This window comes from Rosa chinensis, chromosome 2 (genome assembly GCF_002994745.2).
Source record: "Rosa chinensis cultivar Old Blush chromosome 2, RchiOBHm-V2, whole genome shotgun sequence".
In the NCBI taxonomy this organism is placed as follows: Eukaryota; Viridiplantae; Streptophyta; class Magnoliopsida; order Rosales; family Rosaceae; genus Rosa; species Rosa chinensis.
Genome location: NC_037089.1, coordinates 53,452,105 through 53,524,193, shown reverse-complemented (window position 1 = coordinate 53,524,193; position 72,089 = coordinate 53,452,105). Strand labels below are relative to the sequence as shown.

Here is a 72,089-nt window from a genome sequence, read left to right as displayed (position 1 = left end):
CATATCCACATTGAGTAAAAAGGTGAGCATTATTTTCCAATCCCACGTCACATAGAGGACATGTCATATTCCCCACATAACCTTTAGTACTAAGACAATTTCTAGTAGGCAAAATGTTAACACATGATCTCCACACATGCAGAGCAACTTTACCCGGAACTTTAGCATTCCAAATAGCTGCCCATAATTTCTTATACGGATCTGGAGGTGTAGGAGGAGCCAGATACAACGTCAAAGCTACATCTCTAGCCACATAATATGCACTATTAGTAGTGAATTTTTTTTTTTTAATGAAAATGCCATACTAACCTGTCACGTGAAGCTCTTCTACTAAGAGGGATACTCAAAATTAAGTCTCTATCCACCAGGGAGAACCATTGCTCAATCTTCTCAGCATCCCAATTTTTTGTAACATGATCAATTAATTCTGACACCTTTGTTGGGGGATTCCTTGGAGGAGGTGAAAAAGGGCACCGTGGCAAAAGAATCCGGCAACCAACAATCACTCCAAATATCAATAGCTTCACCATTACCAACCTGCCATCTGAGGCCCTTTAATAGCACCTCCCTAGCTTTCCATATACTACGCCAAGGGAAAGAAGGACTATTACCCAACTCTGCCGTACAGAAATCACCCTCAAGAAAGTAAATTGCTTTGTACAGTCACGCAATCAAAGAATTTGGATTATGTAAAATCCTCCATCCTTGTTTAGCCAACATAGCTAAATTGAACCAATGCAAATTTTCAAAACTCACCCCCCCTTCTTTTTTAGGGACACACAACCTATCCCAAGATCGCCAATGTATCTTCTGCTTGTCCTCAGAGTCACCCCACCAAAACCCCACACAAAGTTGTTGTAGGTCTTCACACAAACATAAGGGCAACATATAACAATTCATAACATAATTTGGTACTGTATGAGCAACTGCTTTGATCAATATTTCTTTACCAGCACCACTAAGTAATTTAGCACGCCAGCTCACTACCTTCTTAGTCAATTTCTCCTTTAAATAACTAAAAGCCGCCGTTTTTGACCTCCCCACGTAAGTACGCGAGCCTAGATATTTTTCATGCTTATCTACCTGTTGAACTTCTAACAGACTAGTCAGGTAGTTTTGCCTACCCATGTCAACAATCTTGCTAAAAGCCACACTACTCTTCTGCAAATTCACTCTTTGCCCAGATGCAATTTCATAAGTATACATAATATTCTTGTATTGCTGACACTCCTCTTCTGTAGCTGTGCCAAATAAAAAGCTATCATCAGTAAATAGCAAATGGTGTACTTTTGGCGCAGAATGAGTAATAACGATCCCTTGAATCCACTGCTACTGAATAAAGTGCTCAATCAATGAAGAGAGCCCCTCTGCACACAATGACAGAATCTGCCCCGGATTTCACCCTTAAATCCGAAGTGGCCTTGCGGGGTCCACCTTAGAAAAAATTCTACCAAAAATTTGGTGAAACTTCCCCTAAAAATGAACTACTGAAAACCTGTAGAAAGACATTTTACACTTCTAAACCATCCATCCTTATTCTCCTGGAGCCACCATACTCCCCAAATCTTAACATCTCCCATTTACAAGTACAAATCTCAACTTAATAACATTCATCCTACAGGTTATCAGAGCAATTCTAGAATGAAAGGTAAATAAGCAAAACATGAATAAAATGGATATGCGGAAGTTGTGTTGTTGACTATGCCTCAGCTCCATGTACGCAAACCTCAACTAACCTAGCCTGCAAACTGGACATTTGAAACTTAAAGGCCCAGGGGAAAAGTATTGAAAACACGTTAGTGTGAGTGGACAAAAATGAATAATCAAGATAATTTAAATGAAGCAAACTTGAATACTTTGCCACTTATTTAAATTTATAAAACCTCGATGCATGCAACGTTTATGAAGCATATTTCTTTAAACTCAAAATCTCGTGAAAACATACCAGCCCCGCTGGTTAAGAGAAATCGGACTAGCCCCGCTAGTTAAGTAATAATAGAGTATAGGGAAGAAGTCATCATCATACGAGTAAGGGAGCCTCCCAAGCTCGGGTCGGAGTGTCCCACACTCTTAGGAACCCCATGCTCTGCTCAACTCACCCACGAACACAGAGTAAGCGGGGAGGAGTACTAATAGGCTAGCTAACAATAAAATAATACAACTCAAGTATGGTGGGTTAAAATCATACGAAAACCGAAAGACCAATAAAACTTCCCCAAATCTCACGAGAAAAACAATGTATATCACTGATGTAGCCCCGCACGCCAAAATATCCTCGAAGTCATAAACAAGTAGGTGAGAAATAATAAATATAACAATCCTTCCAAAAACCTCAAGTTCGATAATATGGCAGAAATCTCAAAATCGACAAATAAAATATATAATGTTAAATTCCGAAAATCACTTCGGAAAATAATTCGTCGAAACTCATATAAATCATAATTTCAAATAATAATCAAATATAGGAGATAAACATCGAAAGATCAATATCCAAAAATAATATCACGAATCCATTTCCCAAATCATAATTAATTTCCGAAAAATCAACTCATATTCTCAAAAACAATTCATAAGTCCAAAGCCGAGTATGTTAAATTCAATTCCGAAACTCATGTGAAAAAACAATGCCAAAAATATAGTCCAAAGCGAAATATTATGCTTAATAAATAAAACGATAAATAATTAAATAAATCAATCATCATTTCGGGAAAATAATTGCATGCATCATTATTTAAAACAAAAGTCCACTCATAGTACTATATAGGCGACCACGCATACGGGTTTCTTCGCCGAGCAGTAACTCGGTATAGCGCCCTATACACAATTATATTCCGTGAATAACAATTCGGTAATTAAATACGATTCCTAAAATCAATCCTCTTAAGCCAACATCTCTATTTCCTTCTCCGATCTAACCCAACCACTAACACCATTTCATTAATTTACAATTTCTAGGGCAGATTCAAGAGAAATCTGACGGTCGGATTTTTGTAAATCGGTAACCGAAATTCTAAGTTTTCATAAATTCATAATCGATTAAAAACTTCTCCAATCTTCACCAAATTCACATATATAAGCTCTACATCAAATATATGATTAAACTAGCTAAAAATTGAAGCAAGAACCCTGCCTTAAGCGCCTCCACTCCCGCCTTACAGTGGCGGTGTGTGGGGCCCACGACTGTCCGACACCACCTCCGATGGTCACCAAATTTTGGCAGCAACATCTACTTAAGAAGCCTAACAACTTTCTCAACTGTGACAAAGTCAGAAACAACTAGAAGTATCTCAACAATTAAGGAGAAACTTGAACCATATTTGTGAATAGTGACCCGTAGCTTCTAGCCGTCAGTTCTTCCCTCCACGTTTTGATTCTCGGCAAAAACTTTGGGGAGGATGATCTACGTCTCAAGCCACTTCTGATAGGCCAAGTTTGGCCGGTTTCAGTGGCCTGAATCTGGAGAACGAGACGTTGACCGAAATTGGCCCCATGAGGTTCCCCTCCTTGTTCCTTCGTTTTCCGGCCTCAATGCCGTGATCCACCACCATAGGGGGGTTGGGTAGGAGTAGAGGAATCGAACGGTGCTAGTCGTTTGTCCCCAGGTGGCCGGAAGAGAGGGCCGGAGTTGCAGAGGAGAGAGAGAGTTTTTACCCAGCCACAGTAGAAATTCAAATATATACTACTTACCATCTACATTAACTTTCGTATTTTGCTTATAACTTTCACATACGAACTCTGATTTTTATGCACTACATATGCATGAACTCGGTTTAACGTCCTCTACAACTTTCATGAAAGAAATTTTCTCAAATTTTGTCTCGAACAAAAAGTCAATTTTTAGGGCCAGTAAAAGTACCGAAACGACAGTAAAAGTGAAAGTAATTGCCGTTTACCGTCCAAATAACTAATAAACCGGTACTTTAAAATACATAACGTAATACACAATATGAATAAGTATGGTGATAATGGGTCCCCTTGCCTGATACCCCTAGAAGGCCTGACATAACCTCAAACCTCTCCGTTCAACAAAAAAGAATAGCTAACCGTTTGGATATTAGCCATGATCAACTCAACCTATGCATTAGCAAATCCCATCTTTAACAGAATAGCTTGTAAGAAGGACCATTCTAATCTATCATAAGCCTTGCTAATATCAAGCTTCAAGGAAAAGTGACCATCTCCCACTCTTATGTTATTATGTAAGTAGTGTGCCAATTCAGTTGCAACTAGAGTATTATCAGATATAAACCATCCCGGAACAAAAGCACTCTACAGCGGGGAGACAAGATCCCCCAACAACTTCTTCAATCGGTTAGCCAAAACCTTTAAACAGATTCTATATAAAACATTGCATAATGCAATAGGGAGTAAATCTGTCATATACTTGGGGTCTTTCACTTTTGGAATAAGTGTGATGTGCGTATAATTTACCTCCCTGAGCAATACTCCTAAAGAGAGAAAGTATCGGACCGCTGTACAAACATCTAGACCTACTGAGCTCCAATACTTTTGAAAGAAAAAAGGGGACATGCCGACAGGACCAGGAGATTTTGACGGATGCATTTGAAATAAAGCGGTCTTGACCTCATCATCGGAATAAGGTGCCATCAAATCTTGATTCATGGTGGCAGTCACTTTCGAGTGCACTGAATTAAGAATTAATTCCAAGGCCTGTGCGTTAGAACCTTCAGTTATGAACATGTTCTAGTAGTATGAGGTCACCACACCCTCAATCTCTTGTGCTTCACTCACCCAATGATGATTCTCATCAAATAAGCCCACAATTTTGTTTCTCTATCTTCTATTAGAAGCTCTTCTATGAAAATAAGCAGTATTCTGATCCCCTGCTTTTAACCACAAAGCTCAAGACCTTTGTATCCACATAGTTTCTTCCTGAGTAAGTAACTCCTGGAATTTGGCTTGTAACTCCTTTTTTTCAAGTTGGTCACCCGTATCAAAAGGCTTCTTTAGTAACTCATCTAAGCTACCCCTTACTGCCTTCATCTCTGTCTGTCTAAACATAAATGTTTGCTTCTGCCAACTTGATAAATCTCGACCATTTTGTTTAATACGCTGGCATAGTTGGCTCATAGGGTCCCCATCTGTCATGCTCTGCCACCCTCTCTGCACAAACATTTCACACTCTTGGTACATTGCCCAATACTGTTCAAATCGAAATAAAAATTTTCTTATGCCAGCTTGAGGAATAGGTGTGTCACACATTTCCACAAGAAGTGGACTGTGATCTGAAGAACTTGGTGGTAAATGGGTATTATGAGAACAAGGAAACAGATCCCTCAACTCCACTGTCCACAGACTTCGATCCAAACTCTCCTTCGTTTGATAATCACTCCATGTGTAAGGGCTTCCAAAATAACCCATATCAAGCAAAGAACAATCCATCATAGCTTCCTTAAAGGCTTGCATTTGCACATGTCATCTGGGCACCCCTCTCGTCTTCTCCGAGTTATCAACTATCTCATTGAAATCTCCCATAATGAGCCAGGGTTATGAAGTTTGCACTGCAAGACGTCTAAACAAAGCCCAGGTTTCATGTTTGTTGGCAGTTCGGGCATAGCCATAAATGCCCTTTAGGTGCCACTCTTCCGGCGAGCCTCTGGTCCCAATTGCGACATCCACATGTCTGGTAGAGTAATTCTGAATCCTCACTGGGTCATCATTCATCCACAGAAAGGAAATTCCCCATGAATCATCATCCTTTGGCAGCCCCAAACAATTGTCAAAACCTACCTTGATGTACAGCGTCCCCAACTGCTTCTCGTCTCACAAAGTCTAAAAAAGAAACAGAATTTTCGGCTTCTCCTGTCTTATCAGATCAATCAGAGCTCTCATTCGAGAACTCCCTGTAGACTATATAATTGTAATTAGTCATCAAATTGTTAGTAGTCTGTTAAGCAAAACAGAAAGTGGTGTAGCTCGTTAATCACACTAGCTTAGAGTCTAAGCAATAGTCATCTGTTAAATAACCATATACATGCTCACAACATATGCACACAATCATAAAAGGGATTAAGGCTTACCTTCAGCAATTACTGGCATGGATTCCATCTTATGCAGTTGCTAATACGATCACTGAATGTAGTCTTCTGTTACTTACCAACTTGCTTCTCAATGGACAGAACAATATGCAAAACGTCGGTAGTAATCAGGGACCAATTCATCTGTATATATAGGAGACTTAACCCTCAAGAAGCTTCCCATTAAAGCTATCCATATCGGTTTAGGTTTCCTAGTTAGATTCCTAATGTAACACTTCATTGTAGTCTTTCTTGCAGGCTAAGAATAGGATTACTTACCTTAATGAATAGATACACTGCTTCATTAAGTTACAAGTATTGATTTATAGTTTGTATCCATGTTAAACTAGGATTGATATTAAGCTAATCATCAATTACTTTATGATGATATGTGTTAAGTCCATATTTGATCTTACAATCTCCCCCTTGGACTCACACATATCATGCTCGATGATTTGCACCAGAGAACATCAAAACCTATTTAACTTACTGAAGTGCGCGCCAGATAACAAACTCAAATCGAAAATCCATTCCAACATGGTCAGATCACAGTTACTTATGTAGAGCAAGAAACAGTATACATTTTAACAAAAATGCAGAGTTTCAAAACCACAAACATAAGCTCCTGCAATCCACATATGTCAAACCAGAAGTGATACAATATATGTTAATGTGTATCAACAAGTAAACATATATTAGGTCCTACTTTATGTTTCTAAAACCAGAAACTCAAGCAATTTTTCTGAACACTGATGGCTTAAAATTATTGCTTGAACCTCAACATCATGCTATACATGATTTAAGCCATCTGATAGCAAGTATGATATTCATAAACAAGATGATAATTTCCAAAACAAAACAATAAAGCTGCAGCAAAATCATAACTGGAAATACCTCAAAATTTTATTGATAATCAAAACTGTCATTACAAATAAGTTGTGATAAACAAACAATAAAAGATCACAACTAAAATATAAGAACTCAAGAACCTTAAAATTTTAAATTGCTCCAATAGGACTAACTCTCTACTGAACCTAAGCATCTAGATTAGCTAAAACTCCAATGCTTGTTGTATGCTTCTGGAATGCTGCTACTGACAAGGCCTTGGTGAAGGGATCTGCTAGCTGTGAATTTGTGTCAATACTCAAAACAACTATTTCACCATGCTTTACTCTTTCTCTAACACTGTAATACTTTAGATCAATGTGTTTAGAATTATTTGACCTTTTACTGTTTTTGCTAAAGAAAACTGCAGCCTCATTGTCACAATAAATTACAAGTGTTCCAGCCACAATGTGACTCAATACTTTGGTCTGCATGAGAAATTTCGAATCCAAAGTCCTTCACACACAGTTTCATATACTGCAATAAATTCAGCTTGCATAGTAGAAGTTGAAACAAGTGTTTGTTTCATGGTTTTCCAAGCAATAGCACCTCCTGCAAGCATGAACACATATCCACAAGTCGATTTCTTGGAGTCCGGATAATTCCCTGCAAAATCCGAGTCTGAAAATCCAATGAGTTTCAGATTCTTCACTTGCCTATAAACTAGCATGTGGCTTTTAGTTCTCTGCAGGTATCTCAACACTTTCTTCCCAGCTACCCAATGTTCATGGCATGGATTAGATTGGAACCTTGACAAAATCCCTACTGCAAAAGACAAGTCTGGCCTAGTGCAGACTTGTGCATACATGAGACTTCCTACAAGTCTGGCATAAGGCTTTGACTCCATATTTTCCTTTTCAACATCACTATTGGGACTTTGCTTCTTAGTTAGCTTATCTCCTTTGGACATGGGAACTTCTCCAGCTGCACACTTCTCCATACCAAATCTCTTTAAAACTTTGGTAATATAATTGTGTTGAGACAAACCAAGTAGTCTCTGTGCCCTATCTCTTTTAATCTCAATACCTAGTACATAGGAAGCTTCTCCTAAGTCTTTCATGTCAAAATTCCTTGACAGAAAACTCTTGGTATCTTTAAGCAATTTAATGTTACTGCTAGCCAAAAGTATATCATCCACATAGAGTACCAGAAAAATAAAATTGTTCCCAACTGTCTTCAAATAAACACACTCATCAACAAGATTTTCTGTAAATCCAAAAGTTGAAATCACAGAATCAAATTTCTTGTACCACTGTCTAGAAGCTTGTTTAAGGCCATAAATTGATTTTCTTAACTTACACACTAAGTTTTCACTTCCAGCTTGTACAAAACCTTCTGGCTGCCTCATATAAATCACTTCATCTAGTTCACCATTCAAGAAAGCTGTTTTAACATCCATCTGGTGCAGTTCCATATCAAAGTGAGCCACTAAAGCCATGATTATCCTAAAAGAGTCTTTTGTAGAAACTGGAGAAAAAGTCTCAGTAAAGTCAATGCCCTCTTTTTGTGTAAAACCCTTGGCAACTAATCTTGCTTTATGTCTCTCTATATTGCCATTTGCATCTCTTTTGGTTTTGAAAACCCATTTACAACCTATAGGCTTCTGGTTGGGGTCAGGTTCAACTAATTCCCAAACTGCATTTTGGCTCATGGAATCAATTTCTGCTTCCATTGCTAGCTGCCATTGATGAGATTCACTACTTTCAATGGCCTGATTAAATGTAGTTGGATCATTGTCCTCTGCACAGTCCATTTCAATTTCTGCTTCTTGTAGATAAACAATGTAGTCACTCTCTTCCCCCCCATAAGTTGGTTTTCTTGCTCTCTGTGATCTTCTAGGTTGAGCTACTGGAGGATTTTGAGGTTCAGTTACTTGACCAGTTACGTGGTCAGTTACTTGGTCAGTGACATGGGCAGTTACATGGTCAGTGACATGGGCAGTGACTTGACCAGGTACAGTTACTTGGGTAGTTACATGGTCAGTGACATGGGCAGTGACATGGGCAGTGACTTGATCAGGTACAGTTACATGGTCAGTGACTCGGTCAGTGACATGGTCAGAGACTCGGTCAGTGACATGGTCAGAGACTCGGTCAGTGACATGGTCAGAGACATGGTCAGTGACATGGTCAGAGACATGGGCAGTGACTTGGGCAGTGACTTGATCAGGTACAGTTACATGGTCAGCGACTCGGTCAGTTACGTGACCAGTGACATGATCAGTTACATCTTGTTCTAAAGGCAATGCTACACTTAAATTCTCATCCGACACAATTTCCTCAAAATCTGAGGTTAAATCCTCAAGGTTTGTATTGTGAACTTTTTCACTTAAAAACTTTACTTGATGTGTTTCAAAAATTCTAGGTGAATGATGAGCAGAATATAATTTATAGCCTTTAGATTTATCTGGATAACCTATAAAATAGCAACTAACAGTTTTGGGGTCAAGTTTATTCAAGCTTGGATTATAAATCCTAGCTTCTGCATGACATCCCCAAACATGACAGTGATGAAGACTAGGTTTCCTGCCACACCAAAGCTCAAAAGCAGTATTTTCTATGGCTTTGCTAGGTGTTCTGTTGCAAATATAATTTGCAGTTTTTAAAGCCTCACCCCACAGAAATTTAGGCAAGCCAGTTGTACACATCATGCATCTAACCATGTTCAAAAGAGTCCTATTCTTTCTCTCTGCAACACCATTCTGTTGTGGATTATAGGGTGTTGTGTATTGAGCTTTAATTCCATTGTCTTGCAAAAACAAGGCAAATGGACCCTTTTGTTGGCCGGATTCAGTGTACTTTCCATAGAACTCTCCCCCTCTATCTGACCTTACTGTTTTGATTTTCTTTTCTAGTTGATTTTCTACCTCAGACTTAAAGATTTGAAAGGCTTTCAATGCTTGTGCCTTTTCTGAAAGTAGATAAATATAACTGTATCTAGAAAAGTCATCAATGAATGTGATAAAATACACATTCCCACAGATAGTTTGATGCCTAAATGGTCCACATATATCAGTGTGTATGAGTTCTAATAAATTTTGGCTTCTATATGCAGTCTTCTTTCTAGTATTAGTTATTTTTCCCTTAAAGCATTCAACACAGTCTGTTAGATCAGAAAAATCAAGTTCATTTAGGATGTTGTTTTTCACCAAAATTTTCAGTCTCTCTTTTGAAACATGGCCGAGTCTTCTATGCCATAAAAATGCAGACTTTTCATTTAGTTTGGTTCTTTTAACACCTGTTAAAGTGCTAGTACTGTTTGTGTTATCTTCAACAAGTAAAATTTCTTGTTGAGCCATTGAACAACTTAACTGTAAATAATCATTCGAGATAACACCAGAACCAATTTGAACATAATTTTTAGAAATAAGAATTCCATTACTATCAATAACAAGTCTACAACCAGATTTTACTAAAAGAGAAACTGAAACCAAATTCCTTCTCATGGAAGGTACATAAAAAACATTATCCAAAACTAACAATTTTCCTAATCCTAGATCGAGCTTTAAGGTTCCAATAGCCTTGACTGCCACTCTCATGCCATTGCCTACACACAGGTTCACTTCATCACTTTTTGGGATTCTGCTCCTTATGAATCCCTGCAAAGAATTAGTAATATGAATAGGTGAGCCTGAATCTATCCACCAAGACTGTGGTTCAATATTTATAAGATTAATTTCTAAAGAAAAAACTGTATTAGAAAAAATCTTACCCTTTTTGGCTAACCAATTTTTATAGCCAGTGCAGTCCTTTTTCATGTGTCCTACTCTTTTGCAAAAGTAGCACTTGAACCTAAATGGCCTGTTTTCCTTGGCCACTGCAGCTGTTGAACTCTTAGTTATGGCTTTGGTAGGCTTGAGCTTATTCTGGGGCTTTTTCTTCTTAGGCTTCTCTATGAGATTTATGGCTGTAGCAGGTTCTTTTTCTTCCTTGATCCTAGCTTCCTCATCAACACAGATGGATATAAGTTCATCTAAAGTCCAGTTTCCCTTTTGAGAGTTGTAACTGGTCCTAAGATGGCTAAAACTGTTAGGCAAAGAATGAAGTGCATAATGCACTACCTGCTCATCCCTAACCCCCATCAAGAGCTCCCTGAGTCTGCCATTTATATTGATCATCTTCATAATATGTTCTCTAACTCCCCCTGAACCCATGTACTTCAAATCATGAAACTCCTTGGTTAGTCTAGCTGCTTCTGCCTTTTCACTTTCTTTAAACTTAGCACCAATGAGTTCCAGAAAATCAGATGCTAGCTCAGGCTCTTCTATACTTCCCCTGACAGTCTTGGACATAGAGGTACGAATGAGATTCTTAGTCATTCTATTGGATCTATGCCACTTCTTGTAAAGGTCTGTTTCTTTCTTGGTGCTCTTTTCATTCAACTCTATAGGCTTATCCTCAGTAAAGCAATAGTCTATATTCTCATGCATTCCCATATAGTTCTCTACAGAATCTAGCCAAGCTCTATAGTTGGTTCCAGTTAACATCAAGACACTGTTCAAGTTCATGTAGGAGTTACCTAAGGAGCAAAACAAAAATTCATGTGAGTTCTTAATTTGTAAAGAAAATAATATTAAGTTTTTCTGCGTTTTATTTAGCTTTAAGCAACCAAAACAAGAACATACAGAAAACCTAAACAATCCATACTTGCATTCATATCAGTCCATAACCAAAAAACAATGTTAAGCAACACTTTTGAGCAGAAGCATAACATCCTGGAGTTCTTTATCAATATACCATATTCAATGAAAATAAGTTATCCAAAGAAATTTATCCACATCTTTAGACAGAAGAAAAATTTCTAAGTATCCGTATTTATTTTCATCAAGCATGCATATTGCTGTTTTGTATTCTAAAACTATACTTGACCACTTCTTTGGAAGATAAAACTGAAGCATAGTTTTAAAACACAAAACACAATTTCAGTTTTGTCACCCGATCAGGTACTTGATTAGTTACCTGACCAGTTACATGGTCAGTGACCTGGCCAGTTACATGGTCAGTGACCTGGCCAGTTACATGGTCAGTGACCTGGCCAGTTACATGGTCAGTGACCTGACCAGTTACATGGTCAGTGACCTGGCCAGTTACATGGTCAGTGACCTGGCCAGTTACATGCATGGTCAGTTACCTGATCATTGTTTTCTGCCAACATCAATGAAGAATGCTTTGTGCATCATAATCACTTATGCCAACAGAAAACCACAAAACCCATGAGCTTTTAACTTTATATTCTACCCAGATTCATCCTTGTAAGAAAATTAAGCTCTCGTATCTGTCAATTTTAATAATGTGTAAACAAAATCTGGGAGATTTTTGTTCTTCATGCAATTTTACACAATCACAGATACAATACCATATCATCAATCAATTCAACATGCATATTCAATCATAACCAAAATTGATTTGATTCCAAGAAACCACAGAACAATCAAGAAATTGTAAATTTCATCCGGTCACCATCTACTCTAACCTAACGCACACCGGGAATGCAACTAGTGTTCTTGTGCACAATCAAAAATTCAATTATCATGCTATGAATCGAAATCAATTTCACAGAAAAACCTGTTTTTGCTTTTTCCCCAATTTGCTGCTAAAAATCACAGCGGAAGCGTGAACTTGATATTTAACCAGATGCAGCAATTGACTTAAGTAACTTACCTTGGTCAGTTACATGACCAGTTACATGGTCAGTTACCTGATCAGTGACTTGGTCCGTAAAGCAAAAACCTTTTTTTTTTTTTTTTTTTTTTTGTGTTTGTTTTGCAAAACCCTTCAACGATTTTGATATTTGTGAGCCTATGCTCTGATACCAATTGTTAAATAACCATATACATGCTCACAACATATGCACACAATCATAAAAGGGATTAAGGCTTACCTTCAGCAATTACTGGCATGGATTCCATCTTATGCAGTTGCTAATACGATCACTGAATGTAGTCTTCTGTTACTTACCAACTTGCTTCTCAATGGACAGAACAATATGCAAAACGTCGGTAGTAATCAGGGACCAATTCATCTGTATATATAGGAGACTTAACCCTCAAGAAGCTTCCCATTAAAGCTATCCATATCGGTTTAGGTTTCCTAGTTAGATTCCTAATGTAACACTTCATTGTAGTCTTTCTTGCAGGCTAAGAATAGGATTACTTACCTTAATGAATAGATACACTGCTTCATTAAGTTACAAGTATTGATTTATAGTTTGTATCCATGTTAAACTAGGATTGATATTAAGCTAATCATCAATTACTTTATGATGATATGTGTTAAGTCCATATTTGATCTTACATCATCTACTCATATATAAATACAATATGTAATGAGACAGCAAGAAGAGTCAGGTCTAATCAATACAACTTCGTCTTCTTTCTTCAACCTTCTCTCTCTTCTGCTCTCATCCCTAACCCCAGATCTACTTTCAGCATGGTATCAAGAGCCATGGAGTTTCTCTTCTAGCATCTCTGCAATTACTTCAATCCTTTCTTCCTCAATCTTCTTCTTCGATCTCTCAGTCATTTCTTCTTCGATCTCTCCGGTTTCTTCAAGATTCAAGTCTTTTCCTTCCTCAAGATTCAAGTGTTCTTCCTCAAGATTCAAGAGCAATGGAATTTCTTTTCTGATTCTCCAAATCTTCTTCTTCGATCTCTCAGTCTTTTCTTCTTCGATCCCTCCAATTTCATCTTCAAGATTCAAGCTTTCTTTATGCAACAATGGTGGCTACAGCGATTTCTCTCCTTGCTAATTTGTCTGGTATCATTTCTGTGAAGCTCGACGATAGCAATTACCCTACATGGCACTTCCAGATGTATTCCCTGCTTCGAGGTCATGGCTTGCTCAAATTTGTGGATGGCACTCACCCTTGTCCATCCCAATACTCTATGTCTGATGATGGCCACCTCTCTCAGAATTCCCCTAAAGAATATGAAGACTGGGTTGCGCAAGATTGCAATCTTATTTCACTCATCACTGCTACGCTTTCTTCTGAAGCTCTTTCCCATGTGGTTGGTTGCTCTACTGCCTTCGAGGTATGGTTTACTCTCAAGGATCGATATGCTACTGTATCTAGGTCTAATGTTGTGCAATTGAAGTCCAACCTGCAATCTATTGAAAAGGATTCTGATAGCATTGATAAGTACCTGCTTAGAGTTAAAAATGCAAGGGATCAATTGTCTGCTATTGGTGTCAAAATTGCTGATGAAGATGTTATGATTCTAATCTTGAAAGGATTACCCTCTGAGTTTAGTATTGTGAGAATGATGATTAAGGCTAAGCATGCTCCTATCTCTATGACTGAGCTTAGAACTCTTTTGCTTGCTGCTGAATCTGAAATTGAGTGTGAAACCAAGATGCAATCTCTTTCTTTGACATCTATGAATGCTATGGTTGCCAAGCACTCATCTTTTGCTGAGTCTAATGAGTCTAAGGGACTTTTGCCAACTCCTGTTGGTCCAAACGGATTTGCTGCTTTTCACAATGGTCCAAGAAATGGTTCAAACAGAGGCTTTAGTACCAACTATGGAGGTCACAATGGTTACAACAACAGAAATGTCAACTCTGGTGGTTTTAGGCCAAATTGGAATACCAGCAATGCTGGTTTTGGTTTACACGACGGGTCTCAAAATGGTTACGGTACTGGTGGCTTTGGCAACACGCAATTTGGATTCAAACAGGGTTGCAACAATGGTTACAATGGTTTCCGGCCTAGAATTGTCTGCCAAATTTGTGAAACACCAGGACATTCTGCTCAAACTTGCTGGCATCTTGGCAAGATCAATGGCTCTGGCACTTCTTCTTCTGTTCTTGAGTGTCAACTGTGTGGTTTGGCTAGCCACTCTGCAGTCGAGTGTAATCAGAGACAGTCCTTTGCTTCACTTCAAGGTCAACAAACAGCAATGATTGCCTCCATTCAGCACGATCCTACTGCTCCTACCCATGAAGTCTGATTCCTCACTTCAAATCTCTCTGCAGCAACCTCATGCTTGGTTCCCAGCATAAGGTTGAGGGGGGATGTAGACTATATAATTGTAATTAGTCATCAAATTGTTAGTAGTCTGTTAAGCAAAACAGAAAGTGGTGTAGCTCGTTAATCACACTAGCTTAGAGTCTAAGCAATAGTCATCTACTCATATATAAATACAATATGTAATGAGACAGCAAGAAGAGTCAGGTCTAATCAATACAACTTCGTCTTCTTTCTTCAACCTTCTCTCTCTTCTGCTCTCATCCCTAACCCCAGATCTACTTTCAGCACTCCCTACTATGCCCCTGCAATTCCAGGCAAGGATTCTGAATGACATCCTCCGTCGTCTTTCTTCACTGTCGGTTTGGTTAGACCATAGTCAATCACCGCAGGCGTTCTACCAGAGTAGTGGCTAGTCAGACGCACCCCCTAGGGTTTTCTTTTATCTTAATAATTAAAAGAAGAAGTTCGAGTTCTTTTCTAATAATATCCGCATAAATAATTCAAGATTAAAAAGTTTATTGCATAATTTGATATTAATAACTACTAAAATAATCTTTACAGTAACCAATTAATCTGCAATTAATACAGGGAAAATATGAGGGAAAATGAATCCCATGGGGTGTCGAAGGATCCATTTTCCTCCTAAATTCCCTTCGTGCTGGAAAGTTGTTCATTTCCTTGGGTGTGTCAAACACAGGAAATGATAAAGTTTTCCTTCCCAACATTTCCATTCCGCGAACCAAAAGAGGCATTATTAATATAACTATACTAAAACTGATTTCAAAAAATGACAAATGAAATGAACAGTGTACTGATTGTTCTGCCCTTGACTCAAGCCTGGTATTACAAACATGACGTCTACAAGAAAATAATCAAAAGATTTATCTGTTTCTCTTTCTCTAAGTAAAAGTCGGCCAAGTCTGAGAAGGTCGTCAACTCGATCGATCTGATATTGAAAATAATTTTTAGAAGGTTTTAATCTTGAATAAAAGGAACTGCTTATTCAAATAATCTAAAGTTTGAAGAAATTGAGTCACAAAAAAATAGAAAACATTTGGCTCTCTGATTCTACTCAGATCACTTCTCTAATCCACTTTTGAATATTTTCTCGGCGTGAAATTGATACTACCCATGACCTGTACTCACTTCTCAATCTAATCCCAGACCAGTCCTCTATTAATATCCTTTCAATTTCACGGCATTTTATAACTATACTTCAGCTTGAACCCCTTTTACCTCTTCTTCATCATAAAAGCTTCTTACGTCTTCCTCATCGTGAAAGTGGATATGGCCTAGGGGATATGCAAGATTGGATCTACTTTTTGCTTTGGAGAGATGAGGAGGAAGAGAGATTTTTGTTTTTTTTGATAGAGAAGAGATAGATATTTTTTTTTATTACAAGAGAAGAGAGAGATCTTCGAGCAAAGGAAACCGGTTTTTATTTTCTTTAATTAACTGTTATTTTTTAATTTAATTTTTAGAAGAAAATAAAGGACTTAACAAAGTAACTCTGTTATGTTAAATAAGTGTACAAGTGTAAGAAATCGGCATATGTAACATAATAAGAATAGAATAAAGGCATCTCCAATAGAGTACGTAGCTAAATTCAATTTTTAACTATATATAACTAATTTTGAAGCAAAGTTCTACTCCAACAGACTAGCTATGGCTAAGTTAAATTTAACTTTAGCTAAAATGACTAACTATATTTAACTAGATAGTTAGGAATAGCTAAAACAAAAGTTATATTTCTCTCTTCACTTTTGTCCACATGTCAATTTACGATTCGATAAAATATAATATATCACTTATAAATAACTACTACTGATGGCGCAACATTTTTTTTTTTTTGAATCAAAGAGGTCAGCCAAATTTTATAATTCAGTAAGCAGTACAAAAGACGATACACCCCAGTAGGGCCGTCAGAAAGAGCCGTCATTTAGGACATACAAACATCCTACTCTAAAGAATAAAAATCTCTCATACCCTGAGTACACCCACCTTTTAAGAAGTTCACGCACCCTTATTCTAACTTTTAGGAAATTCACGCACCATTTTTCTAACAAAACCTAAGAACTCATAAACGGTTTAAATAAAATGTCAACTGAGCACTAGGTTTTGCGACCCAAATAAAATTAAAAAATATTTGGAGTAAAGGACGGCAAACCATCCTCCACTCCCCTAATGCCCAACATCCAAAACTCAGATCCCAGCCCACAATCCAAAGCAAGGCCCAAATGGCCTAAGCGGAGATAGCTAAGGGCACTCCGCCCTGTTCCAGTCCACCAACATCACTTTCCCGCACACAGCCGCTGCAGCAGACTCCACCGCCAACAACAACCTCTCCTCCGCCGGTGTCTACCTGGGAGACTGACCTCTTACAATCAGACCGAGACATTCCAGAGCCCAAAACCCAAACCCGTAAACTGCCTCCTAACATTAGAGGTTCCGAACCCAAAGAAATCAGCTCAGTCCTCATCTCCAGCCTCCCCGAATCAAGTCGACCGCTTCCATGCTCAAGCTCACCCCAGAGCAGAGGGGCGGGAACAAAACCAGTGATTGTAAAATCCCCATCACATCCAATACAGTCAAAACCAAAGCCGCCAATCAAGCTACCAAAATCAGAGGAGGTGCATATATCCTTCTATTCCCAAACACCATCAACTGCGTTTATGCAGCCCCCACCACCGTCGATAGTTAGATGACCTCAATCCAAAGCCCAGTTGTACTGATCCAATGTATACCAAACCAAATCCACGCTGTCAGAACCCGACCTCAGATCAGCAACCAAAACATCATAACTGTTGTCCCCGACAACCACCACAGGGATCCAAATCCAGGGCGGCACTCCAAGCTACAGAACAAAAGCAACAATAAGAAAAAAAACGATTAGCCACTAGGATAGCAATGGCCATGACCCTAAAGATGTGGAAAATCTTGAGAAATTTGTCGAAGGTGGAAGGCCAACAATAAACCCTAGCAGAGAGCTAGGTCAGTGAAAAAAATAATTGCAAAAATAACCAATTGGATCAACATTGTTAAATCAATAGCTATATTTAATAATTTTAGCTAAATTTAACTAAAAATTAACTTTCACTGTTAGAGATGCTCTACTGTGACAAGTGATCTCCTCGCTTTTAAAATTTATTTAGGCTATCCGCAACGAAACGTAGGATGTATAAACTAATAACTAGAGATTTACTTTCTCAAGGCCTTAGGTGGATAGTTGGAAATGGGGAATCAATTCTTTTTTGGTCCTCTAATTGGGTTTTTCCTTTTTCTCTTTCTAGTCTCATACCTATTCAGGATAGGAATTAGTTAAACGATTCCCTTAAAGTTGCAGAGTTTATTCACAATCATACTTGGGACAAAATAAAACTTTCTTCCCCTTTACCTCCTGATGTTGTGGACAAAATTTTGGCTATTCCTCTTCCAATTTATAATTATCCAGACTCTTTTGTTTGGGGCCCTTCTAGTTCAGGTCTGTTTACAGTCAAATCAGCCTCCTGGCTTCAGTATAATAGTATCCCGGATTGTTCCAAAGCATCTTTACTTTCCAAAATTTGGTCATTAAATGTTCCTCCAAAAATTAAGATTTTTGGTTGGATGCTTATTAGAGGTAGGCTTAAAACGAGAGATTCACTTTCAATGTCTAACCATAATATTAATCCTTCGTGCCCATTCTATAATGATCATATAGAAAATCTAGATCATCTTTTTTTGCGTTGCTCTTTTGCTTCTCAGGTATGGTCATTTTCTTCTCTCCCAATTCCTAATTACTCCTTTACTTCTTTAATTTCTTGGTTAGAGTATATTTCTAAACTTCATAATTCCAAGGATCTTTTGGAATCTATCTTAGTTATCTTGTAGTCTATTTGGAAGGATCGTAATAATTTGATTTTCAGAAATACAGTTACTTCTCCATCCTGTACTTATTTGCAGCTGTTACTCTTCGTAAGTCTTATTCTCAAGCTAATTTAAAGCCTTCTTCTATTAAAGTTTCTAAGTTTTTTTTCACATTAAATGGCATCCTCCTCATGATGATTTTTATAAGTTGAACTTTGATGGTTCCTTTAAAAATAATCAAGCCTCTATATATAGGTTTTATTATTAGGGACTCTCAAAGGAATCCGTTTGTAGCAGCTTGTAGAAATATTGGATCAGCTAATGCTTTGGTTGCAGAGGCTACATCTCTTCGTGAAGGTTTACACACAGCTCAGCTGCATAATTTATCGAAAGTTATTGTTGAAGGTGATTCCAAGTTGTTGATAGATTGTCTTTCTGGAAACGCTGCTGTTCCTTGGAGAATTCAAGTGTTGGTCAGAGACATCAAAATGTTGGCTTCTACTTTTCAGTCTATTATCTTTAGGCATATTTACCGAGAAGCGAACTTTGTTGCAGATCATCTAGCCTCTTTGGCATATAATCATGTACATCCTAAGGTTTGGTTTTCTTGTATTCCCCTTTTTGTGTCTTCAGCTTTCCATTTGGATCAACGGGGAGGGGGTGTCTCTCGTGGTTTTGTTTTGTAAACTTTTTTCTGTCATAAAAATAAAAAATAAATAAAAACTATACTAAAACCCAGGATACGGACAAGATAGTTCCCTGACTATTCTATCCCTCCCTCTTAATCAAATTACGTCCATTTGTCCGTGCCACCTGTTAATCTGTTATGTCTTCGTGTCAATCCTTAACTGCTTTACGCACCACTTTAGAGAATTGAATTTTCTCTATCCTTTCAATAACTGAATGCAGCGTTTGGATCTCTCTTAATGCGAAGGCCAACGAATACTGCTTTGGTTGTTGATCGGCAGTTATTACCGCATACAGAGCTTTGTTGCTTGCGATTTGCGATTGGCAGTTATCATCGGTGAATTTTTCCGTTAGCTTTTCTTATAATTTTTTCCTTTTCTGGGTTTGATCTGATTAATTGCTGGGTGTGGCTATTGCCACCCTACAATTTTCTTTGTTCACCCTACTTGCTCATTACACCCTATATTTTGTAAAACTAAAATGAGAATTTGAATTGGTCTACTCATTTCATTTCATAACCCCTTTATATAGGGAGAGAATTACAATGGAAATAACAATTACAATGATGACAATAACTACTGATTGGTCCATAATTCATGTTGATTGATGTTAATTGGTAATTGCTTGATTCCCTCTCCGTCAATCACTTTGATGAAGGCACATAATGTGTTTTTCCTTTAACACTCCCCCTTGTGCCAAGTCAAAGATGAAATGGTGCATGAGTTGTTGCCTCACTAAAAACCTCGCCAAGTAACAATAAAAACCCTGTGGGACAAAAATACACCTTGGTCGAAGGAAAAGAGCACAACGCACCTTTTACATTTGAGTATGACATGTGTGTGTTAGACTCCCCCTGATGTCTACACCTCCCCCTGATACTTACATTAATCTAGGGAGCTTGGAAAGTCTTCGCATTCCTATGTTTTTCACATGTTTCTCAAATGTGGCCTTAGGCAATGATTTGGTGAACAAATCTGCCACATTCTCCTCAGACCTTACTTGATTCACTTGAATCTTGAGGAGAGCCTGTTGTTGCTGATTGTAGAACAACTTTGGCGATATGTGTTTTGTGTTATCACCCTTAATACAACCTAGCTTCATCTATTCGATGCAAGCTGCATTGTGTTCATAAATGCAAGTAGGCTCTTCAGTGGTAGAACTCAAACCACTAATCCCTCGAATATGTGCAATGATAGTTCTTAACCATACACACTCACGAACCGCCTCATGTACAACAATGATCTCTGAGTGGTTCGAGGGGTAGCCACAAGGGTTTGCTTGGTTGATCTCCAAGATATCACCATGTTCCCATTGGTAAATACATAACCAGTTTGGGAACGACCTTTATGTGGGTCAGAGAGATACCCAGCATCAGCAAAACCAACCAAAACACCATTTGGCGTTTCAGTGTAGTGAGTGGCACTTTCGCTATCAATATTTTCTTCAGGGATTGCAGTTCCATCTGCGGTCCCTCTTGTCTCTCCGTAGGGAAAGAACAGTCTCAAGTCAATGGTTCCTTTTAGGTATCGAAGATGTTCTTGATATCATTCCAGTGACGCTGCGTTGGCGCTGAGCTAAATCTAGCTAAAAAGTTCACTGAGAATGCAATGTCTGGTCGAGTAAATTGGGCTAAGTACAACAATGCTCCTATTGCACTTAGATAGGGAATTTCAGCTCCCAACACTTGTTCGTCATCTTCCTTTGGACGAAATGGATCTTTCCTTGCATCCAAACTTCGACCGATCATGGGAATGCTAGCAGGATGTGCTTTGACCATGTTATATCGCCTGATTTTTGGACATATGCAGACTGGTGGATTAATATTCCACAAACTAGGTGTTCTAGTTCAAGGTCTAGATAGAATTGAGTTTTCCTAAGATCCTTCATCTCAAATTCGGATTTCAAGTAGCTCGCAGTTTCTCTTATTTCATTAAGAGTACCAGTTATGACATATACCACTACAATTGCAAATCCGGAACTTGTTTTCTTTATGAATACGCAGGGGCATAATTCATCGTTTTTATATCCCTTCCCAATCAAGTAGTCACTTAGACGGGTATACCACATCCATCTGGATTGTTTCAATCCGTAAAGTGAGCGTTTCAACTTAATTGCAAACGCACTCTGTGGTTTAGAGTCACTTGACTTGGGTAATGTAAAGCCATTAGGCACTTTTCATATATATCTCTGAATCTAGATCCCCATAGAGATATGCAGTAACCACATCCATGAGCTGCATTTCCAGTCCTTCGGAAATTACTAAGCTAACTAAGTAGCGGAACATTATAACGTCCATTACGGGAGAGTATGTCTCCTCGTAGTTAATTCCAGGGCGTTGTGAGAAACCTTGCGCCATATGCAATAATCATCAAATGCTTTTGATGTAAACTCTCCAGCATTATCAAGCCTTATAGACTTGATAGGGTGATCAGGGTGGTGAGCCCTTAAAAGTATAATCTGTGCTAGGAGTATTGAAGCATTTCTTGTGGACAATAAAACGACATGTGACCAGATTGTCGAAGTATCCACCAAAACCATAAAGTACTTGAATGGTCCGCATTCTGGATGGATAGGTCCACAGACATCTCTTTGTATCCTTTGTAAGAATGGAATGTTTTGTTTTGTATCTTTAGCATAGGAAGGTCTTGATCCTGTTTTTGCTAAAGTGCAGGCTTTGCAAAACGAGTGATGTGCCTTTGAAATAGTCAATGAGGCATAATGGGAGGGAGGTAGTGCTTCTGGTACTTCAGAAACCAATGACTGCATTTTAGCAATCCTAGAATCGACACCTTGCAGTGTGGCAGATTTTTCTCCCATTTTTCACTCGAAAGAAGGGATGTCGGTGTGAGTTCTTGAAAAATACGGATCATCATGTCACGACCTCGGTGCCATAGGCGGTCATGCAAAAACCTGTATGAGTTAGTGTCCCACATTTCATTGTTGGTGACAGTATAGGATTCAATGATCCGAATCGTAGTGAGGTACAGTCCACTAAATTGACTCATAAGTTTCTCTAAGATGTGTTTCCTTCCACAGTCATTAGATATAATATCAAGGTATTCAGTTCCATTCTCACGGTGTGTTTTTACTGGATAATCGTTGGCACAAATAGCTTTGAAACATTAACAAGGTTCGATTAGCTCTTGGTGCATATAGAGCGTCTGTGACTTGAAATGTTGCGCCATTAGGCAGCAAAAATTTGGCAGTTCCTCGCCATTTTATTAGTTTTGATAATCCAATCATCGTAGTCACAGAGGAATTATAGGCTATTAGTTCAATGAATAATTGCCTATTACTTAATATTGTGTGGGTAGTCCCACTATCATCTAAGCACTCAAGTTCTCCTCCATTCATTCCTACAAATAAATGGGAGGTATTTAGAAAATATAACTCATATTCTTTAGAGTATTTCTATTTGCGTAAAATGGTATTTTTTTCATTCTAATAATTTTTCTCTAGATGTATTGCTTTACATCTTTATAGTGCTATGTCGAACCATGTAAATATGTGTAGTAAATAAATTTGAATAAATCCAGTGCTGCAGAATAAAATTCAAAATTTATTAATAAGCCAACGATAATCAAATCAAGGTCTTGTTCAGAAATCTTATTCATCAATCCATGATTGAAAATAAACTTTAAGACCAAACAATAGTCTAATTAAAAATGAGGCATTATGCCTTCACAACTGTCTTTGGAAAATAAAATGAATAAAGCAGATCAGTCAAGATTGAGAGCATCCATTGACTTAGCAAGTTCCTCTTTGCCATTGGAGTCTGCAACTGTAAGGTTGACGTCTAGGTCATGACCTATTTCTTCCATATAGTGAGCTACTTGTTCTTTAGACTCTCTATACCTCTTGTAATTGGCTGCTACTCTGTTGTTTGCTTCGCAGTTCTTGTACCAATGTCCAATGAATCCACACCTATAGCATGGTTCATTGTCAACTCTTTCCGTTGGCATCTTGTTTCCATGATCCCCATGTCCCTTTCCACGTGGTGCATTGTTGCCACGCGGGTAGGGATCAGCACGTCTAAACCCCCTTGCATTGGAGTTATTTCCACATTTCATTTTTCCATAATTAGCCTCGGGAATTTTCTTTTTCCTAGTGGGCCTGGCATTGTTATTCAAGAGAAGCAAAGTCAGGCACTGAGTGCTTGGAGAAGAAGGGTATTATGGGAAACAAACATAAGAGAACATCAGAAAATATTAAAATATTGGAAAGGGTGTGCAGAATGTAAAATGGGGTGTGCTAATTTCACCCCCCTAAAAAAAAACCACATGTAAATAGAAGCCATGTTTAACTGACATAAAAGCATATAGGACTCCTCATTAGCAGGATGTAGCAGCAAAAATAATGTTAAATATGCAAGCCGACAAAGCATTTTTATACTATATGTCTAGAACGTCTGCTCACCTAAGCGACCGTTTTTAAAGAACTATAAGGGACAAGTGAATCTGACTGCTGAAAATAAATGCACAGTTTTAAATTGTTATAATTTCTGCTTTTATATTTAATATATGTGGTTGAGATGCATTTGTCCCTCATAGTCCCTTAAAACTGTTCCTTAGGTGAGCAAGCATGATACATCTAGCCTTTATTAGCCTTCTCTTCTCTCACCCACCAAAACCCACCATCTCCACAATTACCTCGCCTGGTCAACGAAATCTCACGCATTCTCAGCGACCACAGAAACCCTCACCACGACTTGGAGCTTTACCTCAACTCTTGGTCCAACCCAAATATCCCCAAAATTGGTTGAGCAAGTTCTAAAACGCTGCACAAATCTTGGGTTTTCAGTCCACAGATTCTTTCTCTGGGCTAAAACAATTCCTAGTTTTCAACACAGTGGTGAAAGCCATCACATTTTGATTGATATCTTGGGGAGTAATGGCCAATTTACTCTGTTGTGGGATTTTCTTATTGAAATGAGAGAGTCCAAGTGTTGTGAGAATTCTGTTCTGGGTTATTTTTAGAGTTTACAGTAGAGCTACTTTGCCGCGTGATGCGATTCAAGCTTTTAATAGAATGGTTGAGTTTGGAATCAAGCCTAGTGTCCATGATCTTGATCAGCTTCTCCATACATTACGTAAAAGAAAGCATGCCAAGCGCATGCCCAGGAGTTTTTTGATAAAGTTAAGAATGGGTTTGAGTTGGGTGCTAAAACTTGTAGCATTTTGATGAGGGGTTGGGGAGACATTTGTCACTGAAAGAGGGTGTTTAGTGAATGTGTTGGGAGTGAAATTTGCACTCCCCAAGTTATAAACCACACTCCCCTTTGATTTTATAATATTACTTTATTGATGATATGTTTTCTGTTCTAAAAATGCCCTTGTCTTCTCTCATTGATGATATTCAAACAGAGAGCTTGCAGCTCTTTCTGAAAATGGATTTCATATTTTCATATATCTGCTCCTTCTTATTCGTTCTCAAGCTTGTGATCAAATTAAAGCACCCCAGCCCAATTCCTTCATCATTAGGTGTCTCTTCTACACCACTCTCCACCATTAAATCTCTACTCCACATGTTCACTGTAACATTGCCCCAAATATTCAACGTTTTCAGATGCTTTCTATTCAAAGTCTCTAGCTTTAACACAGAATCAAATACCCTCATACCCATAATCAAAATTTCACTCGTTTGCGCAAATTTGAGTTCTGAATATATGAAATTGATCCGATTCTGGATATCTGAGTGTTCTCGGCCATAACAGCTTTGGCATCACCTAAGACCCGCCAAAAAGACCACCCCAGAGAAGCAACTCATCGACGAAGCGTTGCTGGATAACCCAGACCTGGGTCCTTTCCTGCTAAAGATAATATTTGAATTTGTACTGTTAATCCAATATCATCTCTGACGGTGGGTCCTTTCCTGCTAAAGGTAATATTATGTGTTGGTATTTTGAATTTGTGATTTTCAGTTACAAATCTTAACTATTGCCTTTTATTTGCAAATTGCAATGGCAGTTTTCTTGATTAGCAGATTGAATTTGTACTGTTAATCTAATATCGTCTCTGTTCTTGATCATCATTATTCAGTTCAGTTCGTGCATACATGCATGAACACGAAAGGACCGGAAAGATCCGGGTTTTCTCTTTGATCTCTTGCCAATTGAAGCGACTCGTATTGAGCAAAAGATCAAAACAACTAAGCCATGCTCTCAAATTCTTAGCAAATACTGAAACACTAGATCTGGACAACCCAGACCTGGGTCTTTCCTGCTAAAGGTCACCGGATGGACGGTCGGGTCGAGCGAGAGAACCCTGACAATGATCTGTAAAAAGTATATAGGTTTCCAGTAGGAAGTCTAGTGGCAATTTCTGTAAAAATGCCCTCAAAATGCCCTCATCGGTCTCTTCTCTCCTCTTTACAGATCATTGTTTATCAAGAGAAAGAGTCTGACTAAAGAGGAGAGAAGAGACCATTGAGGGTATTTTTGGAACAGAAAATATATCGTCAATAAAATAATATTATAAAATTAAATGAGAGTGTGGTTTATAATTTGGAGGCTTTGTGTAAAGGTGCGAATGTGGATAAATAAGGCTTATAAGATATTTCGGGAGATGGATTCAAAAGGAGTTGAGCCCGATGCTGGTGGTACATACTCGATTTTCATTTAGGCATAATGCGAACCGAATGATATTCATTCGGTTTTTAGCGTGCTTGATAGGATGAAGAGATATAATCTTTTGCCTAATGTGTATTCTTACAATTGTATCATCTGTGTAAGAATGAAAAGGTGGAAGAGGCGTACCAACTTTTGGATGAAATGATCGAAATGGGAGTTAAGCCGGATAAATGGAGTTATAATGCAATCCAAGCTTATCATTGTGAGCATTCTGAAGTTAATAAGGCTCTTAGGTTGTTATCTAGATTTAGTACCATATTGTAAGTATGCCAATCTGGCATGCAGTTTTCTTTTTCCATAACTGCATGCCAGATCGGCATACTTACAATATGGTACTAAAGTTGCTGATCAGGATCGGAAGATTTGATAGGGCAACTGAAGTGTGGGAGAGTATGGGGAACAGAGGCTTTTATCCTTCTGTTTCAACATATTCTGTCATGATTCATGGTTTGTGCAAAAAGAAACACAAACTAGAGGAGGCATGTAAATACTTTGAGATAATGATTGATGAAGGTATACCGCCATACTCTTCTACTGTGGAGATGTTGAGAAACCGGCTTTTGGGTTTGGGGCTACTTGATGACATTGAAATACTTGCTAGTAAGATGGAGCAAAGCACTTCTTGCTCAATACAAGAGTTCGCAAAAGTGCTGAGAGGGAACAAAGCTTCTGTAAGATCGAGAAGTGAGTACACTGACATTGAAAGTGACTGACAGGGTGCAATAATCCAAGACTGGCGGGTCTGCTTGAAGCAGTTAATTGAGTCTGAAGTGTCTCGATGAATTCTCAGGTGCAGTTCCTTCTTCTTTCTGTGACATTTATTTCACTGTTTATCACAATATAGATATATTTCTCTTGCTTTTTATTGTAAACATGCTCAATGTACATTTTCATGTAGACCATCGTATATACCTTTGTTATTGAGGATTTTATTCTGGAATTCATAATCAGGTGGTTTAAAACCAGTACTTGAAGAAGCAAATTTTGGGTACAGAGCCTCTGTTCGTAAGTAATTAGCTAAGAAGCATCGATACGGGTACGAGTATCCAGATATGATACGATCGGATACGTAGATACGGCAAATCTTAAATATAATAGGATACGGGTATGTGAAGGATACGTCGATTATATATATATATATATATATATAATAAAAAAATCAGAAAAGAAAATATGAAAATACACAATTTACAATTTAATTTTATACATTATCACAATGGGTGTGAATCCTCTATGAGAAAGCAACATGTGTATACCTACTTATCTATCTGTTTTTTTAATCCCTGCTCGAGGCAAAAAGGAAAAAAAAGTCACGGTCCCCCGCACCCTCTCTCAGTCCCCCCCTGTCTCCTCTTTCATCTGTTTCTTCTTCTTTGCTAGTTTGAGTTTCCAGATCTCGTCTCTCCCTTGTTATGCTTGAACTTTGCTATCGATCTATTTTATATATTCGGGAGAGGATCTGTTTATACCAGTTTCCATCAACATTTGGTTTCCAATATGAGCTCATGTTGATTGATTAAGAGAAGAAGAAAGGAGAGAGGAAAGCAGAGGGCTGTGGAGTTTTTCAGGGGAAGGAACTGGCTAAAGAGAGAGAGCTCGATCTGGGTTTGGTTTTTTGTTTTTTGTTTTTTTTTTTCAGCGTAAAAAGTCACTATTACCCCCTGCGTATCCAATTTAATTACAAAAATTCGTATCCTATTCAGATACGGACGTATCCAAACCGTTTCCAAATCTGGATCCGCGTATCCAAGCATATCCGAGCGTATCCGCGCGTATCGTACCCGTATCCCGGATCGATACGGGATACGAGGCCAAAATGGCGTATCCGTGCTTCATAGGTAATTAGTTACCATTACTAGTTGTCTGTTGTGGGCAGTGCTGCTGTCAGTTTATAGCTTATGATGGTTTTTTGATTCCATCACAGAGGCATCGATTGTTATTGCTTATCCATGATATTTAGCTGCATAGTTTTCCATCTGTAATTGTGTGTGATTCTAATTCCCTTGGACAGTGCTAAAATTAGATACTAGCGTTTTTATTTTTGTTGTTGAACAACATTACATACTTTGCACGATTACATGGCTCAGGTCACTGCACTAAGACTCTGGAAAGTTCTGTCATTAGCTTCCCGTTTCTGTTAGGTGTATCAGAAGGTGTTAATAACTTGCTCCTCTATTGTGTGAATTGAATTTTTGGAGTTTTTTACTTATGGAATAAGTTGTGGGAAAAGCTGATTTCTATTTACTATGTTCAGAATGAATACTTGCAGTATCATCTCGTCTCACTACTACAAAAATTGAATCAGACGACACATCATAGTTTTCTGTCGTCTGATTGATTTTTATTTTTTTGTACGTCGCTTTTATAAAACCCGTCGTCTGATATGGTATAATGAACTAGTTCAGAAGACGTTTAAGAATAAAACTGTTGTATGACCCTAAAATAATTTAGCGGCAAGTTTCCCACCATGTCTGTGGTGCCAAACCCCATTTCAAACCCATATTTGTTCCCCCAACATGTAGTAATCGTACGACGAGAAACAATAAAACTGTGGTCTGATTAATATGTTTGGCAGAAAGCAAGGAGATTTCCCACCATCATTTTTCTCCAACTCCCCAACGAGGGAAGTCAAATTGACAGGAGACAATTTCAAATTTAAAACTCAAGTATTCAGACCACATTGTTATAAAATTCTGTTGTGTGAGTCTTTATGGGGCTTGTCCAAATTCATAGGGCAGGGCTTGAAACCCACACTCAGGCAAAAAAAAAAAAGAACTTTTCACCCAAAAACTGAAACCCTCACTCCTCACTCTTGACAACTCCCCACTCTCTCTCGACACAAAGCCAAAAACAAAACCAAAACCCAAACCCTTACTCTCTTCTTTGACAAAGCTCTCTCACTTTCTTTCTTTCTTTCTCCCCCCTCGACAAACCCCGACGTGTCTCTCTTCTTCCACAAACCCAAACGAAAGCTCTCTCTCTCTCTCTCTCTCTATCTCGACAAACCCCGACCAAAACCTAATGGATTATTCGATCTGGGAAATAACGAAGGCCTTTAACCTCTACACACAGGCCATCTCCACGACCCCAACAACTCCGAGCTCTACTCCGAATGCGCTCAGGCTAACATCAAATCCAATAATCTCACCGGTAACAAACCCCCTCCAAACTCGGCGAAGGGCTTCGACCGTACTATCTCCAACACATTCACGAGCTCCAGCTCTAGGTCCGCCAGAAGACCCACAATCTCAATCGAGCTGAGGCCCAGAGAGTCGAGCTAAATTCCAGAGGTGCACTTCTATTTCTAATTGAAAGATCAATTTTTTGAATCCTTAACCCTAACCCTAGTAATTGGTTCTGGAAATTTCAATTTGATTGTTTTGGGGTTTGTTTCGATTGGTACTGGGTTCTGAATTTAGGCGAATTTTAGGTTTTGTTTGTTTAATTTAGGTTGGGGAATTGATACTGGGGTAAAGTTTATATCTTTGCTGAATACAATTAACATGTGTTCATACGGTTGTTCCTTTGTTTCTTGCATTTTCACATACTAAATTTATGTTAAAGTAGCCTCTGATTGCTAATTTGTCTAGTCCATTCCTGTATTGCAGTATAATGGTGAATGATAGATTAGTCCAGAGTAGTGTCAAAAGCGGTGAAGATGTAGTAGTACTGAGATTAAAGACAAAAAGGAAAATGCGAAATTGCAGTGAATCATATTTATATGTGATTCAATGTTTCATTCATTATTGGTAGGAGGAGGAGGAGGAGAGTAGGGAGGGAAAGGAAGAAGCTTTTCTTCTCCAAAAGCTCGATTTGGAGACTGAGAGTGTTGAAGGAGATCTTTCTCTCCCTACTACAACAGTCTGCAGATTAGTCAAATGGGTTTGTGGGAGGCTTTTCTCAATTGGCTCCGTAGGTGTGTGTAGCTCTTGCACTCTATCAATATCTTGCTCTCTTTGTTAATTCAATTTTGGAGGTTTCTGGTTCTGGGTTTTGGGTTTTGGGATTTTGGGGGATTGGATTGTGCTCTAGTATCGGCACATTTGTTTCGGGGATTTTGTTTGTTTTGTTTTTTTTTCTTATCTTGTTATGAATGCTGGATTTTGTTTTGGGATTGAAAGCAATAGTCTTGAGTAGAATTTGGTTTTGGTTTTGGTTTTGATTTTGGGTGGAATTCATAAGCTGTTTTTGGTTTTGGAAAAGAAGCTGGAAATTGGGTTGTTTTTTTGCTGCTCTTGAGTTAGTTACCAGTTCTTTGTAGTTTTGGTGCTTGAAGTCTTTTGATTAAAGTTGAGATTGTTAGATGACCAAACTGGTATTTGAAGAGTTATTGTGTGTGGGTCTGCTTCAGATTTTGCTATTATTTCTCGGAGTTTAGCATTGTTAGGTGGATGAAAGAGTAGTGGAGTTAGTCCCTTCTAGTCGGGAATGGGAATGGTTGGATCATCTTTTTCTTGGTTTGAATTTGTGAACTTGAATAGGTATCAGGTTTTGTAGAACTATGCCTGAAGCATTGAGAAGTCCGTCCTATATGTTTTTTGTAGTGTTCTGTATAGCTGCTTTTCCTGTGAGACAATTGTAGTTGTCAAATCTGATTAGAAGCTTGACTTCAGCTGCCAAATGATTTGTATATGGCAAGTTGGCAACGACAGCGTGGATTTCTTACCCAGAATGATAATAGTTCAATGCTTTTAGATATAGCCTATTTTCCCAAATTTTTTTTAAGTAGGTACTATCTAAAGCTGCTAACACTTGATGAAGTTGTAGAAATGAAGTAATTATCCAATATGAAGTTAGGATGAATAAATCTTCAGTCTTCAGCATGTATTCTACATTGGAAATAGCCATACGACAGACCTTCTTATTACTGTCTGCAAACAATATTGCATCTCTTATAGATTTTGCTCTTTCTTTTGCCTGTGAGATCATTAGGGCATGCTTGATATGCATTTTACTGCAATTATGTTGCTTGAAGACTTAAACATGTTGCATCCTCATATTTACATAACTTATGCAGGCAAACTAATGTGTTTGTTAGGAGTATAAGCTTGGAAAGACTAGAAAAGTAATCCATTCGTGAATCATGCCGATAACTTACGCAACATTCTTTTGAGGTCCAATAGTAGTGGTTAGCATTATCTTTGTTTTTTTTTAGGTCTGTGATAGATGATACGAGTCAAAGATAGTAGATTTACTTTATCTTCTACATTTGTCAGAGATAGTAGATTTAGTTTATCTTCTACATTTGTCAAGATGTGTCCATGTTTTCCTTGAATCTGATCTAACTCTGCATATCAAAGGTTCATGCATAAAATATGATTTGGCATATGCAGCTGTAGACTTGATCATTTCGTGAGCTGGTTCAATGACTTGCTATGAGATTTTGGCAACTGGGAAGCCTTCCATTCTGGTAATTTCAGTTTTCAAGTTCTGTTGTAGAACTAAAGTATGTCATGATATGATCATAAATGAGACCTAATGTCTTACTTCTGTTTTCATGTTGTATGAGGTTATCTTTCGTGTGAATCTAACATACCCACTATCAACCATGTTTTAATCATGTTCTTAATGTCCGTAGTTTTGTCTATTTTCTGCTCAAGGGGAGAACTCATTATTACTTTTGAATTTGTAGATACCGTCACCCGATGTTGCTGAAGGACATCAATTTAAAAAATGCTGCTTTGTTGGCAGACTTGGTAGGTGCAAGGGTTATAACTGAAGATGAACTTGATTCGAAAACCCTTGGAAATGCAATTGAAGAGATGTTAGGTACTTCCACTCTGTTGCTATGTTGCCTTATAAGAGATTGCTTGATCGACCTTAAGGTTTTAACACTTCTTACTATAAAATTGACTAATAATCTGGAGGTATCATAGGTCCTAATTGATACTATGATATTTTTCATATACAACTTAGCATGTTGTGTAAGCAAATAATATATGTATATTTACTTTCTTTGTTTGCCTCTTAGAATATCAAAGATAATTTAATTTGAATATAAATATTGATAAATGTTGTGTACTTCAGTAGTTGGGTTGTGTATATGCTGTTTTATTTGTTAACGAGGAGTAATGCATGCCATTTTATTGTGGGAACTGGATAGTATATTGATGTTACATAATGGTAGGAATCTTTCTAATCATGTAATGTTACTTCGCAATTTTTCTTGATTCTCATTAACCTGAGGTATTGGATGTTACTGCAGGTTGATGTTTGTGGCTACCGGCATCCAACTATTGTGTTGGAGTGGATGGGGAAGCATGCACTGGCAATTTTTGTTCTGTAGCTTGCAATCTCTTGCCGGTTATTCTCCATGGATTCTATTGGGGCAAACCTCAGAATAACATTGTAAGTTCCTTTTTCTATATCTTGTGTGTCAGTCATCTATTAGTGTATTGCAATCTAGATCTGATAATCTATATCACCTCTTGCAGCTCACCTGAATTGGAATTGGAAAATAAACTGATGGAGGCTAGTTGCTTGAGTTATACAAGTTTGAGTTCGACTAATTTTGTTGCATTAGGAGACGAAGAGAGAGAATTTGGAGTTTGTTTTTTTTGTAGAGGCAGCACCACATTCTCTCTCTCTCTTACTCTCTTCCATGTATTCATAGTGCTCCTTTTTGGCAATATTGTCTAATACATTTTAATACAATTATGTAGATTATAAAAATATTAGATATATATTGGTAATTACTGTTCATTTGGTGATTTTTGATTTCATTTTCTGTTGTACATACACAATGTTCACAACAGCCATACAATAAAAACTGTTGTGTGAGAGTAATACATATCACGGATGCTATCAATATTTTAGTTGTGTGAATAACAGTCACACAACAGTTATAAAAAAAAAAAGACTTCTTCACAATCACATAATGGGTTCTTAAGTTGCCTGTCGTCTGAGTGACAATCACATGACAGTTAATGATGTCGACAAGCTATCGACAGCCGGTCGACATGCTGTTGACATGGATGTCGAGTTCTTCAGACAAAAGTTCTCTAAATCATGCTTCATCAGACGTCAGCGAGATATACGACAGTCAGCTCCGCATCAGACGACAGTTTTTAGCCGTCGTGTGATTCAATTTTTGTACTAGTGTCTATTGCCGACGTAAAGGATGAATTGGGAGGGATGCTAAACATGAATCTTGAGATTACCACTTAGAATGTTATAAGCAATTTTGAAGGAGCACTGGTTGCTCAATTTGTCTCTGAACTAGCGTAACACTTCATGTGGAATGGAATTGATGATGATAAGAAAAGTTTTCACGATCCACTCTTCACTAGGTACACGGTTGTGGACACACTCCTGGAAATGCTAGAGGAGAGTTTCCAACTTCTGATTCTCTGGCATTGAATTCTCTGATATAAGATTTCCATTTCGAAACTTGTACATGGAAGTGTTTTCACAATTCACCTTGTGTGGCAGCAATTGAGTTATCTTTGTTTATTGTTAAATAGTCTTAGACATTCATTCTTGTCTGTAGTTTAGGTTAACTTGTTTAACCCATGTGGTCAAGAATTGCTCTCGATTGGATTACTGTTTTTTTTTCCTTATGTGTGTTTGCCAAAATTTCACTATATGACAATATCACGTGATAATATGAGATTATAGAATCACAGTCCGTATACACAAAATTATTATATGCAGATAATTTGTGTGGCCTTCAAAGAGTAATTTGTTTTCTATATCAAGGGAGAGAGATGTCTAACTAAAATTTTGTTGAAAAAAAAAATGTCTTACTACAAAATTAAATGTTAGATTAATTTAGCCGCACAAAAACAAAAATAATGCACCATCCAAAAAATAACTTTTTACAACTAATATAAGACTATGAGAGTCGAACTTGGGATCGTATAAAAGAGAAACTTATACGGTTGAACATCTAAACTAATTTTTTTTTCCTTTTTTTTTTTCTGAGAATGAACATTTAAACCAATTAATGGTGGGTATAATTAATTAGTTTTTTGTTTAAGGAAAACTGAAATTGGGAGAGAATTGAGTCGTGCTTTCATTGATAATAGGAGCCTCTTTATATAGAGGATTACAAGACATAGAATCAGAGTTGTACAAGGAAAGTTAATCGTACAATTAATCGGATATCTATAAATATCTCTAATTCCTAACCCTATTACAACTAGGTTAAGTAACCTAGAGTTTGGGCTAGACTAGGGTTGCCACTTGGTTTGGTAATTACCAAACCGACCGAATACCAACTGATGTTTTAGGTTTGGTAAACCGACTTTTTAGTAACCGAGATCGATAAAACCGAAATCGAAAATTACCGAAAAAGTTGGTTTGGTTTTGATAAATACCAAATCTACCGATTATCGAAATATTATATTTATATACTACAGTTTTCAATGCACATACACGTATATTAAGAAATAAACATAAAAACTTTTATAATAGTATGAACATTACTACATATACTACATTAATAGTATATGTATTTTAAATAACCTAGTCAACGATGGTTAAATAACCTAGTTTTATTGAAAATTGCTAAAACTTGATGTCATATATACAAAAGAAAGCTATAATTAGTAGATGAATACAAAGTTTATGACTATAAAATTCAAAAACTTAGTTTTGTTCATTCTAATTTATATTATAAAGAATTAGTTGTTCTAAAGTTGGTAATACTGAAAACCGAAATACCGAATTTGGTAGATATAATTAACAACCGAAAATTTTGGTTGGTAATTGGTAATTCAGTTTTAAAACCGAAAGCTTTGGTTTTGAAGTTGGTATTACCTATAACCGATTCGAACCGACCGAGTGACAGCCCCAGGCTAGACACATATTCTGGATTTACTTGAACACTCCCCCTTGTGTCGCCTAAATGTGGTGCTCCTCTCGTTGCCTCATTAAAAACCTTGCATAGTAACAAAAACCCTGTGGGACAAAAATAATCTCAGTCAAAGGGGAAAAAGAGCACAACACACCTTTCATGTTTCGAGACCATACATGTAGACATCTCCCCTGATGACTACGGTCATGGGAGTTCGGATAACTACCGCAAACGATGCTACCAACAGGTTTCTCGAAAGTGAAATTTAGACAGTGACTTAGTGAGCAAGTCTGCCACACTATCCTCAGATCGAACCTAGTTCACTTTGATCTTGATGAGAGTCTGTTGTTGCTAATTATCCTTGGTGTTGTCGTTGTAGCCTTGCTTCATTTGTTCAAAACAAGCAGCATTATCCTAAATGCTCGTAGGCTCATCTGTGGTAGACTTCAAACCACAATTGTTCCAACATGCGTAATTATGGACCCAATCCATATACATTCACGAACCACTTCGTGAAGAGCAATGATCTCTGCATGGTTCGAAGATATAACGACTAGGGTCTGTTCTATAGACCTCTAAGATATCATGGTCTTTACCCATGGTGAACACTTAACCAGTTTGGGAATGACCTTTGTCTAGGTCAGAGAGATACCCAACATTAGCAAAACCTTCCAAAACACTTATGTTGTTTTGGGATGGGGATAGAGGACGCAGGCCAGTGTTGGCGGCGTTCCTAGTGTGTGATGGGTCTGAATCCATCGTCTCTTTGTAGGGATAGAACAAGCCTATATCAATCGTACATCTCAAGTACTGAAAGATATCTTTTACACCAATCTAATGGCTTCGCGTTGGCGCAAAGCTATACCTTAGCTAACAAGTTTACTACAAATAAGATGTCCGGTCTTGTGCATTGAGCTAAGTACAATAATGCGCCTATTGTACTTAAGTAAGGCACTTCTGCCTCTAGCACATCTTTGTCATCATCCTTCGAACAAAGAGGATCATTTTTAGGATCAAGACTAAAGATGATCATGGGGGTACTTGGAGGCTCAACCTTGTCAAAATGCCTAAGCATCTATCAACACGATGCTCAAGTTCCAAACTGAGACATAATCGTGTTCTCCCAAAATCCTTCATCTCAAACTCGGATTTCAAGTGTTCAGCGGTTTCCCTTAACTCTTTAAAGGCTTTCAATGAAGATCATGTCCAACATAAACCACGATGGAATCTAAAACTTGTTATGGAAATGCGTGGCATATCCCTTCCCAATCAAGTAGTCACGTTAGTGAGCGTTTCAACCTTATTGTAAACGCGCTCCATGATCTAGAGCCACTTCACTTGGGTACATGAAGTTCACCATGAACCTTCATGTATATTTCGTATCTAGATCCCTATAGAGATACATAGTGACCACATTTGTAAGCTGCAAGTTCAGTTATTCGGAAACTACCAAACTGACAGGGTAGTGGAGTGTAATGACATCCATTACGAGAGAATATGTCTCATCGTAGTCGATTCCAGGGCGTTTTGTGAGAAGCCTTGCCCCATAAGGCGAGATTGCCATCTTTTTTTTCTCATCACGCTTTCTAACGAATATCCATCAGTCAATAGGTTTTATGTTAGGAGGTGTTGGCATCACTGGCTCAAAAACCTTCCTTTTTGTTAGAGAATCCATCTTAACCTGGATCGCATTTTTCCATTTAGGCCAAATTTCTCTACGTTGACATTCATTCATCAACGGAGCGTGGTTCGATATCATCGGACTCAACAAACTCATGCGCAATGAAATGCGTAACTACATCATCAATTATGATGAAGTTTCTATCCCACGTCTCATGTACCCTAGTGTAATTTTCAAAGAACTCTATATTCTCATGAATAGGTTCTGACGTTGAGGCGTCCCCCAATGATAACCATAACCCAGAAGATTCTCATGAGACGGATTTTGAGTGTCGATGATCCAATGATTGGTTTGTGCCAAAGTATCATTCGAACCCACGGGCCTCCTATGCATCCTAGCTGGGGCCATGGCATATAAGGCCAGAGTGCTACTTTCTTTGGTGTTGGCACCATGCCTACCTCCATGTAGGGTGGCGTTACGTCCTCTTGTAGGGATGTTCTTCCTTGCAGGCATGTTTACAACAGATATGTATGATCTCGTCACTTTATTGGGGATCGAGATGAGACCTAGTGGGGACAGGCCACGACAATTCCTGTCTTTCCTGTTGAACATCCGTGTTCTTATCTCCCACTAACGACGGGAAGACTGTCTCATCAAAGTGACAACCCTCAAATCTAGCGGTAAGGAGATCGCTTTACAAGGGCATTAAGTGGTGGAAGATTGTTGGAGTCTCAAATCCAATGTAGTTTCACATTCGTTTGTAAGGATCCATCATAGAGCGTTGTGGCGGCGCAATTGGCACATAAATGGCACACTCAAAGATGCGTAAGTACGATACTTGTACCCAGTCACTAGCTGTAACGCAAAAGTAGATTGAGTGACAGTGGGTCGTAGACGAATTAGCATAGCGACATGTGATATTGCATCACCCCAAGCGGATATAAGGAGATTGGTACGCATTATCAATATTCGGGCTTTCATCGTAGTCGTTTTCGTAAGACCATTGGGTGTGTTCATGGGAATATGATGTCCAACATCAGTCCCAATGCAATAACCATCGAAAGTCTTCAATGTAAACTCTCTAGCATTGTCAAGTCCAATTGATGGAGTAGGATGATCCGGGGAGTGAGCCCGTTGTCAAATGATATGTGCTAGGAGTGTAATATAAGCAACATTTTCAAGTGGACAATGGCATAACACATGACCAGTGTGTTTGCGTGTCAACCAACATCATGAGATATTTAAACGTCCGCAAGTTGGTTGAATTAGTCCACAAAATCCCCATCGATTTTATGTAAGAACAGAATGAGTATTTTCATATCCTTTGCATAGGGCGGTCTCAGTCCTAATTTCCATATTTAAGGAACATGCTTTGTAAATGAGCGAGAGGCTTTAGAAGCAACCAATAAGGATTGTGGTTAGGCCTGAGCGTCTGAAACGCTATTTGAAGCAAAGTTGGTGATTACAACATCACCTAGGGCGCCATCACCATGATGGGCGCCATCCATGGAGTCATGAATAGGGACTGTGCCAGCCCTAAGCTGGTGGTTGATGGAGGCGGTGCCAGAGGCAGTAGCGGTGGTCACACTTAGTCCAGGAATCAACTTTTGATTCATGCTTCATTTCTCTCGAAAAAATAGATGTGCGTGTGAAGTTTTTAGTAGACAGATCATCATGACTAGGATGACCTATCATGTTGGGACAAAGCCATCATGTGTCTAAATCCAAGAGATCTTCTCTCATAAATTTATTGGATTTAACAGCTTGAATAGTGACATAGAGTCCACTAGAGAGACACATAAACTTATCTAAGATGCGCATTTTTCCGCAATCGTTAGAGACATTGCAAAGGAATTCATTTCCATTCTCTACATGGTTTTCACATGAAATCCGTTAGCTATTCATAGGTGCGATTTGTCCAAGAAGCATAGAGAGTTTTTGCGACAGTAATCAAGGTGCCTTTTTGGCAAGGGGAACTTGGGCTATTCCATGTTCTTGAATTAATACTGATGACCTAGCCATCGTAGTCACAAAGAATATGCTCAGAATCAAAATTGAGTCATAATGAAAAGAACTCGAAATTTTATCCATAAGCCAACGGAATACATCATTGTCTCTTAACCATTAGGAGAATCTAATCCAAATGCTAGCTAATGCAAAACAAATGTAGTCGTTTAACTTCTTTCGGTAACTCCAAAATAAACATGACCAGGTGAGTAGAGAGATGTCGATGGAGAAAAGCTCGCTTAGTACCACTTATCTCAAAATTAACCTTTCTAGACATCACATTCATTTTGGATGAGCCTATGTGAAGAAAAACTAAACCAATGGCATTTACTACAAAGTATATGGCAATTGCCTATTACATCTCTTGGAAAAATAAAGACTTAAACAGAATTGGCGATCTATTGATCCCAGCCAAATTTGTAGTCTTCAACCCTTCACTCTAGATCATCTTCTTGATCTTCTTGTTCCACATAGTGAGCTTCTCTTGCTTCACAATATGCTTTGTAGGCGGTGACAATTTCTTCACGATCTCTACAAATGTGTGCCCAATGACCAGATATTCCACATCGAGAACATACATCTCTTTGCTCAGACTCCATTGATTGAGGCGCTTTGAAAGCGTCATTTATATGGCTTTTAGTGTTGGTGGCGCCACCAACATGTCCAGAGGCGTTACCTCCCTCTCTCTTTCCATGTTTATCTCTTCGGTTCCGTGTTCACCTATTTTGGAGGTTACATTCCCAAGTAGAGTGATTATATGGACCAGAACGTCCAGAAGTATCCCTAAAATTAGGGTTTCGCTCTTGGTGCCCTCTCTTAAGGGGCGCGACTATAATTTAATACCGGAATATGCTTTGTTTCTACAGATCTAAAATTATAGTTCTTCACAAGGATGTTGTCATGCTTTTCAACGACATTCATAGCTCCAACAAGCTCATGAAACCTTGTGATCCGTCTTGCAGTAACATCAATTCTATAGTTCTTAGCAACCATCAATGCAGAGACCGGGAAGGTAGAGAGAGTCTTCTCAATCAACATGGCATCTATGATCTCTTTACCACAGAATTCCATTAAAGATTTAATGCGAAGTGCTTCCGAGTTGTTGTCAAGAACTGACTTGAAATCACAGAAGCGGAGGTTATGCCATCTCACTTCTAGGTTAGGAAGCAAGGAGTCATAGACGTTGCCAAATCTTCTTCGAGTGAGACCCACAGCCTTCTGGGGTCTTCTTCATTCATACACTCGTACTGGAGCGAATCATCCATATGACGAGTCATTAGGATGATGGCTTTCGCTTTATTTGTCTCTAAGGCTGCTCTATTTGCTTCCAAAGCTTGAGCTTGCTCAATAGTTAGCACATCCTGGCTAGGCTCAAGAATCGTATCCAGAATTTCATCGGCCTTGAGATGCTGGCGGACATCACAAACCCACCTGTGATATCCAGAGCCAGTTATTCCTAATGGAGCAAAGTCCAATTTGTTCAGGTTACTCATCCTGAAAGAGAACATGAAAAATAGTTAGTTTGGAAGCGGAAAAAGGTACCACGAAAACAGATAAAATTTATGAGCGTAGTCGCTTCCAAGAAATTAGGAATTTCTGATCGTAATCACTTCCAAGAAATTCAATTTCAAGAGGTATTGGATTAGATAGAAACAATAACGTAAGTGGTCGATCATAAATTCTCTACAAACTCTAAGTTTGGAGATCTTAACAAGCTCCAAGCTTGGAGTGAGCACGAAGCCCCACAGTTCGGCTTTTGGTCTCCCCTATGAAGAAGAAAAAGAAAGGGGGTAGAAGAAGAGAGTTTGCAAGTCCCCCAGAAAAAAAGAGAAAAATAATAAAAATTTCAAAAACGGGAACCTTTAGTAAAACATACCTCTTAGGATTGCAGAGAGTATTCGATCCTCGTTGTAGAATTGTAGACTAGCTTCAGTCCTAGGAGAACAGACTTGTAGGATTGCAGACAAACTTCAGTCCTAATGTAGGCGGACAAATTTGCAGGATTGCAGCGTGATTTTGATCCTTGTTATAAGATTGCAGATTGCTTTCAATCCTAGTTGTTGAAACTGACAGACCAAAGGCGCGCGAGGCTGCTGCTGGTAGGTTGCGCGCTGGGCAGGCGCTGTGTGCTGCTTGCTTGCTTGCGACATTGGGCTGCAAAGATGTGCTATTGATCCTAAGCTAGGATTGCAACTGGTTTGCAATCCTGGTTGAAGCCGGTGCTAGGTGGATGTGATGTTGCATGGGAATGCGAGTAGCTGCAGAGGCTTGCAGCAGGAGTAGGCGCACGGGCGTGTAGGAGAAGTGCACAACGAATGGAAGCGAACATGAAGAATGATTTTTGGCTTCTAGAAACTAGGGTTAGAGTTCGTGCTGATAACGTGTTTAAGGAAAACTGAAATTGGGAGATAATTGAGTTGTGCTTTCATTGATAATATGAGTCTTTTTATATCTTTATATAGAGGATTACAAGACATAAAATCAGAGTTGTACAATGAAAGTTAATCGTACAATTAATCGGATATCCAGCTATGAATATCTCCGAGAATATCTCTAATTCCTAACCCTATTACAATCAGGTTAAGTAACCTAGAGTTTGGGCTAGACACATATTCTGGATTTACTTGAACATTTTTATTTTTATTTTTCAGAAAATAAACGACTTAAACCGGAACTTTTAACTTATAAAAAAAAAAAAAAAGAACCGGTCTGCAATGGGTCCGGTCCACGTTCCAGATCACCGTCTCTGCCTGCCTCGTATAGTTTAATATCCTGGATCTTAAAGAAACGTCTATACGATCCAACAGGGCGTTTCTTTCTTCTCCGCTCAAATTTGCGAGGCCGCTTAAACAAGATTGAGATCGAGAGATGAAATGGCGGTGATTTCAGTGAAGCCCATGTTCACCGTAGTGGTGGTCACTCTCTCTCTCATCCTTGCCGTCCTCGTCTTCTCCCCCACTTCGCCTTTCTACCAATCCCCCCTCTCTCTTGCTTCACCCCAGTATGGATTTCCAACCTCTTCCCTCTTATTTCTTTAATTTTCAATTAGTTTCAGCAGCGAAGGAATTAGATTCAAAAGTGAGTAAAAGCACAGGCTTCTGATTTGATTGTGTTTATGAATGCAGAAGAAAATTGGATATATGGAGTGTTGGGAGGATCGTAGAGTGGAGACCTTGCAAGTGGTGGCTACAAGGACATCTCACCGGTAATTTCCAACTTACTTTGTTTTCATGCTTTCCTTGTCCATAGGTTTATGTAAAAAATGTGGAGAATGGTTTTGTTGAGTTGAACAATAGGAAATAGAGTATGCAATGCAATATCTATCCGCATGATGCAATTTGAAGGTTATCCCAGAACGATTTTGTGGTTTCCGGAACTACTTAATTTAATTAAATGCGTTTTAAATTTGTTTGTTATGTGAAAATGTGAATGCAAAGCAAGGTTAAAGGGAAAAAGTTGTATTTGTTGTTCATGGGGAATAGAATTAGGACCGAGGTGAGGGGTACTGGAATAATTTTTTATATTCTGAGTCGAACTTAATTGACAATCATTGCAGACACTTGCGTTGGTTTTTTGTTGAAATGCTGCAGCTCTGCCATCAAAGAGTAATGGATTCATTCGAGTGGATTGCTATGGTGGCCTTAATCAGATGAGAAGAGATGTACGTGATTGAAATATCTCTCTGTTCTGCTTCTTCCTTTATTTTTAATTTTATAAAATTGCTTTGTTTTAAGTAGGCACTTTGCTAAGCATGTCAAATGAATTATGTGGAGTGCAGTTGTGCGATGGGGTCGGTATTGCCCGTCTTTTAAATGCAACCCTTGTTCTGCCAAAGTTTGAGGTGGCTGCTTATTGGAATGAATCAAGGTACTAGTTGTTTATATATCGTCTTGCCATTTGATTTCTGGAATCTCACCTTTCGTGATTCTTAAAACCTTGATTAACTAGGGTGTCTCTTTAAACGGTTTGATGCAAAGAAAATTTAGTACATTATCTGTTACACAGAGAGTCTCTTGCTATTCCTGAACTTTCCCTTGATGGATCTGGTTTATATGACCTCATATGGAGACCAATAACTACACCACTCATTTGGACGAATGACAGTTTTTCTTTTTGTGTTCGTTCAAGCAATATCCTTGTGTAACACTTTGTTTTGACTTCAGTGGTTTTGCAGACGTCTTTGATGTTGACTACTTCATTCAACAGTTGAATGGTTTTATCAGAGTTGTCAAAGAGTTACCACACGAGTTTGCATCAAAAGAACCCTTCCGTGTAGATTGCAGCAAACGTAAAGGCCAATTTGATTATATTGAAAATGTTCTTCCGTCTTTATTAGAACATCATTATATATCCATCACACCAGCAATGAGCCAAAGAAGGGATAGGTATTTCATGTACATTGTTTCCTTTTCTTCTTTCTGGTTGTTTTATGGAGGTCAATTATTGTGGCCATAGCTTCATCAACTTAAAAGTCAAATACAAATTATAGGTTAGTTTGTTAACTTAGGAAAGTTAGTTTTTGTTGTTTGATCTGTCATGTGGAGGATGCTTGCAGAGTTGAGATTGGATTTGAAAGTTATTCATTATGTGTTTCTTTTTGTATCAATACTTCTTTCTTTTTCTTTATTTTATATAATTTTTTATGCATCACTCACCGTGTACAAATAAGGCTTTGAACTTCTGATAACAGACTGAGCTTTCTGATCTTACAATAGCAATCTCGTACTTATACCTTTTGGTCTTCTGCATTATATAGGTATCCTCAGTTTGCAAAAGCTGCCCTTTGTCAAGCATGTTACAGTGCATTACGCCTCACGAAAGCCCTGGAGAAGAAGGCTTCCGAGCTTCTTGAAGCCATACCTAAACCTTTTCTGTCACTTCACCTTCGTTTTGAGCCTGATATGGTAGCCTACAGTCAATGTGAATACCCATACCTTTCTCCTGCCTCCATTGAAGCTGTTAAGGCAGCACAAGGTGATAGAAAACCTTGGACTGGGGAGCTTGCCCAAATTTGGAGGAAACGAGGGAAATGTCCTCTTACACCTAATGAGACAGCATTCATACTCCAAGTGCTTTCCATCCCAACCAACACAAACATTTATCTTGCAGCTGGGGATGGCCTGATGGAAATTGAAGGATTAACATCTGTTTACACAAATGTAGTTACCAAGTCTAGCCTACTTAGCGGGGAGGATTTCAAAAGCATGCATGGGAACACCAAAGCTGCTTTGGATTATTATGTGTCTATTAACAGTGATTCATATATAGCAACATATTTTGGAAATATGGATAAGATGGTTGCAGCAATGCGAGCTTATAACGGCTTGTACAAGACTCTTTTCTTAAGCAGAAGAGCTTTTGCAGAGTACACGTCTCAAGGTTTGATAGGGAAGGAATTGATGCAAGCCCTATGGAAGACTCATAGAGATGATTTTGTCATGGGAAGAGGATCTGCTTTGCCTGATTGCTTCTGTGAGTTCAAATTGTGATTTCAGGTGTCAATTTGATACTTTTTGCCCCTTTCTGTTGTATTTTTATTTCAAATGCTTTTGGTGCAACTGCTGGTACTAATTTACCATCCAAGAAGTTCAATTCATCTGTCTTAGCATCTGTCTATACTCCCTAGGAATTTGGTAGGACTTGAATGTTCAATTAAGTACATTGTGTTACTGAGTTATCCCCTCGTGCTGACGTTATACATTTTTTTAACCCTTTCTGTCCGTCTAAGTTAGCAAGTGGGCATTGAAATCATTATATCTGAAACCATTCTGTTTTGCAATCATTTGGTTTTTATATATGTAGTTTAGATCAATTACTATTCTGTATACATAGCTTAGAAGATTGAAATTCAGAAAATCCTCCAAACATAGAATGTAGAAAGGAAACTCATTGTTACACATCAAAGAAAGAGAAACCCCTTCCATCATGTGTAGGAAGGTACTTTATCATTACAGAACTAGGAAAGAAAAATAATTAAAGGCCCCTTTCTGGAGTAGGTAGGAGTGATGCTTATTTGATTTTTTTTTTTTTGTTTTTGTTTTTTTGTTTTTGATGGCTGGAACCCAGTAGGAGGCTAGGCCATCACGCCCTTGCACGCTAAATAAAAATAAAAGACACTTATTATCCTTATAAACAAGATAAATCCCTCATCAAACAAATTAAAGGGAAAAATGGAAGGTAAATGTAAGCAGTTGTTTCCTTCGACCCTTTCAACCTCTTTTTGCTGCCATACATACTCGAGCCCTCCGTCCAGCTTCACTTTCCTGCAAGTCAGTTATAGCCCTTTTAAAAAACCTGTAAGACTCATGGTTGAATGTGATATTACTTGAGGTGAGCAATGCTTTTTTTTTCTTTCCCAAGAATCTGACGAAAAGCCATCCTAAGCCATGGGGCTAATACAAGAACTACGTAATTGAAAATTAACCGAATTACTGTAACAACCTGTCTTGCAATTCCAGAAGCTCGGCAGCACTCCATTTTAAGAACTGTGTCCTGCAAATTCAGACAAGACTCTGTGTGACATCCTCTTAAGAAGATTCAAAATTGCAAAATATTAGAATTGTGGACATGGTACCGGCATCAAATTCCACTTCTTGCTTTTCCTCTTTTTTCTTGGAATGCGATACTTAAAAGTCTTTTAATACTCGGTTAAGTGCTTGTGGAGAAGTTAATGATTTGATAAAGGCTAATATTATATAAATAACAGATGGATTGAAATCCGTGTGATTGAAGTGACTTAAAAGACATTAGACTTGGAAGTGAAATATAGGGAGAGGCTTTAGTGAGGACTCAATGAGGAACTTCAAATTAACGATTGGATGAGTGATCCTAATTTTAGTTGAAACTTTAATTCTACAACACATATGTCATCCAACCGTTGTCCTCATTTTAAAGTCCTCATTAGAGCCTGTGAAATATAAATGCATGGAATCATTTGCAAAACCATGTTGTGTTTTCTGGTGTCGTTTTCTTCTAGCTACTAATCCCAAATAGGCATTCCAAAGAAAGTTAGTTTGCATGCATGGTTTCTCACTACATGGTTTGTTCACGGTATATCATCTATTAAACTACCAACTCGAACAACATAAATAAAATTACCCATACCTCCACAGATCCTAGGAAGATGGTACAAAGCTGCTGAAGTTGGACGTCCGGTCGTTGGTTTTTGGATTTCCAGATCGGGGATGTCCCTGATCTTTGGCAAATCACCATCTTCCTGTCCACATCTTTCTATCAGTAAGGGGCATTGTTTAATAGATAGATGAAGGAGAGCTGTTGACAGGCCATTATCTGGCAAGGACAGGAGTGCAGGGCAATCTTCAATGTAAAGATCATTGAGGGAACCGAGTTTCTGGAGTACATCCGGGGGGCCAAATGACTGGAGCATTGCACATGAGCCAATTCGCAAGTATTGAAGAGACGTTGGTAGCCCTTCAACTGGCAGTGCCACAAGCTTAGGGCAGTTCTGGATGGAGAGTACTTTGAGACAGGTGAAGCGTTCAAACATCCTGTTTTCTTGGCTGGACAGATACTCTAGATCTTCACAGTCACGGATATACAGTGCTTGGAGGCTGGGAAGAGAGGGCCATGTTGGAAGACAGATGAGATTTGTAATATTTGAAATGACCAATGACTGTAAAATGCTGGCGGCAGGTATCCTTGTGACCAGTGTATCTTCATGACATGCATCCAGTGCTAAATGCTGAAGCCGTACTGAATGGTCTTCGTCTGGGAGGTCACTCAAGGACCTACACCCACCTATTTCCAGTTTCTGCGGATAAAGGTCTCTCGGCAATGCATTCAACTCAGGGCAATTGATAATTTTCACATTGATCATTTGTGCACTGAATGAACTTAGGTCTGCAGTAACCCTTTGCCTTTCACCATCATCAGATATTATTGTCACTTCAAGATCTTCTCTGGTCCAGTGCTTTAGTACAGGATTGTCAACAAGTGTTATAAACATCACTGGGCCAAATGGAATAGTTTCCAAAGATTCACACCTTGTGATTTCCAGAACAGTTAACTTAGAGAGACAGCAGGGTAATTTTGTCAGCTTTGGGCAGCCACTTATCTTCAGAATTCTGAGGGGCTGGTACGTCTCCTCTTTCCATTTATCCACCTCTAAGGATTGATAAGTCTCTTCTTGCCATTCCTTCAACTCTAGCATATTGTTGAGAATGACTTCTTTAAGGTGGGGTAACTCACCCAGAGAGAGGATTGTGATCCTTGTGCAATGATTCAACTCAATGTTAACTAAATTCTGGAGCTGTCTGCCTCTCATCCAAATTGGAAATTCAGTGCTCCTGTAGTGACAGATTTGGAGCTCTTTGACCCTTGAGTGAGGTTGTATGTCTTCAAGTACCTGCTTTTCAGTGGCTTCATCTTGCAAATTAAGATCACTGTTGCTCCATTCATATATCACTTTTTCAATCAATTCTTTTTCCTTCAAGTTAGCCTCCTCTGCATTTGTTGCATTTTCTAGCTTTGATATGTGCAGCGTTCCTGTAAGGTACTCCATATTCTTCAATTCTTCAAGTTTGTATCCGGTTTTGCAGCCAACCTGAGATCCATCATTATTGTTATTATTAATAAGACTTTCAGTCAGATGGCAGTGCAAGGTCAAAGGTCCCAAGTTCAGCAAGGCAACAACAAATGTAAAAGAAAAGCTAACCTGAAATTTGTGTAAATTGTGCAGACTGGTTAGACACCCAATGCTTCGTGGAAGCATCGAAGCCTTATACCAGAACATTTCATCTAGCTCCAGATGTCTCAAATTGACAAGAGTTTTGAGGTTTGTGGGCAAATTGAAAAGCCAAGGGCACTGCAGAAGTTTCAACGTCTGCAAATTGTACAGTTTGCATATTGAGTCGGGAAGTGCTGTGATTTCAGTTTTTGATAAATCAAGATAGTGCAAAAGCCTCAGCTTTTCAATAGACTCTGGGAGTGTTTGAATTGTGCTTGAACTCAGGTCTAAGGTGCGCATATACCTCAGTGAATGGAATATTTCATGCTGCACTTTCCCAAAGGCTTTCAAGTGTTGAACAGGCAATATAAGTGTCCGCAGCTTCTTTGACTTTTTGATTATCTCCAAAGTAGGTTGCTCAATTTCTTCTGAAAGCAGTGATACATGGCGAGATTTTTCATTGAAATTCGGTGTCATAATATCTTTCTTATCCTTCACTTGGCAACAGAAGGGACTGGAGATCTCTTGTGCCAAGTCATGGATAACATCATGCATCCTATACTTTGTCTCATCTTCGCGCTCAAAAAAGAACCTGTTTGACAGCTCCTTCAAGTATGTGCTTCCGATGACTTCTGTTCTTTCTCTATTATTAGGCTCAATTAATGCTTCTGCCATCCATAGTTTGACCAATTCATCCTTTTCATAAACATAAGCCTTTGGGAACAAGGAACAGTATGCGAAGCACTGCTTGTGATTTGGTAGCAGATGATCGTAACTCAATCTAAGAGCAGGCAGTACTCTATCATCCCCTACTTCCCATGTTTGACTTGACTTGATATTCTTCCATCGATTTACATCAGTATTCCCACATAGCAGACCTCCCATTTGTTTCACTGCCAGAGGTAAACCTTTGCACTTGCTCACAATTTCTTTTCCATACACTTCCAACTCCTCACGTACACGACCTGTCAAAAGGTGTTCTTTGAATGCTATGTTTTGAAACAACGACCATGATTCAGTATCACCCAAACATTGCAGAAAATAAGCGGATTTTGAATACTTGAGATTTGAAATTTCTGAGATCCTACTAGTCACCAGAACCTTGCTTCCCCTGCCGCCTTGAACTAAGATTTTTTCAAGGGGCTCCAAATCCACATGGTTGTACGTCCATAAATCATCTAGGACAAGTAAAAACCTTTTTTGTGCCAGGATATCCTTAGCATGGGTTTCTAGTTTGTCGACGGAGATAGAGTTGGCATCATGGCCAATTATTTTTTTAGACATTTGAGACATCACTATTTCTCTGAAAATCCTCTTGATGTCAAAATTGTCCGTCACACAAACCCATATTTTAGTTTCGAAAGTCTGATTCATCCTGTCATCGTTATATACAAGCTGAGCAAGAGTTGTTTTCCCCAAACCTCCCATGCCTACAATGGGAATAAAAGAAATGTTTTGCCCGTCACTGGATTCTTCATCCGTTGTCAGCAGTCTTATTATCTTTTCTTTATCTTCTTCCCTGCTAACAACTAAACTGCTTGAAACAGAGCCAGTTTGCTGTGATTGTGAAGGATTTCCAGTTGTAGGCATGGGAGTGTCAGTAATGTTTTTATAGCGTTGTCCATCTTCCAAAATCTTATTTAGTGTCGCTATAATCTTTCTCAACTTACGGGATTGAAGATACTGAAACAGAAAGTTTGAAGTACTAAAGGGAAGATGGATTATTTGTACCTCCTTCTTCATGCTCCATTGGAGATACCTTGTCGCCCAGGAGTAAATTAGATCATCTGCATCATAAGCAGCTACTCGAAGCCTGTTGAACCACTCCATGGAAGAACTCTGCTGAACTGCCTCCAACCTTGTAAGCACAGCTTGAATTTCTGTTAAAGTGTTCTTCAGCGTTTCTATTTCATCCTTGACATGATTGAATGCAGAAACCTCGGTGGTGACAAAAGAGGTCAATTTAGTTAGTGCAAGCCGCACAACAGGAGTTGCGAGGGGAATAACTACTGAAGCCATTTTGCTATTGGCTTTTGAAGTTGAGAACCAAACACAGCAAAATGGAAGAAAAAGAAGATTGAAAGAAAGAAAACATCAATCTAAGGCGTGGACAGAGACTCAGGCTGCTATTCATTCTTAGAATGTAAAAGGTATTGTGTATGCATGACTTGCTTTATACCATATGCAAATGTGTATCTTCTATTTATAGACAAATTTAGAAGTGATTAAATATCAGTCCACCCTTTCCATTTCTTAGGCAGCTCCTTCAAGAATTAATGGATTATTTCTACGCTGATGAAGCCATATTAAGATATCTCTAGTATCTAAAATAGACATGCATAATGCAGTAGATAAATGTTGAATTAGTCAGACTGATTTAGATGACCACCTAATCTCTGGTTTAGTTGTTCTTTCTATTTGATAAATTCTTAAAAATACAGATGAATCAGATCATGCTGTCACCTTATGTGATAAGTTTTGCGAGTATAATAGAACAGAATTGTCATCAAAAAGCGAAATTGAAGTTTCTGATAAAAAATAGCGTAAAACGTAGTTCATTAATTCTTGAAGGAATTTTGAACTAGTAAGGTGTATCGAAAATTTTTGGGGTATGAATAGAATTTCCCAAACATCGAACATCTATGGGTTGGTCAACTACTGTTTCCTTGAGAAGTGGTGTTCTGCTTGGATAATATTTTAGCCTAACCATGGTACCAGATTAAGTTATATATTAAACCATCAAAATCAGCATTGTTTTAATGTTTGAGCAAACTTGTGTATCATAATTTAGTTGATTGATGAGTCTTAACAGAACAAATGATTAGGTGAACCACAACTAACAAGCAACATATGTTTATTCGAGACAATTAATACACTATATTTATCTTACTTAGAAATTGTCAGCCGATGCCTTCCTGAGAGAGAGAGAGAGAGAGAGAGAGAGAGGACTGTAATTAGACTTTGGAGTTTGCCAATTTATAGATTTATGATCTCTATATTTAGTATGTTATTCTACTTTTGACTTGTCCTTCCATGCTTTTGATTAGTACTTGGTGCGCAAGCGCCAACTAAGACAAGTAGTACAATGTTGATTCTTTAATGATAAATCAACTCAAACAGTAAATGTTCAAGACGGTCATGAGATGTAAAGATGGTCATGAATCCCTCTGGATGTTGGTCCACTAACAATTTGAAACTACAACTTGGGTGTAAATTAAGCTTTCAAATTTTTTTTGAGAGACGATGCATCTTTAGTAGTTGAGATTGCAACATATATGATTAATTAGTTGCTTGACAAGGTCTTAATTTGGTTGAGCTTAGTTTGGGATAGGTCAGCAACGTGGATGTCAACTTGTTTGGTAGACCAAGTTGATGAAAATTAAATCAAGACAATTTGGCTAACAGAGCAGCTCAAGTGAGGTCAGAAGCCTCCTTAGTTATGCCTGTACAAAAATGTCAAATCTCAAAGGTATCCTGTTATAGTGTCATGAAATAACCCGAGCACCACACCAAGTCACCAACAACATATACTACTCAAACTGCATATATCAAGTATCAAGATATGAGGAGGGTGCTAGTTTAGTTGTTCGTTCCAAACTGGGAGGTTTTGATATTTCTAAAGAAGCCGAACAGGCGAAGAGGTTCTTTGCTCTTGCACTGTGGTGAAAGTATAATTTAATCATGGCGGCAGATTCTACAAATGGCGAGTTTCGGGAATTCAAGAAAATGGTTAGTCTAAAGACTCTGAATTCGAATTTGTTTCTTTTTCTGAGTGCCAGGAAGTTCTGCTTAATCTAAGCACATTAATGCATCACCTTTAATGGGTTTTCTGCATCTTATGAAAGGAAGACTACACACTTGGATATAATATCTTTGACAATTGCACCCTGTTGATCTCATGAGTTTTGTTGCTTTCCAATTTTTGTGCATGCAGAAAATATGGTCTGAGAAGAAATCTAGCTACAAATGCATTATGTTATATCCAAGGTGGTTCGATGTCACTTGGGGTTTTCCTCCACACTGGCTATGGAATTGTTACGAAGAAACAAGGTACAACAAAATTCTACAGGCACAATGTCATCCTTGTCTTTCATGCATCATTTCCTCATAGAATTTTCAAGTACAGTTTTAAGCTGGAGAGAGTAGAATGCATGATAATATATAATCTTGGGCCTTTCGACCCATTTCCAATTGGTTTTGGATTGGCGCTGCTCTAATTCTAACACTATCTTTTATTAGCAGTGATGAGAACATTGAGGTAGCCAAACTAATGAGCGTATGCTGGTTAAATGTTAGAGGACAATTTAAGATGTCAGAACTCTCATCAGGAGTTGTTTATGAAATTGCATACATAGTTAAATTAACAAAGGAAGGATTTGGGTGGGAATTCCCTGTTACACTCAAACTCAAAGTGCCAGAGGGAAGAGAGCAAAAGCGTCAATACAGTCTACTTGAGAAGCCCATTGGAGAGTGGATAGAACTTATTGGTGGCAGTTTCCAGGCCAAGGAAGGGGAAACTAGAGAAGTGTCGTTTGATATTATTGAACACGGTGGACACTGGAAAAGTGGGCTTATCCTCAAAGGTATCATCATCAGGCCAAAACATTAATTAGATCATGAACAGATCAGACTATCAGATCCCAATTCTTGGAGTAACGTTGTTGTACATTATTGTCCTTGCGTGCTTCTTCTCTTGGATTTCCTGACCTAGCTAGAAGCTAGACAGGGATTTTCTATAAACTGCTCAATGTTCCGTTTCTTCAATGGTCAATGGAGTGGTATGCCTTTGTTGTACATGAAATTGTAAAATTACTGTTTCTTTTCATTTATTCTCTTTCTGATGCATCATAAATTTCCAAAGTCTTTTATTTTTATTGGAAATGGAGTATGCTTCATTATTCATGAGCCACTCAGGCCAAAGTCCGAGCTGCTTTGTTCCCTCCACAAAGTGGAGCATTAGTACCAAACATGTCAAGATCATGGCAAGATCTCACACAAAGCAATAGGCTTACTGGCATTATGAACTGCCGCATTATAGCCAGCGTGAATTCGAGTTGTACAAATGTCTATGACAAACGGAAAGGTACAAAATTTCAGGGGCGGAGCTAAGAGACGGCCTGCAGTTGCCCTGGCACCCTCTCTGATTTCTACCGCACGGTATAATTATGGGTATGGTTATTGGGTTACCATCCCACCCGCCCTCCCTTCTCGAGTAAAAATAATAAAATACAAAATTGTTAAAAGAAAAACATATTATGTGCTTTCGTCAAAGTAACTGACGAAGAGAAAATCAATGAATCAGTGATTACCAATCAATCAGCATAAAAGATAGAACAATCAGTATTTAACTAGAATAGGTGCCCGCGCGTTGCTGCGGGTGTTCAAACAAAATCTGCAAGTTTCGCCTGCTAGAGACTTATGTTTGGAATTAACATTACCATTAATATAAATGTTGTTGACATAGCTAGTCAAAAATATATTGTTCTACACTCGTTTCCCCTGGTTCTGTTAAGCTAAACCCCATGCGTTACAGCCGACCGCGTATAACACACCGCCCGAGCTACAGAAAGAAAATAATGAGCAGACAATGTCACTGGCAGACCACTTCATCTTTTTGCTTGTCTCGCAGATCACTTCCATCTTTTTGGTTGTCATTCATCCGCTGCTGAAAACAATTGCCTACAGATTTGGAAGAAGAAAAACGTGGTGATGAACAGATTTGTAATGCAAAGCTTAGCAACAAACCACTGATAACTGAAGCTAAAAATAGAGCCAAGCAAAGCAACTACCAAGAAAACAAACATAGCAAAATTATCAAAACAAAACTGCTAACTCCCTTTTAATCAGTATAGAAGGCTAATCAATTTAAAACTGATTTTCTTCTTGCAATGATATAAATAACTGCATTATATTTCCAAGAGAAAAGAGCAAAACCAACATGCAAACATGTCAAGCTACTGAGTCTATAAGAACAGGGCATCACAAAAATAGATGCTTCAACCACCAAACCGAAGTGACTATCTCTTAAATTGGAATTTCATCTCTGCCAATTTACTTAATTGCAAACCCTAATAGGAACAATTTACAATCACAATAGACAAAATTGAGAGAGGAGAATTAAGGAACCTTGAACGTAGAAGCAATCTATGTCTCCATGCATGAACAATAACTCCGGAATTGGATGTTTTAGGGCACACCTCAAACACCAGAAACAGCAGCTCTCCTGCCTGTCTCAACACACCTCCACCTCAAGGTTGAGCCAATAACCCAGAAACCCCTGCATCACTAAAACCCCAAATCAAAATTCTTTCAACTCATCATAAAAACCCACTCTTTCAACCCCAATCAAATTTGACGAACTGTAAATCCAAAGGACACACACGCAATCATGACATGCAACATCAGAACTGAAATTACCCGCAACGGATTGCGCAATCCTCAGCAAACAGCGTAACAGGGAAAATGGAATCAGACTCGTACATGCTAACAAACAGCACCACTTCCTTCACTATCTACCTCTCGGTGGAATCAAGTAGCATAGACACGATAGCACTGAGCAGCACCCCAGGTGTCAAAGCAAGAAAAAACACACACTCCCAGCTGTCCAAGAAAAGGGAATTCATTCACTCTCTCTCTCTACCTCTACCTCTCTGTGAAGCGAAGAAGAAAGACACGGGAGATCAAAAAGTTGTCCAAAAAGTTGCTGCCTCCATTTCTATTTACACAAAAAGTGACATGACATTTCAGTCCATTTTAGGACAGAAAACTTGCTGCACAATTTCAACTAATACTTCATATGCTCACTTATAACATTTTAACCAAACTGCACATTCATAACGAAAAAACATATATATATATATATATATATATATATATACAAAGGGAAAGTAACTAATTGCATATTGGAAAACTGAAGACAAAAGTAGAAAATCAGTAACACAAACCAAAAGAGTAGGCACAAATCTTGCTAAAAAAGGTAGCAGCAAATAAAAACATGTATATATATGTTTTAAAAAATATTGAAAGAAACCTGTGTATATGTATTAAACAGGATTGTAGTTCAATAGTCCATACATGCAGACTGGCTTTAGAAAAGTCCAATTTAAATCTCTTGATTCGAGCAAGCAGACATCGAATGATCTAAAGATTAACATAAAATGTCTGAAGTTAATTTCATGCAGAAAACAAAGCAGATTCATGCAGCAGTTAAAAAGTGATCATAAAGACTGAACTGAAAAAAAACAAACAAAAAGATCAAACTCAAAAAACAAATTGTATCGAAAGAACTCAAATAAATACAGTAGCCAAAACACAGATTTTACAGCAACAAACAATAAATTATCAATTTCAGTTAACAAACATGAGTAACAGCCATTTCACCTATTCAAAGAATAAATCTATCCCAATATAAACTACAGAAACCTCTATGTGCATTCGCAAAGCTCACATCTTTACCATTCACAGGTTCACCAAATTAGAGTAGGAAACAAATCAAACCCAACAAACTTACAAACACAGATTAAACAAATCAAAACGAACCTGCTACAATAGATTACTTCCTGTAGTGTAAATAGATTAGGTGATGATTAAATACATAATATATATGAATGCTGAATGGTATATGAAAAGAAGAAATTTCTTCTCTTCTTGCATTGGTCCTAACTATTGTGTTTGTATTTTTGTCACCTTAGCGCGTTTTATAGCCAGGCCAAACAGCAAACGGCAATTAAGCAAAGAATGGAGGGCAAAGCAGTAATTTCACAATGTCGGCTCGGCTTGAGCCGGCACTATTACTAAGCCGATGAACAGTTAACTGAGAATTAGTATATAGTAAATTACAATCATTAACCACATACCTATAGAGACCTCAGTTGTCTCACCTCATCTATCTTCGTGTCTCCTCCCTTTAAATCATTACCATTAGCAAACTATAAATTCTGATAACATGAGTGCAAGATTGTAATTGTAAAGAGCATATCTCCAAATATTGTTTTTGTTAAATATCAATTGCAGTGTGGTTATATTTGCATGTAGTGTAAAATATATTCTCATTCATAGATTTAGTAAAACATCTTTGTAAACTATATTTTAGTGTATTTATTTGGTATATTATCGCTATTATTTATCAGAATTTTCAAACCATTTTTTGATGTAACTCTTGAAAGTGCAACGTACAATTGTCCATGAGTAAAAACAGGTTCAGGTAAATATATACCAACTTGATTTAGCGATTGACCTTGACTTTTATTAATTGTCATAGCGTAACATGGTCTAATTGGAAATTGCCGTCTTTTAAAAATGAATGGCCATTTGTTTTCAGTTGCTGTAAGAACAATTCTAGGTATAAAAATTTTTTGATCTATATTCATTCCTGTCAATATTTTTGCTTCTATTAATCGATCAAATAATGCTGTTATGATTAATCTTGTACCATTACACAATCCAGATCGCTGGTTTAAATTTCGTAACAACATAATAGGCATTCCAACTTTTAAAGTTAATTTATGTGATGGTAATCCAGTAAACTCAAGTTTATTTAGAAATTCTGTAGGATATAAAAGATCAATGTTTTCATCGCTATTGTTGTCGTGAACAATAGTGTCTGAACTTAGATAAGTTGTTACATTACCTGGTAATAAATTTATAGCATAATCATTTATATCTCTTACTGTAGAATTTCGTGGCGTAATTATTGCACGTTCTTTTAAATAATCAAATTTATTGTAATCAACATGAAAATTTGAATAAGTTGCGAGAAAAATGGCCTCTATCGGATCCATATATGTGCTAATAAGTATATCACTTGGAATTTCAACCCAAGATGTATCTGTGTCATTTTCATAGTCAATTGAATGTATTTTACCTTCTCCGATTGATAATAGCCAATTTGCAAAAGTTGAAATATTTTTTCTATCTTCATCACTCAGATTTTTTTTTGATAATCTCATATTTTCTCTTAAATGAAATATTTTAAATGATTGCCAGAGATATGAGTAATTTAATGATGCTTCAATTATTTGTTCTTTAGTTCCTCCTGCAATAACTGGTAAAATTTGTCTAAAATCTCCACCTAATAAAATTGGTTTACCACCAAATGGTTTATCTTTTTGTATATTATTTGGATATGATAAAATATCACGTAAAGATTTATCCAATGATTCAAAACAATGTTTATGACACATTGGAGCTTCATCCCAAATAATTAATTCCGTCTTATCAATTAATTTTGCAAGATGAGTACCTTTTTTTATCGGACATATTGATAAATTATTTATCGTAAGAGGTATTTTAAATCTAGAATGAGCAGTTCTACCATTTGGAAGTAATATTGAAGCAATTCCAGATGAAGCAACAGCTAAAACAATTTTTCCTTCAGATCGGAATTTACTTATAATTGTATGCCATAAAAAAGTTTTACCAGTTCCACCATGACCATGAACAAAAAAGGTATTACATGTTTTTTTTCAATTTCTTGAATGACTTCATGGTAAACTATTTTTTGACATGTATTTAGTTGAGCAACTAAATTTGCATGTTGATGCTTTAATTCAGAACAATTATAATCTAATTCTTCTCTTAATAATCTATTGTTTAATTCCAACATTTTATTTGTATCAGGCATTGGCAATTGATGATCCTTTAATGAACTCGATGACATATTAAATAGTTGTTCTAGTTCAAACAATAATGTATTTTTTAATTCTGATTCAGATAAAGTTAGATTTGGATTTTGAATTTCAGCTCTAGCTTTATACAAAATATCGTCACACATGTTTGACCAGAATGAGTCAAATAATATTTGAGGATTTGCAACGTCACAAAATAAAATAATTGTAACAAAAAGTTGACGCATTTCAGAAGCTGTTGCAACGTATGAAGAATTTGTTAATGCTTCAATCCATTCGTTATCATCTCCTAGTAAACCTAAAGCTTGACATGCTTCTTGATAGGAAGGATATATAATTCCATTAATAGTTTTTATTGAATTGAAATCATGACAACCTTTTTGTATATTTAATAACATTCTCATAAAATATAATTCGCCTGCTGTAGGAGGCACGTTTGTTATTCGTCCAATCATTTCGTATCGTTTTCTTGGTGCCCAATATTTTTTGTCATCATGCCAAACAAATTTAGTTGGAAACTCTGTATAAGTTAATCCACGTGCTTCTGGATAAGTTTTATTTGCCTGAAACCATGCAGTCAACATAGTGTCTTCTGTACTTTTACGTCTTATCACCGATTCAAGAGATTCAGACTCATCAAAAATAATATTTTGTTGCAAAGGTAGATGTATTTTTAAACGTTGTACAGCAGGATATCTAGAATGAATTAGATATTCAAACAATCTCCAAATAGATTCATGAGGAGTTAAATAACGACAATTAAGATAAGTTTGAATTTCATCATTTAAATTTTCTTGTAGCAAAATTCGAGCTCGGTCTGGCCCTTTATTAATATATTTAAATAAATATTTAATCAACATAGATTGAGAGCATGATTCAACATTAATATGAGCGTTGTATCTTAATAATAAATTTGAATTATAGGGCACGACAAAATTGTTACCAATATGGACACCATTTTTTTTGACAAATTTTGTATGATCATTAGTGCGTTTATATGTTGGCGGTGAATTAGCTTCGAATATTGTTTTTGCATTATATGGTTTTGGAAAAAATTTAGAGCATTTTCCATTTTTCATGCAAGGAGATTTTGGATTGATCTGTCCGCAAGGTCCATGAATCATAAATTCGCTAACAATTTTAAAAAGCTCTGGATTAATATTTTTATCTGGTAATTCAGCTGAAATAATAGAATCAATATCTGTGGCTGTGTAACATTTGCAATCTTTTTTCAACCAAAACAACATGTGAGCATGAGGAAGTCCTCTTTTTTGAAATTCTATTGTGCAAACATCAGCATCAATTTGTCCAAAAGGTTCACCAGATTTAATATAAGCAATCATATTTTGTAATTTGATGTTAAATATTCTTGAAATTATGTCAGGCCTGTCTTCAACTTTACATTTGGAATTATTTTTGAAGTATCTATCTATTTCTGGCCACTTAACGTTGCAAGTAAAAGTTATAAATAAATCAGGATTACCATATTGTCTGCAAATTGCCATAGCATCTTGATAATTATTAATCATATTTCTAGGGCTTCCAGTATGAGAACTTGGTAAAATAACTTTTTGTCCTAAGTCATGACCTTTATTAATTCCAGATGAAGATGCAGTGTAAATTTGTTCATAAATTTCACTTCGGAGATTTTTTTGATTTTTCCTTACCCAATCTAAACGATCTTCCTCAACAGTTGCGTAAGCATCAACTAAAAATTGTTGAAATAATCGGCCACCTTGTAATAAAGTATTTTCTATGTTACGTCTATCTTGAATTTGATATGTGATATAACTGCGCATTGATATTCTCTCTCTTTTTTGTTGAGAATTTGCAGAAGTTTTTTGCATTAGTAAATTAGATTTATACCCATCTTCACCATATGGAAAAAGAATTGGATATTGCAGTGACATATACTTTGGATGTATTTTAGAAATTCGTTGTAAATGTCTATCATTTGATTCAACAATTATATCTCTATTTGAATTATATTGTCCAATATCGCCAACAATTAGACCGCTGATTTCATCAGATGTCGGTCTTTCATATTGTTTGCTATCAGTTGGTAAGCATTCAAGTACGCTCATATTAAATAAAGGTAAAGAATGATTTTCAAATTTATCTCTTATTGTTCGAAATTGTTTTGTTAATTCATTAATTTCGTCAAACATTTTAATAAGCCCTTCAACAATATATGGTTTGATGTTTTGATTAGCGTGAGTAGGATCAATAGCACTAATACGATTTGAAATCTCATTTTTTGTATCATATATATATAATTGAGCATATTTAAGAGATTCACCGTCAGAAGGTAATATAGAACCCATTAAATGATGGACTTGACCACTGATTTTGAAAACATAAGGACCTGATCCAGTATTTATTCGATGATCAATCGTTGCTCCCATAGATGTAAAAGAAAACATTGAATTATAAACTCTGATGTTTTCTCTAAAAAGTTTACTTTCTGAACCATTATTTGGATCCAATAGTATTCTAAGAAAATCGGGAGTTGGTTTTGGTTCTGGAAGTTTGATTTGTCCTTTTTTGCAACAATTTGTGTAGATAGGTGATATTCTTGTAGATGTTTGTTTAATAGCTTCATCAAATCAAAAACATGCACCGCAATAATCACATGTGTAAACATTGTCACCTGAATCTTCATATGCAATAGCGGATCCTGCGAACACAATTTTACTTTTTGTCAAATAATATACAATTACTAAATATTTTTTTAACAATGGTTCATAGAATTTGAAAATACTAACCTTGTCTACTTCTTTGATATGATGCTTGACCGTATGAATGTTGATATTCATCTGTATATAATGTGAAAAAAAATAGTTATAATATTTGTTGAAACAATAGTTACATAATCACTATGGATATAGATATACCTGTGATCTGAACAACCTCTTGTTGATCACGATCTTCCATTATGTCAACATTTTGATTGCCCATTTCCCCAAGCTGATTCTCTCTTGTCATTATTGGTTGAGATACTATAAATATAATGTAAAGAATGTTTGTTAGTTCTTTTGTTCTGTAAATACAAATAATATATATATATATATATATATATATACTGACCTTGTTTTCTTCTTTTTGATATCCTTGATTGGGCTTGATGATCGATTTCTTCATTATTGATCTGCACAATCTCTTCTTCTTCCACCGGGTCTTGTTGAGATACTATAAATAGAAATTTAACAACATTATTCGTTTTAAATTTATAAATGCAAATGATATCTTAAACTTGATAATTGATGTTCACCTTGCTTCCATCTTCCTGACTTAATGTAATGATCCCTCTGTTGCAAGGGTCTTTTTCCTTTTGTTGTTCCAGTATTCGGCAGCATAACTGTATTTTAAAATTTATAACTGTATCGTTTTAGATATAAATGCAAAACTCGAAATCAAAATAAAATCAAAACAAACTGAGTTACATAATCACTATGAATATAGATATACCTGTGATCTGAACAACCTCTTGTTGATCACGATCTTCCATTATGTCAACATTCTGATTGTTCATTTCCCCAAGCTGATTCTCTCTTGTCATTATTGGTTGAGATACTATAAATATAATGTAAAGAATGTTTGTTAGTTCTTTTGTTCTGTAAATACAAATAATATATATATATATATATACCGACCTTGTTTTCTTCTTTTTGATATCCTTGATTTGGCTTGATGATCGATTTCTTCATTGTTGATCTGCACAATCTCTTCTTCTTCCACTGGGTCTTGTTGAGATACTATAAATAGAAATTTAACAACATTATTCGTTTTAAATTTATAAATGCAAATGATATCTTAAACTTGATAATCGATGTTCACCTTGCTTCCATCTTCCTGACTTAATGTAATGATCCCTCTGTTGCAAGGATCTTTTTCCTTTGGTTGTTCCAGTATTCGGCAGCATAACTGTATTTTAAAAGTATCATTTATTAGATATAAATGCAAAACTCGAAATCAAAATAAAATCAAAACAAACTGGATTGAAAAAAATAATAATAATAAGAAACGTTAACCACACATGTAAAACAAAGGTTTGAAAGTGTCAAACAAAGTACATAAACTCTAGTGTTCCATCATGGTTCATTCATTATTATACTATTACAGCTTCAACTATATTTGCAGTTTATTATCATGAGTACAAACATATGACAGAATATATAGATAAAGCAAATATCAATATTGATTTCTATAATTACCACCTATCTTCTAGAGTGAGTGTTAACTCAGGAATACACAACCTCTTTACAAAGCGAAATCAAGAAGTTTAACAATCTCTTTAAATCAGATAATGCATGACCAAAAAAAAAAAAGACAAAAAACAAAAGCAAGAATTCAGATAGAGCCAGCAGGTTTGCAAAAATATAATTACAAACCAAATACAATCAGTTCTCATCAAACAAACAAAAAATTAAAAAAAAAAACAAAATACAATCAGTAAGCTGTACAGCTGTAACGCATAGCCTCAAAAATTTGTTTACCTGGATCAATAACAGTTAACGAATCTGACTGCAAACTATTCCCCAAATCTACAAAATAAAATGACAACAGTTAAAAAAATTTGATATTACATTAGTTGTACATATTATAAAGGGAATACAGAAATAGTCTAACAGTACTTTATACTTCATACCTGAATAACAATACAAAACCAAAATAATATTGAAGAGCAGACAAAGGAACAGCAGCAGAAAAATGTTGGCAAAAGTTTTTTGCATAGAATCTGCAAGAACGAAACAATTTTGAATTATTGAATGTAAAGAAAAGAAAACAAAATATATACAGACAACCAAAAAGCATTTTTGGATGTAGAAAACAAAAAACAAAAAAACAATTTTTTCACACAAAACATGGAACTATCTAAACAAATTGTTAATTAGATCAAACTTCTTTAGATATTATTCTTGTTTTATTTCCAATTCATAATTAAACTGTAAAATTACTTCATCATTAAACTGTAAAATGCAATAAAATGTATCTAAGCGGTTCCATTAGCAAACTAAGACTATTATGTGTAGCAAACTGAGACTATTATGTGACACCGTGAAGCCATGATCAATTCATATGAATAATTAAACAGCAAATGATGATCTGAAATGGCTGTTTCTCTTTTTACAGACCTTACAAAAACATTTGTTTTCCTCATTTCCAGTGATAAAGGAGTCGCTCACTTGAAAAAAGAAAAAGAAAAAAAAAATTCTATAGTATTTTAGTCAGCTCTTTGCAAAATATGAAAAACATGATACCAATTTCCTATTCTGTTTATTCATTTGAGGAGCCTAACAAACAGTAATACACACTGCTTGCCAAAATCCATTCATTAATTATTGACTAACAGATTCACAGACCACACAAATTTTCATACTCTAGATTACTGTTGTTCAAGAATATCAAAAGCCACAACTCATAGCTAGGTGTAATTCAAAAAACAAAAGCTTCAATCCTTTCAATAACGAAAAACTATAAACAGCTATAGTAAATCAATAACATCCAACAAAAGAAAAAACTCAGACCTTAAACACTGATCTTCTAAGAAATGAATCACTTCAAACAGGAACAGTAGTAGTAAGCGAAACCTGCAAGCAAAATCAATGACAGCCCAACATCAAGAACAGTGTAACCAAAGACTTACTCTTTATGATCAAGTACTCAATTTTGAAGAAGGCAAGTACAACATGTTCATGGGATTAGAATATGAATGAAAAGAAGTTTCTTGGGTACTTCACCTCTGAAGATAGAATGCTGATATATAAATAGTTCAAAGAGAAACAAAAGCATTTTAAATGAACATGGGTATATATCATGAAAAGAACATGGGTTGGGAGGATATACCAGTATAGATGTATGAATGCTCCAACTTGGGATACAAATTTATATAAGATGATGATACAAAGATGCCTTTAAACGAATTGTTAAGGTTATACGAATAGCAATTTCAAGCAGAGACATGAGAATACCAAAACAATGCAAACAATTCATGTTATATTTTTTCTTTATAAGCTACAAAACCCAATTAAAGGCCTGAAACCAGTATATACAGATCTGCATGGTAAGTCTATATATGTGATGAAACCCAATTAAAGGTCTCCACCGACACCAAAAATCAGAGCTTTGCAATTTAGATTTTACGTTTATAAATTATACTGCAAGACAAATATCTATGAGCAAAACCAGCTTAGCTTTTCACCAAACTTACATATCACCCATAATGAATCAGATCAGAGCAACAGTTCTCATGTTAATCAAAAGAAAATGCTGTCAAGAAATTTGAATCAAACTAATCATTCTCTCCAATGCAATGAATCAAAGTTAAGACATAGCCTTTATTTGCAGTTAAATTCCATAGTGAATCCACAGTAAAAATCAAAACCGTACCTTGCAACCTTTCCAATCAATCACCAGATTCCCAAAGCCGAAGATAAACCAAATCCCTAAAACGTCAAGACCGATATAAAACCTATACAAAACAGCACAATCTAATTAAATCTCGTTTAAGAAACTCAATATCCAACCACCTATGCTATGAAATTATCTACAAAATTTCAAAAAAAAAACACTCACCTGGAATACAGACGATCTCACAAATAAATCACTTCGAAGAAACAGTAGGAGCAAGCAAAACCTGCAAGCAATCAATCACAACCCAATATCAACAAAAGCATATTCAATACATCTGCTAATTCTGACAGCACAAAATAATTGAAAAAATATATATATAACTCAGAAAATTTCACACAAAATCACATATATAAATACACAAAAAATCAAAAATCAAAACACTCACTCGAAACCACAATATTAGACAACTGAAAAAAAAAAAATCCAAATCAAACACGTACATCTTCTTCTATTGAAAGCTTCCTCAACCCAAACCTTCCCCAGAAAAAAGGACCAAAATCGTGAATATCTCCTCTTCTTTTTCCTACCCCAACGATCTATGATCAAATCCCAAATTTTCTATCAAATCTAGTACATAAACACTGAAAACCAAACCTTTTGTACTTGTTATCAGCCCAACCGTAGTATCTGGCAGCTTGAGGGATGTAGTTGAAACTGTGAAACAATCAAGATCGATCTGCGTTCGATAACTTTGTTCAATAGAAGCTTCCCGAACAATTGACGATATCGATAAGGGAGAGCTGACAGTGGGATTCACGGCGGAGATCCAAATTGAGAGAGCAATCTTCGTTATATGGTTAAACGGCTGTAGAAGAAACCTGTTCGTCGACTATATTGATATGGGAGAGCTGAGAGTGAGATTCACGGCGGAGATCCAAATTGAGAGAGCAATCTTGGTTATATGGTTACACGGCTGTAGAACAACGAAGAAACTAATGGAAGCGTCTGGTAGGTCAATGGCAGAGTCGTTAAAAAAATAAGAATGAGGGCAAAACCGTAATTTCTCATGTGAACAGTGATGAACAGTGCTTAGAAACAGTGATGAACAGTGCTTAGGAACAGTGTAGGACGCTTAGTATATAGTAAATATCATAATTGTAATCAATTTTTCCGTTGTAATTTCTTCCCTATATAAAGGGACTATGAAATGAAATGAGCATACCATTCCAATCTCCATTTACTTTTACACGTTATCAGCACGCTCAGAGCCAATAGCCAATTTTTAGTTAAAAACACCCAAACCCTAGAAGAGAAAAAAAACTCTCTTCCATTTTTTTTCTGCCGCAATCCCAAAAAAAATAATAAAAAAATAAAAAAAAATCTTGCCTAGATCGCCCCCCCCCTCCTTCAGCATTGCCGTTTGCAAGCTGCCACACTCGAGTAGCCCCAGCATCCTTCACCTGCTGAGCAGCCCCAGCCCAGCAGCGTAGCACCCTTCACCGCCCGAGCAGCCCCAGTGCGCCTTGCAGCCTCCTACAACCGGCCAGCCCAGCCAATTGCTCTCGGCACCCGACGATTCAGTCACGACCCTCCGACTGCCGGCCACAGTCAGCCACGAAGCTCCTGCGCACCTGCTGCCTTTCCAGATCGTTCTGCCGGACACCAGCCCACCGCCTCCACCCCCCGCGCGCATCACCGATCCCTGCAGCGCATCCGCGATCTGAAGCCCAGTACCATCCCCGGCGGCCCAAGTAGAGCTCACTGCAGACAGCCCTGCCCAGCAGCCCACTGGCCCGAGCCACCAGACTAGTCCGCTCCTAAACAAGAAGGAAGGAAAGCCGGAGGAGGAAGAAGAAGGAAAAAAAAAAAAAAGAGGCAACTCGGGCTGAAGTAAGGACCAGGCCCAGACCGAAAAAAAAAAAAAAAAACAAAAACAAAACAGGCCTTGCTGCCTAGAAAAACAGAGAAAAAGAAAAAAAAAAAACAAGGCCCACAAAAAGAGAGGAAGCGGCTCAGTTTTTTTCTCAAGCATACAAACATCGCACGCCTGCATCAACACGAGCGTGCCTTAGGATTATTTTTCTCGAAACCACGTATGTTCTCTTTTATTTTCATACTATGGTATATTTAATTATTTATAATTAGATTTTTATTTTATTTTATTTTTGAGCATGCTACTTTATTGCTTGTTATATATGTGATATATATTCGTGGAATATAAAGCATGTGAAATTTATTTATTTTTACGCATGTTTTATACCTTATTGTTTATACCTTTATTATATTTTGTTATTAAGCATGTTTAATTAGATAATTTTGATCATTTTTATGTTTTATATAATTACCTTTAAGCATGATTTATCCTTATATAAATTATTCCTAAAGCATGCCTTTATATTATGCTCTCATTTGTATTTTATGTTATGCATGATATATTCTTGCTATTGTTATATGTAGTATATAATTTGTTGTATATTTGTGAAATTTTGAACAAGCCATGTCATTTATTTTTATATATGCTATGTTTTATTATTAAATGTGTTATAGTTATTTTTATAATACAACATATAAAATTCTGCTTTGCTATGATAATAAAAATTCATGCGCATTTATACACACAACATTACTGTGATAAAGTATTTTCACATAGCATCGAAAAAAAAAAAATGTGACCATTACGAATCTTGGTCTTGAAATCTAATTCATATTGTTTGGAAAATAATGCACGTGGATGTCTTTTGTGACTGCTTCTCTCTTGTTGATGTAGATGGCTGATCCAACTCGACCTGAATTTGACATTTTGGACTCAGAAGGACTTGAGTACCACCATTGGGTTTCCGATGTAGAAACCGCATTTGTGGCAAAAGAATACACTGCCACCATCAAAACTACCACTGACCCCAAAGACGATGGACTGTCTGATAAGGTAAAAGCAAACGCCTTAATGTTTTTAAGGCGACATATTGATCCTAGCTTACACTGGGAATACCTCCAGTTGAAGACACCCAAAGAATTGTGGGATGCCCTTAAGGGACGTTTTGGGAACATTCATGACACCTTAATCCCAGAATTGACCGTTCAGTGGAATGAAATCCGCTTGCTTGACTACAAAAGGGTCAATGACTTCAACAAAGACATGTTGCGCCTAAAGGCACGTCTAAATTTCTGTGGAAAGGAACTCACAGAAGATGATATGATCCAAAAGACTCTTTCTACCCTTCCTACTTCAGCAATTATACTAGCGAACTAGTATAAGCTGGAGTATGATAATAAAAGAATCACAACCTTCAATAAACTGATCAACCTACTGCAAGTGGTTGAGAGGCACAATGAGGTTCTTTTGAGCAACAATGCTAGACCCGTTGAGACAAAGAAAATTCCTGAGGCTAATTATGGCAAAGTCAAAGGTGGAAAGAACCCTAATGAAAAGAGGGTTGGACGTGCTGATCCCTACCCACGTGGCAACAATGCACCAAGTGGCAAGGGACGTGGGGGTCCGGGTATGGGCCGTGGAGGCCCTTCCAATGTATGGCGCATAGATGGTGGTGCTGGCCCTAGTGGTCATGGAAACAAGGTGCAAAGGGCACCTAAGAACCCTTCAGTCAAACAGGGTAGAGTTGGCAATGAACCATGCTATAGGTGTGGAGTCATGGGACATTGGTACAAGAACTGTCAAGCAAGCAATAGAGTAGCAGCCAATTACAAGAGGTATAAGGAGTCTAAAGAACAAGAGGCTCACTATATGGAAGAAGGAGGCAATGACCCAGATGTCAACCTCACAATTGCAGACTTCAATGGCAACAAGGAACTTGCTCAGTCAATGGATGCTTCAGATTTTGACTGATCTGCTTTATTTATTCTATTTTCCAAACACAGTTGTGAAGGCATAATGCCTCATTTTTTTAATTAGACTATTACGTAGTCTTAAAGTTTATTTCAATAATTGTTTGAATTAGATTTCTGAATAAGACCTTGATTTGATTATCATTGGCTTATTAATAAATTTCGGATTTTATTCTGAAGCATTGAATTTATTCGATTTTTATGTAACACACATATTCACATGGTTCGAAAAAGCACTATAAAGATGTATAGCAATACATCTAGAAAAAAAAATTATTATTAGAATGAAAAAAAAAATATCATTCTACTAAAATAGTCATGCTCTAAAGAATATGAGTTATATTTTCAAAATTAATAATACATCCCATTTATTTGTAGGAATGAATCGAGGAGAAATCGAGTGCTTAGTTGATAGTGGGACTACCCACACCATATTAAGGAATAGGCAATTATTTATTGAATTAATAGCCCATAATTCCTCTGTGACTACGATGATTGGATCATCACAAGTAATAAAAGGGCGAGGAACTGCCAAATTTTTGCTGCCTAATGGCACAACATTTAAAGTCACAGACGCTTTATATGCACCTAAAGCTAATCGAACCTTGTTAAGTTTCAAAGATATTCGTGCCAACGGTTATCATATAGAAACACACTGTGAGAATGGAATTGAATACCTTTATATTACCTCTAATGAATGCGGAAGGAAACTCATTTTAGAGAAACTTATGAGTCAATCTAGTGGACTGTACCTCACTACGATTCGGATCATTGAATCATATGTTGTCACCAATAATGAAATGTGGGACACTGACTCATACAGGCTTTGGCATGACCGCCTAGGGCACCCTAGTGGTGACATGATGATCCGCATTTTGAAAAACTCACACGGACATCCCTTCTTTCGAGTGAAAAATAAAATGGGAGAAAAATCCGCCACACTGAAAGGTGTCGGTCCTCGTATTGCTCAAATACAGCCATTACATTCTGAAGTACCAGAAGCACTACCTCCTTCCCATTATGCCTCATTGACTATTTCAAAGGCACATCACTCGTTTTGCAAAGCCTGCTCTTTAGCAAAAACAGGATCGAGACCTTCCTATGCTAAAGATACAAAACAAAATATTCCATTCTTACAAAGGATACAAGGAGACATCTGTGGACCTATCCATCCAGAATGTGGACCATTCAAGTACTTTATGGTTCTGGTGGATGCCTCGAGACGCTGGTCACATGTCGTTTTATTGTCCACTAGAAATGCTGCATTTGCAAAACTCCTAGCACAGATTATACTCTTAAGGGCTCACCACCCTGATCACCCTATCAAGTCTATAAGGCTTGATAATGCTGGAGAGTATACATCAAAAGCATTTGATGATTATTGCATGTCTATTGGGATCGATGTAGAGCATCCTGTACCCCATGTGCATACACAAAATGGTCTCGCAGAAGCCACCATCAAAAGGCTACAGATGGTGGCTAGGGCATTGGTTATGCTCACTAACTTGCCTATATCTGCATGGGGTTATGCAATATTGCACGCAGCTTTACTCATTCGTTTCAGACCCACTGCTAGCCAACCATTTTCTGCGTACCAGTTGGTAACTGGATATGAGCCTGACATTTCACACTTACGCATATTTGGTTGTGCCGTATATGTGCCTATTGCGCCCCCACAGCGCACTAAAATGGGTCCTCAGAGACGATTAAGTATTTATGTTGGATACGAATCTCCAACGATTATCCGTTATTTGGAACCCTTGACAGGCGCTCTTTATCGCTCGATTTGCGGATTGTCACTTTGATGAGACAGTCTTCCCATCGTTAGGGGGAGATAGGAAAAACGATTTTCCAAGGGAACGACAGGAATTGTCGTGGTTTGTTCCCACTCTGTCTCATTTTGATCCCCACACTTCACAATGTGAAAGTGAAGTGAAAAGAATAATCGATCTTCAGAACGTAGCATATTCGATGCCTGATGCGTTTACTGATATCGCAAAAGTGACGAGATCACATATACCAGCTGCAAATGTGCCTGCAAGGTTAGAAGTCCCCAACAAGGGGCACGGTGCCGCAGATAGAGGCACTACAACCACACTTAGTGGAGGTATGGTTGAGGCCGTGGCTCCTCAAAGGAAGAGGGGAAGGCCACTAGGTTCGATTGACACTCACCCAAGGAAGAAGAGGGCGAGTAAGGCACAAACCGATCCATTAATCATCAATGTAGAGAATCCCTCTCATGAGATTGTCTCTGATTATAGTTATGTCCATGAATCAATACTGGAGGACGCTCCGATGTTTGAAATGATTCCAGAGAACAAAGAAATCTCAATGGATTATGAGAGTGCGTATGAGTTGATAGAAAGATCTTCCATACACATTGATGATGTATTTTCATACACTGTTGCTCAAGAAATCATAGAGCACGATGATATCGAACCGCGCTTTGTTGCAGAATGTCAACAAAGAGCAGATTGGCCTAAATGGAAAGAAGCAATCCAGGCAGAATTAGATTCTCTGACAAAGAGACAGGTATTTGGTCCGGTAGTGCTAACCCCACCAAGTGTAAAGCCTGTAGGACATAAATGGGTCTTTGTTAGAAAGTGTAATGAGAAGAATGAAGTCCTGAGGTACAAGGCTCGCCTTGTGGCACAAGGTTTCTCCCAACGCCCTGGAATTGACTACGAGGAGACATACTCTCCCGTAATGGACGTTATAACGTTCCGCTACTTAGTTAGCCTAGTAGTTTCCAAAGGACTGGAAATGCAGCTCATGGATGTGGTGACTGCATATCTCTATGGGGATCTAGATTCAGAGATATATATGAAAGTGCCTGATGGCCTTACATTACCCAAGTCAAGTGACTCTAAACCACGGAGTGCGTTTGCAATTAGGTTGAAACGCTCACTTTATGGATTGAAACAATCTGGGCGGATGTGGTATACCCGTCTAAGTGACTACTTGATTGGGAAGGGATATAAGAACGATGAACTATGCCCCTGCGTATTCATAAAGAAAACAAGTTCCGGATTTGCAATTGTAGCAGTATATGTCGATGATATGAACATAATAGGTACTCTTGATGAAATAAGAGAAACCGCGAGCTACTTGAAATCCGAATTTGAGATGAAGGATCTTGGGAAAACTCTATTTTGTCTAGGCCTTGAACTAGAACACCGAGTTTGTGGAATACTAATCCACCAGTCTGCGTATGTCCAAAAGATGCTCAGGCGATTTAACATGGACAAAGCGCATCCTGCTAGCACTCCTATGATCGGTCGAAGTTTGGATGCAAAGAAAAATCCATTTCGTCCAAAGGAAGATGGCGAAGAGGTTTTGGGAGCTGAAATTCCCTACCTAAGTGTAATAGGCGCATTATTGTACTTAGCCCAATGTACTCGACCAGACATTGCATTCTCAGTGAACTTGTTAGCTAGATTTAGCTCAGCGCCAACGCAGCGTCACTGGAATGGTATCAAGAACATTTTCAGATACCTAAAAGGAACCATTGACTTGGGATTGTTCTTTCCCTACAGAGAGACAAGAGGGACCGTAGATGGAACTGCAATCCCTGAAGGAAATATTGATGGTGAAAGTGCCACACACTACACCGAAACGCCAAATGATCTTTTGGTTGGTTTTGTTGATGCTGGGTATCTCTCTGACCCACATAAAGGTCGTTCCCAAACGGGTTATGTATTTACCATTGGGAACACGGTGATATCTTGGAGAACAACCAAGCAAACCCTTGTGGCTACCTCCTCGAACCACTCAGAGATCATCGCCCTACATGAGGCGGTTCGTGAGTGTGTATGGTTAAGAGCTATCATCACACATATTCGAGGGACTAGTGGTTTGAGTTCTACCACTGAAGAGCCTACTTGCATTTATGAAGATAATGCAGCTTGCATCGAACAGATGAAGATAGGAAATATCAAGGGTGATATTACAAAACACATATCGCCAAAGTTTTTCTACAATCAGCAACAACGGGCCCTCCTCAAGATTCAAGTGAATCAAGTAAGGTCTGAGGAGAATGTGGCAGATTTGTTCACCAAATCATTGCCTAAGACCATATTTGAGAAACATGTGAAAAGCATAGGAATGCGAAGACTTTCCGAGCTCCCTTGATTAATGTAAGTATCAGGGGGAGGTGTAGACGTCAGGGGGAGTCTAACACACACATGTCATACTCAAATGTAGAAGGTGCGTTGTGCTCTTTTCCTTCGACCAAGTTTTATTTTTTGTCCCACAGGGTTTTTATTGTTACTTGGCAAGGTTTTTAGTGAGGCAACAACTTATGCGCCATTTCGTCTTTGACTTGGCACAAGGGGGAGTGTTAAAGGAAAAACATATTATGTGCCTTCGTCAAAGTAACTGACGAAGAGGGAATCAAGGAATCAGTGATTACCAATCAATCAGCATAAAAGATAGATCAATCAGTATTTAATATCATAATTGTAATCAATTTTTCCGTTGTAATTTCTTCCCTATATAAAGGGACTATGAAATTAAATGAGCAGACCATTCCAATCTCCATTTACTTTTACAAAAATTACCTAGTTGCTACACCAGGCTTGTTTTTGTGGCACCCCATTAGGATACTACAATGCTGTGACTCTAAGCCAACGAGAAATCCCCCCCCCCCCCTAAAAATAATAAAACACAAAATTACCCGGTTGCTGCTGCAGGCTTGTTTTTGTGGCACCCCATTAGGATACTACAATGCTACAACTCTAAGCCAACGAGAAATCGTCATGTCACAAGAATGTCCCGAAAACTCCACTAGGCCTTTTAAAGAAGTTAAATCCTTATTTTGGGAAATTGAATTTCGTTAAACGCTATATAAATAAACAATTCATTTATTTTAAGAGGAAGGTAGTGGTGAGTTTTAAGAGGAAACAAAAGTAAAGCGATGCCTTAAGGCTTACAATACAAATTGTCTAGAAAATCCAAATACGAAATATAACAACGAAAGGAGACACACGCCTTAGGTGTGTGGGCCTTTCATAGTCTATCAAAGCTCATTTATTGAAAATAGGAAATGCTTACGAGAAAAGGAAATACCAAGTTGAAAACACGATTCTTGAAAACCACATCGAA

At 37.6% G+C, this 72,089-nt stretch overlaps 4 protein-coding genes, 1 long non-coding RNA gene and 1 pseudogene across 8 annotated transcripts; 3 read left to right on the top strand and 3 right to left on the bottom strand.

Moving 5' to 3' along the window:
- Positions 1–18,955: 18,955 nt before the first annotated feature.
- Positions 18,956–26,817, top strand: LOC112184527 (annotated as a pseudogene).
- Positions 26,818–41,223: 14,406 nt separating this feature from the next.
- LOC112184420 (O-fucosyltransferase 13) lies at positions 41,224–44,231 on the top strand. 3 transcript variants are annotated; one of them, XM_024322677.2, is made up of 6 exons: positions 41,230–41,478; positions 41,603–41,682; positions 42,068–42,138; positions 42,256–42,344; positions 42,641–42,862; positions 43,234–44,231. In XM_024322677.2, exons 1-6 carry the CDS (start codon positions 41,351–41,353, stop codon positions 43,964–43,966), a joined length of 1,323 nt encoding a protein of 440 aa, XP_024178445.1. In that variant the 5' UTR covers positions 41,230–41,350; the 3' UTR covers positions 43,967–44,231. The 3 variants fall into 3 exon arrangements, with proteins under 3 accessions (XP_040371526.1, XP_024178445.1, XP_024178446.1); XM_024322678.2 differs by having other exon boundaries at positions 41,417–41,478; positions 42,034–42,138; XM_040515592.1 differs by lacking the exon at positions 42,641–42,862 and having other exon boundaries at positions 41,224–41,478.
- A 118-nt stretch (positions 44,232–44,349) lies between these two features.
- Positions 44,350–49,605, bottom strand: LOC112184419 (putative disease resistance protein At3g14460). Of its 2 annotated transcripts, XM_024322676.2 has the most exons (4): positions 47,152–49,605; positions 45,582–47,040; positions 44,919–44,969; positions 44,350–44,740 (listed from the first exon to the last, which is right to left on the bottom strand). In XM_024322676.2, the coding sequence occupies exons 1-3, from the start codon at positions 49,180–49,182 to the stop codon at positions 44,956–44,958; spliced, it is 3,504 nt and encodes a 1,167-aa protein (XP_024178444.1). In that variant the 5' UTR covers positions 49,183–49,605; the 3' UTR covers positions 44,350–44,740; positions 44,919–44,955. The 2 variants fall into 2 exon arrangements, with proteins under 2 accessions (XP_024178444.1, XP_040371525.1); XM_040515591.1 differs by having other exon boundaries at positions 45,582–49,605.
- On the top strand, positions 48,573–51,982 carry LOC112190822 (lectin). The gene is made up of 5 exons (XM_024330313.2): positions 48,573–49,024; positions 49,098–49,313; positions 50,485–50,892; positions 51,098–51,213; positions 51,406–51,982. The coding sequence occupies exons 3-5, from the start codon at positions 50,845–50,847 to the stop codon at positions 51,770–51,772; spliced, it is 531 nt and encodes a 176-aa protein (XP_024186081.1). The 5' UTR covers positions 48,573–49,024; positions 49,098–49,313; positions 50,485–50,844; the 3' UTR covers positions 51,773–51,982.
- A 2,376-nt stretch (positions 51,983–54,358) lies between these two features.
- LOC121048948 lies at positions 54,359–60,348 on the bottom strand. The gene is made up of 9 exons (XM_040513467.1): positions 60,258–60,348; positions 60,061–60,147; positions 59,877–59,978; positions 59,684–59,788; positions 59,555–59,605; positions 59,440–59,466; positions 57,088–57,402; positions 54,524–54,543; positions 54,359–54,394 (listed from the first exon to the last, which is right to left on the bottom strand). The coding sequence occupies exons 1-9, from the start codon at positions 60,346–60,348 to the stop codon at positions 54,359–54,361; spliced, it is 834 nt and encodes a 277-aa protein (XP_040369401.1).
- A 137-nt stretch (positions 60,349–60,485) lies between these two features.
- On the bottom strand, positions 60,486–64,112 carry LOC112190520. The gene is made up of 8 exons (XR_005805279.1): positions 63,798–64,112; positions 63,366–63,426; positions 63,180–63,261; positions 62,318–62,380; positions 61,438–61,527; positions 61,286–61,333; positions 60,627–60,713; positions 60,486–60,544 (listed from the first exon to the last, which is right to left on the bottom strand). It is a non-coding gene; the product is annotated as an uncharacterized LOC112190520 (long non-coding RNA).
- Between the last annotated feature and the right edge of the window lie 7,977 nt (positions 64,113–72,089).

Bases quoted from the DNA above. Each gene is read 5' to 3' on its own strand.
- LOC121048948 (XM_040513467.1), bottom strand. From the start codon at position 60,348: ATGACAAGAGAGAATCAGCTTGGGGAAATGAACAATCAGAATGTTGAC. The intron at 59,789-59,876 runs GTCAGTATATAT...TTATATTTATAG, and splicing joins ATCAAAAAGAAGAAAACAAG to TATCTCAACCAATAATGACA. The intron at 54,544-57,087 runs GTTTACTAGGAG...TTCTTTGAATAG, and splicing joins AGAAGCATGTCAAGCTTTAG to GTGAAATGGCTGTTACTCAT.
- LOC112184420 (XM_024322677.2), top strand. From the start codon at position 41,351: ATGGCGGTGATTTCAGTGAAGCCCATGTTCACCGTAGTGGTGGTCACT. The intron at 41,479-41,602 runs GTATGGATTTCC...TTATGAATGCAG, and splicing joins CTCTCTCTTGCTTCACCCCA to AAGAAAATTGGATATATGGA. The intron at 42,345-42,640 runs GTACTAGTTGTT...TTTTGACTTCAG, and splicing joins GCTTATTGGAATGAATCAAG to TGGTTTTGCAGACGTCTTTG.
- LOC112190822 (XM_024330313.2), top strand. From the start codon at position 50,845: ATGGCGGCAGATTCTACAAATGGCGAGTTTCGGGAATTCAAGAAAATG. The intron at 50,893-51,097 runs GTTAGTCTAAAG...TTGTGCATGCAG, and splicing joins TTCGGGAATTCAAGAAAATG to AAAATATGGTCTGAGAAGAA. The intron at 51,214-51,405 runs GTACAACAAAAT...TTTTATTAGCAG, and splicing joins AATTGTTACGAAGAAACAAG to TGATGAGAACATTGAGGTAG.
- LOC112184419 (XM_040515591.1), bottom strand. From the start codon at position 49,182: ATGGCTTCAGTAGTTATTCCCCTCGCAACTCCTGTTGTGCGGCTTGCA.